This window comes from Nicotiana attenuata, unplaced genomic scaffold, assembly GCF_001879085.1.
Source record: "Nicotiana attenuata strain UT unplaced genomic scaffold, NIATTr2, whole genome shotgun sequence".
Taxonomy (NCBI): Eukaryota; Viridiplantae; Streptophyta; class Magnoliopsida; order Solanales; family Solanaceae; genus Nicotiana; species Nicotiana attenuata.
Window position 1 is genome coordinate 6856 of NW_017675542.1, and position 58042 is coordinate 64897.

The 58042-nt window shown below is 40.6% G+C and overlaps 3 protein-coding genes across 4 annotated transcripts; 1 reads left to right on the forward strand and 2 right to left on the reverse strand.

The window, feature by feature from the left end:
* Positions 1-36303: 36303 nt before the first annotated feature.
* LOC109220185 (F-box/FBD/LRR-repeat protein At1g13570-like) lies at positions 36304-44762 on the reverse strand. Of its 2 annotated transcripts, XM_019384646.1 has the most exons (4): positions 44573-44762; positions 37104-37941; positions 36842-37006; positions 36304-36736 (listed from the first exon to the last, which is right to left on the reverse strand). In XM_019384646.1, exons 2-4 carry the CDS (start codon positions 37914-37916, stop codon positions 36416-36418), a joined length of 1299 nt encoding a protein of 432 aa, XP_019240191.1. In that variant the 5' UTR covers positions 37917-37941; positions 44573-44762; the 3' UTR covers positions 36304-36415. The 2 variants fall into 2 exon arrangements, with proteins under 2 accessions (XP_019240191.1, XP_019240192.1); XM_019384647.1 differs by lacking the exon at positions 36842-37006.
* On the forward strand, positions 39151-40151 carry LOC109220183. Its single transcript, XM_019384643.1, has 2 exons — positions 39151-39165; positions 39570-40151. Exons 1-2 carry the CDS (start codon positions 39151-39153, stop codon positions 40149-40151), a joined length of 597 nt encoding a protein of 198 aa, XP_019240188.1.
* Positions 44763-46702: 1940 nt separating the features above from the next.
* On the reverse strand, positions 46703-51056 carry LOC109220184 (heat stress transcription factor A-1-like). The gene is made up of 3 exons (XM_019384644.1): positions 50588-51056; positions 47669-48976; positions 46703-47141 (listed from the first exon to the last, which is right to left on the reverse strand). Exons 1-2 carry the CDS (start codon positions 50810-50812, stop codon positions 47708-47710), a joined length of 1494 nt encoding a protein of 497 aa, XP_019240189.1. The 5' UTR covers positions 50813-51056; the 3' UTR covers positions 46703-47141; positions 47669-47707.
* Positions 51057-58042: the final 6986 nt, after the last annotated feature.

Sequence of the window (58042 nt, forward strand, 5' to 3'; positions counted from 1 at the left end):
TGGTACAAAAGAGGTAAAATTGACAGCACTTTGTTCCTAAGGGAAAAGGTAAAGATCTTCTTGTGTTACAAAATATTGTTGATGACATTTAATATTGGGGCCACTTCTGATAGTTGAGTAAGGACTTTGCAAAAGGAAGTGAGTTTGAAATGAGTATGATGGGCGAACTAAATTTCTTCCTAGGCTTGCAGATCAAACAAAGTCCAAATGGAACCATAATTCATCAGCAGAAGTATACAAAAGAACTAATCAAGAAGTTTAAAATGGAAGACTCTAAAGAAATAGATACACCTATTGCAACTGCCACTAAATTAGATGTTGATGAACCTGGTTCATCAGTTGATCAAAAGTTGTATAGGGGTATGATTGGTTCACTCTTGTATCTTACTGCCAGCAGACCTGACATTGTTTTCAGTGTAGGACTTTGTGCTCGTTTTCAAGCTAATCCTAAAGAGTCTCACTTGACTGCTGTCAAGAGGATATTGAGATATCTGAAGGGGACTACTGAATTGTGCCTATGGTACCCTAAAGGTAGTAATTTCGATCTAGTAGGTTATGCTGATGCTGACTATGCAGGTTTCCTAGTGGATAGAAAAAGCACCTCAGGTATGGCTCACTTTCTTGGTTCATGTCTTGTATCATGGGCTACCAAGAAACAAAATTCAGTAGCCCTATCTACTGCTGAAGCTGAGTATGTGGCTGCAGCTTTCTGTTGTACTCAACTACTGTGGATCAAACAACAATTAGTAGACTTTGGTATAGAAGTGGGATGCATACCAATATTCTGTGATAACACTAGTGCTATAAGTATGACAAAGAACCCTGTTCATCATAAAAGGACCAAGCACATAGATGTTAGACACCACTTCTTAAGAGATAACTATGAGAAAGGGTTAATCTCCATAGAATTTTGTGCTACTGATAAACAAATAGCTGACATCTTCACTAAAGCACTGAGTAGAGAAAACTTTGAAAGGAACAGGTTGGAATTAGGGATGATTAAGATCACCTAAAAGGTCCAGTTCAGAATGCACAATGAAAAAAAAATGATGAAAAAGATGAAAAAAAAAATTTTTGGTTAGGAGTTCTTAATTCAATGTAAATATCTAGACTAATTCTTACTCAGTCTCATACTTTAATTAGTATACTCCTGTGACATGTGTTTATATGAATCTTTAATCTCTTACAAAGTTTTTCTATTCTGACATTTGAGGCATGATCAAGGGAAGTTTTACTTGAAGAACCTGGTTCATCAGTATATGCTCATAAGAAAGTTCAGGTATGTTTCTATACTTTGCACAATTATAAAGATAAAATTATCAACCATGAGCAGAAGTCCTAATTACACCAAACTTTCATAAATTCTATCCGTTGAGCATTGAACCAGTTTCATTATCCTAGGAGTCTAACTAAAACGGGATTTTTTCCTAAAAACTAGCGTCACTCATTTATCTCTAAAGAGACCGGAACTCTAATTTGATTAGACTTCTTATTGACCTCTGAAAAAGCTGCCGTTACAGGCTTAATCATGATCCCTCTTTAAATACACTCCAAACCCTCTCTCATCACTCATAACCGTCATTTCACTTCTCTAATCCTTCTGATAAACCCTTTTCTTCTCCAAAAATCCCCAAAATATTTCCAGAAATTATCCGCCATGACTAATCCTCAAGACAATCCTGGAACTCCCCCACCTATTTCCTCTAATACCTCATCATCAACACCTCCAGTTGAAAGTCCAAAACCCAGATTTCGCAGGCAAAAGATGTTAGCCAGAAAAACTGTAGCATCCGGCCCTCTCAGAAAAGCCTTGAACGAGAAATTAAAGGCTAGTCAAAGAAAAGAGGCTTCATCTGAAGAATCCCACTCAAGCTCTGAATCTGAAAAGTTCATCTCTGCTAGTGAAGGAGAAGAACCTGGGTCATCTGACAATGACAAGAGTCAAGAAAACCCAAGAGAGGTAAACACCTGTTATGTATTTTCTGATATAGCTGAGAAGGTAGATAATAGGTTTGTGCTTGTGGGTGCTGTGAAAAATGTTGAAGGGGCTGAGACTAGTAGGAGGAGAAAGAAAAAGAAAGGGGAGGTTCTTGCTATATGTGGTGGTGGAGAAGAAGGTGGCTTGAAGTCAGGGGGAAGCGGATCAGGAGAAGCTGCTGAGGGACTTGTTAAGATGAGTGAGCAACAAGAAGAACTTGGTTCTTCTATGGAGGAGACTTTAGCAGATATTCTAAAGAAAGTAGGGGCCAGTTATGACCCAAAGAAGCGCAAGGCGTCTTCACAAAAGACCCCAGTTGCTGACAAACCATCAAAGAAAAGCAAAGTAACATCTCCCAAGACTGCTGCTACTTCTGTACCTAGGGGAAGAACTACAAGGAGTAAAGTAAGGCAAAGTGAAGCAGAACTACAGGAAGCATTAGAGAAGAGTAAGAAAAAGAAGAAGGAAAAAGGAAAGGAAAAGGTAGTAGAAAGTTCTGAGGCTGCTGTAGAAGAGGAGGAGGAGATGGACCTGGTCCATCAAGAGAGAGGCACAACTGAAGAAGTGGTTCCCACTGTCAAACCAAAAAGAACCAAGACTCCTGCAAAGAAGTCTTCAAAGTCTGTGCCTGCTGAACCTTCTTTGGCTGAAAGAACAAGGTCTGCTGTAAAGGGAAAACAAGTGAAAATTACTGAGGAAGAAGATGAGGAGTGGAGTGAAGAAGAAGAAAAGGAGGACTCTGAACAAGAGCAAGATCGCTTTGTTATTTTTAGCAGGAGGAAGATATTGAAGGGAAGGCTGCTGAAAGACCTGGAGGAGCCAGGCATGGTTAGGCTGGTAGATGCTTTAGCTGCACAGGGCTGGAAGGACATGGTCCTTCAGATGGATGGGAGACTAGCCAGAAGAGAGTTGATTGAATTTATGGCGAATGGCTCTGTGGAAAATGGGCGAGTAACCAGTATAGTGAAAGGTGTGAAGGTGGAGTTTGATGCACCAGAGCTGGGCAGGATTCTAGACATCCCAAGTGAGGGCTATGATGATTACACTAGGCAAAGGTGGCCTTGTCTAGATGATCTGCCCACAGCACTCCAAATTACCAGGAACTTCTGTGACACAAAGGATGCTGAAGAGGTGCCTGAAGCACGATTTGTTCAAAAGAGTGAAATGAAGCCAGAGCATAAAGTGCTCTTTGAGTTTGTGAACAAATGTCTGTTGCCTAGACAAGAGAGGAGGCACACTGCAAATTATATGGACCTGGTTCTCATGGAGTGTCTTGTGAGGGGTAAACAAATCAATTGGCCTGCTTTCATAGTCAAATTGCTGGACAGAGTCATAAATGGTTCAAAGGCTCATGCTACTCCTTATGGATTCATTTTGACAACTGTACTGGACAGGATGAACGTCCCTTTGAAGAAGTGGGAAAATGCCTCCAGTAAGGAGCACTTTGGAATCAAGACTCTCCAGGCCTGTGATTATCTGCTAAGTGTTGCCCCTGTTGAACCTGGTTCATCCGTAAAAACTCCAGTGAATAGCAAAGTTAGAGCGTTGATGCAAGAATGTGGGACCAAAGATGCTGAGATTGCTAGGCTTCAGGCTCGAGTAGCTGAATTGGAAGAAGAAAGGAATGGGCTGAAGGCAGAACTTGCAAAAGAAAAGGAAAAGAGTGAAGGGATGCTACAAACAATGCTCAACCTACTCCAATCCCAACCCTCCAGTTCCTCTAAGCCTTAGCCATCTTTGTCCTAGTTCCGAACCATTTCAGTTACCCCCAGTGACCCAGATTAGGGATTTTTCTTGTTTTTGCTCATGGTTGGTAGTTTTTGTTCTTTCTTTTTGTGGACTGTACTGTAGAAGCAATGCCTTAACAATGACAATTTGCATTTCTCTTGTTTTGTGATGATTCTGCTCTTAATAGTTATTTTTGTCAAGTTGATTTTTGATTATCTAAAGCATGCTTTCACTTGCAGTTGCCCCAGTGGCCATGAGTAATGATTAATATTCTGGGATTCACATATTTATGCAACTTTTCGATGATGCCAAAAGGGGGAAGATATTGTGCTTTAAAAGAAATTGTGTCTATTTTCTGAACAGTGATGTTTATGACCTAATTAAATCTGGCCCTTAATGATAAGTAAAAATTTTCGAGTGATGATATTTTAGCTGAGTTCCACAGGTTCTATAATCAGTAAAAGCACAGAGTTTGTCATCATCAAAAAGGGGGAATTTGTTGGCCCAAGATCAGTTGATGTTTTGAAGAATGACAAACGAACTCAGTGAAGGACCAGGTTCATCTAAGGAGACACAGTTGTTATGGCCCATACACATGAGATGCACGTGAAGAAGATAAGTCCTTGAGATCAAGCAGCAATATCTTGATGAATATCTTCTGAACTGATCGAAAAGATTGCATATAGGATAAGGAGTTGAAGTCTCCTTATGAAAAGAGAATTACATCCGGATCAAGAATATGGATTAGGAGTTAGAGTTGTTCTTGGACTCGAATTGTCAAAGGATCCACAATTCGAGTTCTTATCAAACTCTGATTACTAACTCTATAAATATAACGATTTTTCTCTTTTACAGGTGATTGCACATAAGCAGAAGTTAAGCATATTTGAGAGCAAAAAGATCAAGTCTGATTTGCAAGCAACATATGCGAGATACAAGTGTGCACGTCAGAAGCTACATGAACTAAGATAGAAGAACCAGTTTCATCATTGTGTTTATTCTAAGTCTAGTTCAATTGTAGTAGGTTTTCATATTGTACCTTTCAGCTTTCTTAGAAGCAATTGTATTAGGTACTCTGAGTATTCAAGTTAGAGTTAACTTGAAAGTGTCGCAACAGTTGAGGCTGTGTGCTACACTGGGATTAGAGTTAATCCTTAGGTTTACAAAGAGTTTTGTAAATGCAGTTTTTGGCTCAGTGATTTTAGTGGAGTTGGGAAAATCCTACTGAGTAGTAGGTCGTGGTTTTTTCACCTTTTGAGCCAGGTGTTTTCCACGTAAAAATCTCTGTGCACTTTACTTTCAGTATTTATTATTCCGCAAACTGCTGTAGTTAGAACACTTAGAAGAACCAGGTTCTTCTAACGCGAAAATTAGGTACCACACAAATCACCCCACCTCTTGTGGGGTATTGACGTTTATAACATCAACTTCCATGTTCTATAATTTGATTTTAAATACAAGTAAAGACAATAAATTTTGATTATAACTCTAATAGAGTTTCTAAGAAATTATAACCACCCGAAGTGGTAAAAATTCTATGTCTTACCATGATCATATTCATGTATGATTGTGAGCAAAAGATGTGGAAACCCGTCCCATTGAATTTGCTTCATTCTCATCCCCTTAAGAGAATGTGATAGCAGTATGTGATAAGTCTGAAAGAAGGCAAAATTATTACCATGAATGTATCAATGGATGTGGACGTGAAAATAGACGAAATTATTATCGCCATCATTGTGGTAACGAGAACAATAAGGATTCTCAAAATAATCCTTCACTTTGTGAAAGTAATATTTGTCATCGATTTAACATGCGATTTTGTATAGCGCATATAGATGATTATGGTACATTAATGATGTGAATGTGACAAGATGTGATTTATGAACACATATTCGTTCTTGGAAGAATACGAACGTGCTAGTGATAGTAAATATACCACACTAACCTCTAGAAGGAGGTTTGAGATGAAATAAGAATATAATTTCATTTATTATGGCATGAATTGTAACGACCTGAACGGTCGTTTTGAGCTTTTACTCTTTGTTCGTCAGTTCCCGAGCATGACTTGCCCCGTGTGATGTATTACGACTCATGTAAATCGTTGGTTTTGGTTTTCAGGGTAATCGGAATGAATTTGGAAGAACAGTTCCCAGTTTGAAGCTTGAAATGCGAAAGGTTTGACCAACATTTGACTTGCTTGTATATGATCTCGGATCGGAATTTTTATGATTTGGTTAGCTCTGTTAGGTGATTTGGGACTTAGGAGCGTGATCGGGATGCATTTTGGAAGTCCGTGGAAGGTTTAGGCTTGAATTGGCGAAAGTGAGATTTTGGCGTTTTCCGGTTGGTAGGCGAGATTTTGATATATGGGTCGAAATGGAATTCCGAGAGTGGCAGTAGCTTCGTTGTGTCATTTGGGATGTGTGTGCAAAATTTCAGATTATTCGGACGTGGTTTGATGGGGTATTTGATCAAAAGCGAAATTCGGAAGATTTTAGAAAGTTTGGCTTGAATCCGATGTGTTTTGGGTGATTTGATGTTGTTTGAGGTGTTTCGATGATTGGATCAAGTTTGAATAAGGTATTAGAATATGTTTGTGTTTTTGGTTGAGGTCCCGGGGGCCTCGGGGTGATTTCGGAATGATTTCGGAAAAGTTTGGAACCTTGTTGCAGCTGCATATTTTCTGCTTCTGGTATTTCCGCACCTTCGGATTGGGGACCGCAGGTGCGACTATGCATATACGGAGAATTGGTCGCAGAAGCGAAAGCTGGTGAGGTTGGCAGGAACCGCAGAAGCGGTTGTGGGACCGCATTTGCAAAGGCGCAGGTACGGCTACTTTATCGCAGATGCGGATTGGGCAGTTTAAGTGAAGAACCTCAGAAGTGGCTCTTGGACCACAAAAGCGGTACCACAGATGCGGTGGATTGACCGCAGATGCGAAAATGCCTGGGTCAGAATGCATATATTTCACCCTTTGCGATTTTGAGAGGGGTTTTCACCATATTTCATCCGGGAGAAAGCTTGGGAGAGCTAATTGAAGAGAGAATTCAAGAGGATTTCATGGAGGTAAGATTTTTGGACCCTAAACTTGTTTCTATGATGAATTTTAACATTTGTAAGCTTGAAATCCATGGAAAATCAGTAGCAAAAATGGGTAACTAGGGCTTGAGATTTAAGAGACCTTTGAGTGGGGATTGGAGGGGCCATTTGAGGTCCGATTTTGATGTTCTTGATATGTATGAACTCGTGAGAGGATGCGGATTCCATTGATGTTAATTTTATCGGATTTCGAGACGTGGGCCCGGGGGCCGTGTTTGAGCAATTTCGGGATTTTGATGTTAAATTGGATATTTTCGAGTGGGCTTCGTTCCCTTAGCATATTTTAATGATTATGTACTGATTGTGGCTAGATTCGGAGCATCCGGAGGTCGATTAGTACGGGCGAGGCATCGCGGGCTAGAGTTTGGACCGGATCGAGGTGAGTAATGATTATAAATGATGTTCTGAGGGTTTGAAACCCCGGATTGCACATCGTAGTGCTATATTGAGGTGAGGCACACGCTTGTTGACGGGCGTGGGGTCGTACACTATTGGGGATTGTGACTTGGTCCGTCCCGGTTGATGATTTTACCGCGTATTTGACTAAAACTTGTTTGCTATCATTATGATTTGGGTTGAATGTCATATTTGGGCTTTGTGCCAACTATTTGAACCCTTCGGGGCTTTTTATTGATATTTCCTCACTGTTTTGACTTACTACTTGAACTCAGTCATGTTATTTTTCCACCGTTTTACTACTCAGCCATTTATACTCAGTGTTGAGACTTAAATGATATTTTTAAATGATGTTGAGCTGAGAAACACTGTTTTACTATTGCCCGAGGGGCTTGTGAGGATTTTTGACTGAGTAAGGCCGAGGACCTATGTTGTGAGGAAGACTGATACTAATTTGAGGCCGAGGGCCTGAGATATGTACGCCACGAGGTGGCTTGATTGATATGAGGCCGAGGGCCTAGATTTGATGCCACGAGATGGCCTGTTATTGCGCATGGGCCGTAAGGGGCCCCTCCAGGAGTCTGCACACCCCCAGTGAGCGCGGGTACCCATTGTGATGTGAGATATAGCTCGAGGGGCTGGTATTATTCTATATGATTGCCCGAGGGGCTGGTATTATTCTATGTGTTTGCCCGAGGGGCTGGTATTGTTCCATATGATTGCCCGAGGGGCTGGTACTGTTCTGAGATATTGCCCGGGGGGAAGATTTGTTGACATTTTGCCCGAGGGGCGAACCTTATATGCTTATCTTTCTTATTTGCCTATCATTTACCTATTTAATTGAGTATTTGTGCCCGAGGGGCGGATTTCTATGCTTATCCGCACTAGTTGTTCTGCATTCATTTGCGTAACTATTGAAAAAGTCATTTTCAAAGAAGTTCAAACTGAGCTAAGATGTTTTAAGGGATTTTACAGCTTCATTGCGTACTTACTGGTTTTGCACTACTTCTATACAGCATGTTGATGCACTTTTCATGATTTCTTATCGCTCAGTCTTTATTTATGATTATTACTCACTGAGTTGGAGTACTCACTTTACTCCCTGCACCTTGTGTGCAGATTCAGGTATTATCTGAACCCGGTAGCGGGTATTGGTTGATCGGAGGCAGAGTCATCGGAGTTTAGAAAGGTAGCTGCCGGCGTTCGCGGCAGTGCTTTTCTCCCTCTTTATTCTATTAGTCTGTACTTAGTACATTTCAGACTTTGTCAGTGGTATTTAGACCTTTGTAGATGCTCATGACTAGTGACACCCCGGTTTGGGCTGTGTTTGGGTTGTACTTCTGCATTGTTATGATATTATCTGCTGCTTAGCGCTATTAAATCATGTTTTAGCATGTTTTATTGTTGTTTAGCTGTTTAACTTCGAATTGGAAATGTGTCGGTTGGCCTTGTCTTCACGAGAGGTGCCATCACGACCGGGTCTGGGTTTAGGGTCGTGACAAGTTGGTATCAGAGCCTAGGTTACATAGGTCTCACGAGTCATGAGCAGGTTAATAGAGTCTCACGGATCGGTACGGAGACGTATGTATTTATCCTCAAGAGGCTGCAGAACCTTTAGGAAAACTTCACATTCTTGAATTCTTATCATGCATCCTTGATTCAGCTTGAGAAGTAACTCTTGAAATTCTTTCCACGCATTCGTATGCGCGAACGAGTGCTCAGTATTAGATGTGCATCGATGGGTTGTGATTCCCTGATTGAGGGGCGAGATGTGATCTCTATGTGCTGATGTTGGGCCAGTCTAGAGGACTCGAGGCCGGATTTTTTTTGCCTATAGCTTGAGCACCGAGGTGCTGATTATGTGAGCACGTGTTTCTGGATCTACATATTTTGTTGTGTCTCTATTGAGGGGAGTAATGACTGGATAGTTACGTGATGAGGGTGATGTGACTACGAGATGTATTCGTATGATTTGGAAGCGATGAGAAGGGTCTGCTGGAGGATAGAAGAACTGTTAGGTGCTCGATTTCCATCTTGATTTGAGGTATAGCTCCAAGTTAGGGGTGTGTGATGAATCCTTTCATGTTTTCTAGTTGGGAGTGAAGCAAAAATTCATGTTGCGGTATGAGTTCAGACTAAGGAAGACTAAGTGACTGCGTAATGGTTATGACAGTGGAAGGTATACATAAATGTTGGGTTAAGGTGAAGCAGGTGGATTATCTCCTGCGAAGTGTTCTGGAGTTGTGTGATCCTTATGTTGTCTGTTAGAAGATCCCATTTACAAGTGAAATATATGTGTTAAAATTAATTTGGGTCGCTTAAGAGAATGGGTTTAATTGTTATGAGAGTATTGCAGAAGATATGAAGTACCAGATGGTCTGTGTTCCACGAGCTTATGAAGGATTGAGTTAATCTCATTGTGGTATTATGGCAGCAATTAAGTATATGCGTTATAGGTTATTGTGTGTGTTTTGATCTATGGCGTCGAGCCAAGTGGAGGAGTTTGCTACGGATTAGTTGATTGCACGGTTATGTGCTATGTTGGTTCCAGTTTGAGGCGTGCTGGTGAATCAGTTATGGTTTGCGGGGATTGAGCCCGAGGATGGCTCGTGGAAAGGAAGAATTTTCGACTAAGGCAAGATTACATTCTGTGGTGTCTGAAGTGCTAATGGGGCTTAGGTTGTTCGGTTCTTTTGATCGGGCTAATTGCATTTTGGGTAGAGTGGATAACTCTAGAGAATGGTTCTAATGTGTTCTAAAATTTTCATGCAATAATTGGAGACTTTCAAGTTGTACTTGTGGCTGGAAACTGAGGTTTTGCATTTGGAGGGTGTCAACGCTAGTAGTATTTCTATATCATTATAGGGTTCTGCGTAGCAGTATTAGGAAGGTAAAGGTAATAGCCTTGGATTCGTAGGAAAGTCCTTTCAGGGCAGGAAGTTTGAAGGTGGTGCTTGTGGGAGTACTTAAGAGAGAATTCAGTGGCTTATGAGCCTTAGACGGTGTGATTTTATGCTTGTGTCTTGTGTGGTAAGTCTGGGTTGAGGAATTGTGGTGCTTCAGCAAGAGGGAGTATCAAGTCGAAGGTAATCAGAAGGAAACTCGGATAGATAGGATAGCTTGGTAGTAGGCCGAATCGGTATGGTAAGGATATGATTAGTTCTTTGGGTACTTATGAGGTAATGAGCTTCTACAGGTGTTTCACGGCAATGCTCTTAGGTTTTAGTGGCCTGCGTAGCTTGGTTGAGTTAGAAGGATTTAGTCATGTTAGGTTTGGTTTTGTCAAAAAGGGAGACGGAGAGTTCTTGATGAGTTATACTGCGGTTAGAGATGCGTATTTTCTGCGAGTGTAAGAAGCATGGAATGTGTAGTGATTTTCTTCTGGATGGGACCAATGGAAAGTTCTTGGTTGGTTGAGTACATAGTTGCTTGTGGCTCGGAAGGGAGATGAAGTTCTCATGTTATTTTAGGACGGTATGGTATATGCGATATGTTGTGAACGATTGAGATTTGCGTGTGTAAGGTTACGGTTCAGTTCTGAACAGAAGGTCATAAAAATCCTTAGGCAGCACGGGCAGTTTCAGATAATTAGAGAAGTGAGCTCCAGATGATTAGGGGGGATGACCTTCAGATGATTAAGGGAATGGTATTGCTAGTTGGAGGTAATTTGACGAGGGTATATGTTTCAGAAAAAGGCAATGTGATTAAGTTGATAGTACTTCATTAGTATTGCGGCACTTTCTTGTTGGATCAACTGCTGATATTCGGATTTGCTTGGTGGCACAGAAGGATCATAAGAATACCTCTTGTGGGAATGATTGGGCATTAGAGGTGTGTTGTATACTCGGACGATGGAATTGGAATCAGATATGGTGATTCGTGTGCTATATGGAGTTGGAGACTAGGAGTTCTCATATTCAGGCTATGTTGTGGTTGTGGGTCGTGTGTATCAGCACTGTTTAGTGACTATCGAGGTTTGGAGACCCGAGGAGATCTTTTGCTACTTGGTATGCTAGATTTTGGATATGATATTGGGTATGGACTGTTGTCTCAGTGTTGCGTCATTCTGAGCTATTGCGCTAAGGCAGCGACGTTGGCGATGCCGGGAATGCCACGGATTGAGTGGCGAGGTTCGACGGATTATGTTCTTAGTAGGGTGGTTTTATATTCCGAAGACCCAGCGGATGGCTGGGAAGGATTGTTTTTCGTATTTGGGCTTTCGTGATGGATGTCAGTGTAGAGACTCCTACCATTGATTCAATTCTGGTGGTGAGGGACTTTTCAGATGTGCTCTTATGGCCGGGCATGTCACCGGGCAAGGCTGTTGATTTCGGTATTGATTTGATGCCGGGCACCGTATCGTATGGCACCGGCAAAGTTAAAGGAGTTGAAGGAGCAGCTTCAGGGTTTTCTTGATAAGGGGTTCGTGGGCAGGCCAATGTGGATGTGTGTTCTAACTTGAGTCGACTTGGTTGGATCCGAGTTGTAATGTTGAGGGATGTGTTGATTCGATTGTTATTGAGCTTATCAGTAATCTGGGGAGATCTATGAGTTACCTTTCTGTGTTGCGAGGCGTTATGATTTGTTGGTTATAGGCACATACAGTGCGGTTCTATTGGGGTTTGATAGTGGACGTCGAGCAGGAAGAGTAATTGGGTGTTGCTCGGTGAATGGCGTATCGGTTATGTCCTTTCGGGTTGTGCGGTGTATGTTATTTGCTTCACCGTGGGGATGATGATTTGCTTTGGTTCCAGACATCAAATTGCGCGTGGTTGTCTATTTCGAGCATGGGGAGCTTGAGGTTCAGCTCTTTCAATAGAGTCGTTTTCATGATTTGAGTATGTTCGGACTGTTGCTTATTGGTGCGCGTATTGCGCAAGTTGTGACTTTAGTCTGTATTGAGGTGTCATGTCACCAGAGTAGTTGTGTTGGAATTAGATAAGATCGTTGGGATCTTTAATGAATACAACGGATTCGATTTCAGCATGTTGGGAGGAATAAATATCGAGGTTCAGCTCAGGAATTTGCTATGGTCCTTGCCAAAGGAGAAGTGGCTTCATGAATGGTTGATCTAAGAAATGGTTATGGTTTATTGCGTGTTTCATTTATCATTGGCAGGGCATGAAAGTGTTGGAACGAGACCTTAGTTGATAAGAGGTTTTCCATCGGTATTTGGTTGCCGTGTGCAGCTGCTGTGATTAGAAGTTATCGCTACCAGTGTTTGAGTTATGTGGTATATCATGCAATTGCACCTGAGGTTACAGATATGGTTTGTTACAGCTTGTTCGGACTTATTCACAGTATAAATGTGTAATTCTGATCGTATTGATGATTTCAGAAGTGGAAAATGTGGATCTATGGTTTATGGGCTAGATTGGATTGTGAAATATCAGTTACAATATGTTATCGGACCTATATGAGATAGGGTGACGTGGGATCACCCCCGGGTATATGCATGGTAAGGCTATTAAGCAAGTGGTTGGCTTTTGGAACAACTCTGGGCACGTTCGAGGACGAACGTATGTTTAGTGGGGGAGGATGTAACGACCCGAACGGTCGTTTTGAGCTTTTACACTTTGTTTGTCAGTTCCCGGGCATGATTTTGCCCCGTGTGATGTATTACAACTCATGTAAATCGTTGGTTTTGGTTTTCAGGGTAATGGGAATGAATTTGGAAGAACAGTTCCCAGTTTGAAGCTTGAAATTCGAAAGGTTTGACCAACATTTGACTTGCTTGTATATGATCTCGGATCGGAATTTTTACGATTTGGTTAGCTCCGTTAGGTGATTTGGGACTTAGGTGCGTTATCGGGATGCATTTTAGAAGTCCGTGGAAGGTTTAGGCTTGAATTGGCGAAAGTGAGATTTTGGCGATTTCCGGTTGGTAGGCGAGATTTTGATATAAGGGTCGGAATGGAATTCCAAGAGTGGCAGTAGCTCCGTTGTGTCATTTGGGATGTGTGTGAAAAATTTCAGATTATTCGGACGTGGTTTGATGGGGTTTTTGATCCAAAGTGGCATTCGGAAGATTTCAGAAAGTTTGGCTTGAATCCGATGTGTTTTGGGTGATTTGATGTTGTTTGAGGTGTTTCGATGATTGGATCAAGTTTGAATAAGGTATTAGAATATGTTTGTGTTCTTGGTTGAGGTCCCGGGGGCCTCGGGGTGATTTCGGAATGATTTCGGAGAAGTTTGGAACCTTGTTGCAGCTGCATATTTTCTGCTTCTGGTATTTCCGCACCTGCGGATTGGGGACCGCAGGTGCGACGCCACATATGCGGAGAATTGGTCGCAGAAGCGAAAGCTGGTGAGGTTGGCAGGAACCGCAGAAGCGGTTGTGGGACCGCATCTGCGAAGGCGCAGGTGAGGCTACTTCATCGCAGATACGGATTGGGCAGTTTAAGCGAAGAACTGCAGAAGCGGCTCTTGGACCGCAAAAGCGGTACCGCATATGCGGTGGATTGACCGTTGATGCGAAAATGCCTGGGTCAGAATGCATATATTTCACCCTTCGCGATTCTGAGAGGGGTTTTCACCATATTTCATCCGGGAGAAAGCTTGGGAGAGCTAATTGAAGAGGGAATTCAAGAGGATTTCATGGAGGTAAGATTTTTGTACCCTAAACTTGTTTCTATGATGAATTTTAACATTTGTAAGCTTGAAATCCATGGAAAATTAGTAGCAAAAATGGGTAACTAGGGCTTGAGATTTAAGAGACCTTTGAGTGGGGATTTGAGGGGCCATTTGATATCCGATTTTGATGTTCTTGATATCTATGAACTCGTGAGAGGATGAGGATTCCATTGATGTTAATTTTATCGGATTTCGAGACGTGGGCCCGGGGGTTGGGTTTGAGCAATTTCGGGATTTTGATGTTAAATTGGATATTTTCGAGTGGGCTTCGTTCCCTTAGCATATTTTAATGATTATGTACTGATTGTGGCAAGATTCGGAGCATCCGCAGGTCGATTAGTACGGGCGAGGCATCGCGGGCTAGAGTTTGGACCGGGTCGAGGTGAGTAATGATTGTAAATGATGTTCTGAGGGTTTGAAACCCCGGATTGCACATCGTAGTGCTATATTGAGGTGAGGCACACGCTTGTTGACGGGCGTGGGGTCGTACACTATTGGGGATTGTGACTTGGTCCGTCCCAGTTGATGATTTTACCGCGTATTTGACTGAAACTTATTTGCTATCATTATGATTTGGGTTGAATGCCATATTTGGGCTTCGTGCCAACTATTTGAACCTTTCGGGGCTTTTTATTGATATTTCCTCACTGTTTTGACTTACTACTTGAACTCAGTCATGTTATTTTTCCACCGTTTTACTACTCAACCATTTTTACTCAGTTTTGAGACTTAAATGATATTTTTAAATGATGTTGGGCTGAGAAACACTGTTTTACTATTGCCCGAGGGGCTTGTGAGGATTTTTGACTGAGTAAGGCCGAGGGCCTATGTTGTGAGGAAGACTGATACTGATTTGAGGCCGAGGGCCTGAGATATGTACGCCACGAGGTGGCTTGATTGATATGAGGCCGAGGGCCTAGATTTGATGCCACGAGATGGCCTGTTATTGCGCTTGGGCCGTAAGGGGCCCCTCCAGGAGTCTGCACACCCCCAGTGAGCGCGGGTACCCATTGTGATGTGAGATATAGCCCGAGGGGCTGGTATTGTTCTATGTGTTTGCCCGAGGGGCTGGTATTGTTCCATGTGATTGCCCGAGGGGCTAGTACTGTTCTGAGATATTGCCCGAGGGGCGGATTTGTTGACATTGTGCCGGAGGGGCGAACCTTATATGCTTATCTTTCTTATTTGCCTGTCATTTACCTGTTTAATTGTGTATTTGTGCCTGAGGGGCGGATTTCTGTGCTTATCCGCACTAGTTGTTCTGCATTCATTTGCGTAACTGTTGAAAAAGTCATTTTCAAAGAAGTTCAAACTGAGCTGCGCTAAGATGTTTTAAGGGATTTTACAGCTTCATTGCTTTTTTACTGGTTTTGCACTACTTCTATACAGCATGTTGATACACTTTTCGTGATTTCTTATCCTTCAGTCTTTATTTATGATTATTACTCACTGAGTGGAGTACTCACTTTACTACCTGCACCTTGTGTGCAGATTCAGGTATTTTCTGAACCCGATAGCGGGTATTGGTTGATCGGAAGCAGAGTCATCGGAGTTTAGCAAGGTAGCTGTCGGCGTTCGCGGCACTGCTTTTCTCCCTCTTTATTCTATTAGTATGTACTTAGTACATTTCAGACTTTGTCAGTGGTATTTAGACCTTAGTAGATGCTCATGACAAGTGACACCCCGTTTTGGGCTGTGTTTGGGTTGTATTTCCGCATTGTTATGATATTATCTGCTGCTTAGCGCTTTTAAATCATGTTTTAGCCTGTTTTATTGTTTTTTAGCTGTTTAACTTCGAATTGGAAATGTGTCGGCTGGCCTTGTCTTCACGAGAGGCGCCATCACGACCGGGTCTGGGTTTAGGGTCGTGACATGAATGGTCATTGATAACGTACCTATTGTGATTATGCCAAAATAATATGGCAACGTGATTATTACTGGGCAAAAGTAATGGAAGCAACATATCTTTCCTATAATAATTTTGACCATGACCATAATGGTATAACTTTCCCCTTGAATGAGATATTCACCATATGGATGTTGATGAATGTGTGGTAGTAAAAATTAATTGAGATCTCTGAAAAAGTCAATTATACTATTTTGGAGAAATAAAATTGATTATCAATAAAATATCGTGTTGTGTTGTAGTAAGTATCAAACAAACTTATTGAATTTTTAAAGTATTCGCGAAAGGGATTGGTTATATTGAGAATATAAATAAAGAAAAGATTTAATATCTTCTATTAGTACAACTTGTAGCAGGGTAATATGTATGTAAAAAGCTACCTGCTTTATTCTCCAATTTATACTACACATACAAGTATGCAACAATAAATTAGAAGTTTATTGATATAAAAACCTATATCATAATAAACTTGGAGTTTATTGATAATTGCACACTTCATGGTGTAAACCTGAAGTTTATCAACATTGATAATTTATCCAGTCGGCATAACTAGTTTAGCCATATCAATTTAAATATGATGTGCAAAAATAAAAGAGAATTCACATGGGTAAATATTAAAGAACTAGAAAGTTCTTTACGAATTCTCTTATGTTGCTTGTTCTCATTAATTAATAGACCAACTAAAATTGGGATTGTAACCCATGAATGTTGGAAATATCAAAAATGAATATGGTCCCGTTCACCTGCCATGTATACCACATAAGACGCATCTATAAGATGGTTACATGTGTTATTACTATTAACTCGCAACTTGTATTTGCGAGGTAACTTGATCAATAATTTAATTTCGACCATAATTTTTATATTTTCTATTCAAGACAGTTCATCTTGATAAATTGGTTTACGTCACAGCTAGTTTAGCAAAATAATTTATTGAGTGTCTCCACTTAATAGTTAAACTATTGCTTATGAGAACAAAGTTATCTATATCAGTTTGATATACGTTATATACGAAAGTATATTACATTCTCCCCTCATATGTGGTTCAGGGTCAAGAACCAAATAATTTCATCTTATTATTATTAATGTGCGATGTATATCTTGATTAACACCATAACGCACAAAGATGAGTTTTCAAAGTTGAGGAAGCAAGTTAGTTTTTCTAACATGAGGGGGAGACAGAATAAATGGTTGAGAAAAAGTTACGTGGAATAAATTATCATTTGTATATCTATATCCTCGAATAAGATAATATAAACTTGAAGTTTATACAAATATAATTCATTTGAAATATATTGCAAAGCATGCCAGATGCATTTGCTGACCCAAAAAAAAGTAATTATATTCTCATTGTAATGTTCCTATTAGAATAAGTCATAGAAGGACAAAGTCTATGGTACGCTTAAAGCTTATATACAAATCTGTTTCAAATAAAACTTCTTGATAAATAAGATGAGCAAATGATCAAAATGATCATAATAAGGAGGCAAGTGATCTAGAAGATCACATAACATAACACTTCATAAAATTTCAGGAGAGGTTCAGGTGCCTGAAAATATGAAGGAAAAGATCTCTATGTTACGTCTTTATAAAAAAGGAGGATATATATATATATATATATATATATATATATATATATATATATATATATATATATATATATATATATATATATATGAGGATCTTAAGTGTGGAGAAAGAATTAAAGTAGAATTGATTTTATATGAAATACATGTAGTTTTGGACCTGCAGTTCAAATACTTGAAAGTATAAAGTCTAAGAGAGTGTAATCACTTTTATCTATCTTATATGTCTAGCATGACATGAAAACTTGATATGCATCTAAAGTTTATTTATATGGCTTATATGACTTAACTAATATGACAATCCCTGAAGGATTTAAATTGCCTAAAGCATATAGAATTCTTGGTCATGAAGTACTACATCCTAACTGCAATTTGTACACATTTATATCTCGCTATAGTTATAAGCATGATAATGTGATAGCGATAATTTTTACCTTTATGGAGATATTGAAAAGGTCATTCCACGATATTTTGTGAAGACATTACATATCTATCAAGAATGATGATTTTAAGGTGCAACATATTCGTCCAAGTTAATATGGCTGATTTGTTTATCAAATCTCTACCAACGATCTTTTGAAGATGGTGCACATGATTAGAATGCAAAGACTCAAATATCTGAATTGATGTTCTCATCAGGGGGAGTTAATACGCGTTGTATTCTTTTTCTCTTACAAGGTTTTGTCCCACTGAATTTTCCTTGCAAGGTTTTTAACGAGGCAACTAAAAGGCGTATTTTTCGGTATGTGTACTTTTTTTCCTTCTCTAGAATTTTTTTTCACTGGGTTTTATTTTAGTTAAGGTTTTAACGAGGCACATTATCTGTTGAATAGACATTCAAGGGGGAGTGTTATAAATAGAATTGTATTTAAGGTGAATGTCTATATTTTAGAGAGATTTGAGGGTTTGTTACTTGGTGGCTATGTCACTTTTTACCTATAAATATAGGGGTTCTATTCCATTGTAAATCATCTCAAATCAATAAGAATTCTCTCTTTACTTTTCTCTATAATACTCTTCTTCTTTTATTGTTTTATAACAGAAGAAAAGTTTTTGCTTCATTATTTACTCAAAGAAATAAATTATTGTAACGAAGAAAAGTTTTTGCTTTATGCTCATGTTATGAAGGGTAATATTATAGGGAAAAGGGTAAAAAAAAATGTCACGCCATTATGCAAAAAGGATCATCTATACTCTCCGTTATACTTTCGGTCCATCATTATCTCTAAGTTATAAAACTGGTTCAAAACTACCATCCTCCGTTAGGACCCTCTACCATAGCCACACCATCTCACGTGACATGACATTACGCTGAGATGGACACCATGTGGCACGCCACATCAACGTCCCAATCACATTTTATCCTCTCTTTCCATTTCTTCTCCACCAACCCTTCCCCTTCACCTAGTCTCCTAAAAGAGATCATTCGTGCACACACAAAAAATTATTTTTACTAACAAGGTGAAAAGTAAGGGAGGGGAAATTGGGAGAGAATTACAACATGAAGAAACTAACTCTCACTAACAAGATGAAAGCAACTATGTGATTCATGAAAGAGAGGAACTTCTCTCCTTTTATTATTAAGACCAAATACATAAACAACCCCTTAAACTTGTCACAATTTTTCATCTAGACACTTCAACTTAGAGTGCGACTTATTAGACTCTTGAAGTATGCTCTAAGTGTACCGATTGAGCACCTCATGTTGATACGGCAAGGGGTGTGTTTCTAATATCTCTTAGGCGCGTGAAGTAGTGCAAAATAATTCTTTTTCCCATTTTCTCTCTCTAAATAAATCATATTCTCGAAAAATCACCCTCACCACCGCAACTGTACCACCATGGTTTCTCTTTATCTGGTTCAGTACTAATCGTGAGAAACACATCTAATTTCTCATCCAATCTGCGAAACTCAAAACTCAGCTTCAAAAGTACTATTGACATTTATTTGTTAACTGGGAGATCGATTTTAATGCAGTCTAAGAGTTTGAGATATTCAAGAATCATGAAGTATTCTGCATCCTCCAATGAAGGATTTTTCTTTAGGTGTAGTTGAGTAGGGGAAGGACTGAGGGAGAGATGTTCTTGAAGGGAAGTAGTTATGTCTAGGGATTTTGCCTTTGCTAGAAGTCTATAAGCTTTGACCTGTTTGATCAATTTCTAAAGATTATTCTTAATTTGAATAAAATTTCACCCGATTTTGGAAATGAGAACTATGGCCAATAGTTATGTATTGTGAGAGAAATGAGTGGCTGTTAAGAAGGGCAAAAGAATATGACATTTGATGTTAAAGTGCAGTGTGAAATGTGAATTAGAAAAGAAAAAAGAGGTGTTGGTATTGTTTTCTTGAAGAAGAAGGATTGGCGGTAGTACTGCGGTAATTTCGAGTGTAACTCCGACAAACTAAAATTGTTAATGGAAAAAAATTGGAGAAAGTTGTGGGAAAAGTGAAGAAGAAAGAGAGAGCTGGAAGAGCAAAAAAGAAAAAAGACCTAAAATAAAATTGTTACGTGTCAATTTTTTATTTGTTAGTTTGCCGCATCAGCATTGTGTTACCTTCACGCGTTGTATTCTTTTGGGTGACTATCAATAAGGTGCTCAATTGGTACACTTAAAGCATACTTCAAGTGTCTAATAGGTCGCACCCTCAGTTGAAATGTCTAGATGAAAAATCGTGGCAAGTTTAAGGGGCTGCCTATGTATTTGACCTATTATTAATAAAAAAAAGGGAGAGGCTAGATTCTCTTATAACACATAGTTTGCATATGCTCTTCTCAAAGAGCATGCATATTTATATCATCTACTCATTATAGTTTATTCCGTTATATTAAAATTAGTTGAATACACACCTAGTCCTATAATACTATCCATGTTTAAAGACTCGAGAATATAAGCACAATTTTTAGTCTAACTAAAAGAAAGGGCGTTTAAGGAATTGGTGAGAGCAAATAATTAACAAAGATTTTAAGAGTCAATAACAACTTCTATATCACTATGAGTATTAGTATATCATTTGTGTTAACATAGAAAACTTAAGTGTTCATCTATTTAGTACATTAATAGACATAGAAAACTTAAGTGTTCATCTATTTAGTACATTAATAGAAGCGTAATGCTGTATCTATCTTAGCCATGAAGCCTAAAGTCGTGTACAAAATTGCACAATCCAAGTCAAACAACCTTGGGATTTTTTTTTTTCAAAAATGACAAAACCAAGACGATCAGAAGATATTACTGAAGGAACTAGAAGGCGTAAACTCAAGGCAGAAGGCACCTTCCTTTTTCCTTTTATTATTTGGTGAAAGAAAATTATTTAATTGCCATAATATTAGAGTGAACCTAAATGTTCCCACCAAAATTGGAGAACAATTAAATTTGTATGCGATTTTAAGGATACGTGGTTTGATTCAATACAAATAATTAAGAATATTAGATAAATGAATTAAAGACGAAATAAGAGATCAAACCAATTGCGATATTATGGTCAAGCCTGAAATTAAATTGAACAGTGACCTCGCCCTCGATTGGACCCTCGGTTCGATCCCAGACGTGAACGAAGAATATGATAAGTGAACAAGAACTTTATCAGTAGCTAAAGGCAGAAAACAAATTTGTATTGCTTTGATTCGCGTGTTACAGTGTGTGTTACAAAAGAAAAACTTTTCCTTTATATAGTAAGAGAGTTTTACCCCTGGTATAAGTCTAAAAAAGGTAAAAATCTTCATTTCTCGTTAATTAGTGATCCATAACTGACATTGAGCGAGATCCGCGCCGTGATATCCGGTTGGGTGCGAATATCACGGCCCTTTATCCGTCGCGTGTAACTATTCACCGTATTTTCTGAGGTCTTAGAACTCATTCTTGGCCCGGGCGCGTCGCTTTACCATACCCGATGACGAGAACATCGTTCATTCTTCCTGGATCTCGATACGAAGGACCTCTAACCTCGATTGCAATCTCGTGCATCCGTGCCCTTCTTCTGTTTTCTCACTGGAAAATCAGGAATGACATTACCCTCGATTTTACTCGTACACAGATAGTCCCCTCGTTTTCCGGAGAGTAGGTTTACCGAAACGATGGGAAACTATAGATGAATACCGGTTCCTTTCTTCGTACGTTACAACCGAGATGACGGGTAAAATAAAACGTCCCATCAGTCGCGTCGTTTTGACTTTGGATACGTGTCACTCACCGGTTGACTGTCCCCAAATGCAAAACGTCGCGCTCTGATTGTTTTTCCTCTATAATAGCTTCGACCCTTTTTAACTTCTTCCACTTTTCGATTCTAGAATTTACTCTCGAACTCTCTAATTGCTTTTAACTCCTCCAAATCTTCATACATTTCTCCTTGAACCTTCATATCTTCATCTTCAATCCTCATACATTTTTTTTGGATCTTCAATCCAGACCTTCATACCATCTTCAAATCTTCATATTTTCTTGTAACCTTCATATTTCCCAAATTACGATGGCAAAAAACTCCAAGTCAGTGCCTCAGCAGGCTGCTCCTTCATCTTTCCACCCTGCCACGATGCCGAGGCGGCCGTTCTCGAGGTGGCTCAGGAACCCCCCATGAAGAGCTTCGTACCTGGGGGCTGCTCTATCGGGAATGACTTCAACATCGAGAAAGTCTCTAGTCAACAGGATCGAGGCGAGGGAGAATGGAGATACATATGCTCCGTTACTGAGGAAACTCTACCCATAGTCCGAGCGGACTGTAACTAGGAGGGTATGGATGTGATTGTCCCCGGGCCCAATAACGAAATCACTACTCATGTGGAGGGGTATTTAAGTGTTTAGACTTACCCCTTCACACTCACCCGGGTGGACTCCATAGTCCTTGCCTTTTGCAAAAGGTATGAGGTGTACCTCGGGCAAATCCACTCGTCTTTTTGGAGGATCGTGATCCTCTTACATCATTTCGTTAATAATACTGAAGCCCTCGGTTCACCCTCGACTACCTACTTCACCTATACAGTTCCCGAATCTTCCGAGGGGGACTGAACAAGCTCGTTCGCGGAGAGAGCAAAGCTCCGTTCTCGAGCATTAACGAGGACCGAGACCGAGGTTGTCAAGGGAGATTCGTTCGGGTGAAAACCGAATACCTCATCCCCTCCGAATTTCTACCGTTCATCGAAAAAATGGAACACATCCCGTAAGTATTTTCGCTCTCGAGCATTTGTCATTTCCCTTTATTCTTCCTCCCACTTGCCCTTCGAGAGCTTGCGCCATGCGCGCTCGGAATATGGCATCTGTTTGCAAATCCCCTCGATCCACTCCTTGAAGCGGGGAACTGCATTAGGAACTTGGGCAACAGCCACACGGCATATCTGTGTATAGGTAAAATTGGGGTTAATGTTTATCCCGATTTCCCAGTGAGAAAATGAAAGAAGTGAACGGATGCACGAGATTGTAATTGAGGTTAGAGACCCTTCGTATCGAGATCCAGGAAGAGCGAACGATGTGCTCGTCATCGTGTACAGAAAAGTGACGCACCCGGGCCAAGAATGAGTTCTAAGACCTCGGAAAACACGGTGAACGGTTACAGGCAACGGATAAAGAGCCATGATATTCGCACCCAACCAGATATCACGGCGCGGATCTCGCTCGATGTCAGTTATGGATCAGTAATTAATTAGAAAGGAATATTTTTACCTTTTTTAGACTTATAGTAGGGGCAAAACTCTCCTACTATATAAAGGGTGTGTGCGGTAGAAATCGACGGTTCGATTTCACGAGCATCAAGGCATCTCCGGGGTTTCTTGTGATCGACTCGAGAATTCTCGATGGTTGACTTCGAGATAGTATAAGTACTGACTGGCCCCGAGGCAACGTAAATTAGTGGTCTCGGCAGACCAAGGTGAAGTTCCCAAGGCGCGCACATATAGCCTGTCAAGTCTAGTGGGCCAGTAAAAAGGCGAATCAAGGCATTAAATGGCTATGTCAGCCCGTATATTTGTAATTAATGCTTTTGTACTATATTGGGATTCCCCCTCATATATAAAGGGTATCCTTGTCATTTTGTACATATTTGTTGCTCCATACTAAAATACACAAGAACTTTCTCTCTACTCCCTAACACATTCTCTTGAGTTCATTACTTCATTTATTGCTTACATTTGTTGTGTTCTATTTATTGTTCATCATTTATTGCTCATTATTGGCCACAAAGAGCCACCTTTGATTTCATTTTATCTGTTAGTCGCCCGTCGACTATCCCCGATAGCTCCCAGCCGAGCCTCAAACTCGACCCCGAGATCCTCGAATAAGCAAGCTCGAGGCCCCGACTATTAGTCATTCGGCCTGGTTATCTCCTTGCTCCCAAGCTCTAATATCGTTTCTAAGTCTTAGCATCAACTGCTTAACAACCGGCATATAAATAGATCACGTATTTTTAGAATCTCATAATCAAATTTAATTATTATTACCATTTTCACGGTAAACAGTTTGGCGCCCACCGTGGGGATAAAAATAATAGTGATTATTTTCTTGCTGGTTTAACCACGTAACGCAAGTTATCTTTCACACTTGTTCTTGTCCAAGATCTTTGATCTCAGGTCAAAGGTCTAACTCAGTAAACGCACGTGAAAATATCAGCCTTGAAGACTATGGAGAAAATGGTGTTGACGTCCCAGGTGTTGGTGTACCACCACGAAACCCTGAGAACGCACCGGAACTGATTCCCGTGGACGCGGTTTCCGCGAGGCTTAACACGTTAAAATAAGCTCCCACACCGACAGGAGCATACACCAAGGCGACCGACAAGGAGCACAGAAAACCCCATCTCGAGAAGAACGGGAGGTTAGCCTTCACGTTATTTATGAAATGTTGCAGGCAAAGCAGCTGGCTATTGCTCAGCTGCAAAGTTACCAGAAAACTCCTAGCACGGTAGCACCGGGGACGGCTCCCCCGGCCGAGCGGTACCGGAGAGATCAAGTAACAATGGGTCGGCAGCTGACCCCGCCATCGTAAAGATGCTCGAGGACCTCACTAGGAGGATTGAATCGGGCAAGAAGAAGATAGAGGCCAACGACAAAAAGGTCGAGACCTACAATTCCAGGGTCGATCAGATCCCGGGAGCACCACCGATCCTGAAAGGTGTGGATTCGAAGAAGTTCGTGCAAAAACCGTTCCCGTAGGAAGCGGCTCCAAAACCCATTCCAAAGAAGTTCAGAATGCCCGACCTTCCAAAGTATAATGGAACGTCGGATCCCAATGAGCACGTCACTGCCTACACTTGTGCAGTAAAAGGCAACGACCTGAGGGACAATGAGATCGAGTCCGTCCTGCTGAAAAAGTTCGGGGAAACACTCTCTAAAGGGGCAATGATGTGGCATCACAACCTGGCCCCAAACTCGATAGATTCATTTGCCATGCTGGCGAATTCTTTCATAAAGGCACATGATGGTGCCATCAAGGTAGCAACAAGGAAATCCGACGTTTTCAAGATTAAGCAAAGGGATAATGAGATGCTGCGAGAGTTCGTATCTCGCTTTCAAATGGAACGAATGGAACTACCACCAGTCTCCGATGATTGGGCGGTACAGGCCTTCATTCAAGATCTGAACGAGTGGAGCTCGGTGGCTTTGAAACAACTAAAACAGAACCTAATCGAGTACCCGACCGTGACTTGGTCGGATGTTCATAATCGATACCAGTCGAAAATCAGGGTCAAGGACGACCAGCTAGGGGCCCCTTCGGGCTCGGTATACCCAAGCAGGTTTCTGGCAAAGGAGCCAAAACCAAATAAAGAAAGGTACCAGCCATACATCGAAGACAGAAGGAACGCACCGTGGCGCAACATACCCCGCAACGATCGAAGGATGGACTGAGGACAGAATCCTCGGGGACTCGTCAACAGAGCCGGATTTGATAGGCACACAGGGCCAACAAAGGCACCTCGCTTGTCAGAATACAACTTCAACGTCGATGTATCAGACATCGTGTTCGCCATCAGCAAAATCAGAGACGCCAGGTGGCCCAGGCCCGTACAACCAGACCTCTCACAAAGGAACCATAACTTAGTGTGTGAATTTCACAACACGCATGGGCACAGGACCGAAGATTGCCGGCAACTCCGGGAAGAAGTGGCCCGATTACTCAGCAAAGGTCACCTCCAGGAATTCCTCAGCGATGGAGCCAAAAATCAGTTCTGGGAAAAAGTGGTGACCAAAAATAATGAAGCAGGTGAGCCGCAACATGTCATCTATACGATCTTTTGAGGTACTGGCGCCCTGCAGGAACCCCAAGCCAAGAAAGCAAAAACATTCCTCAACAGGGAAAGGCCAACTCGAGGCCCCATCTCGGCTCCACTACGGCGCACTGGTAACTTCTTTTCTTGTAAACATATTTCGAATCAAACATATGCTTGTGAATCCAGGTAGCTCGGCCAATATTATCAAGTCGAAGGTGGCAGAGCAGCTCGAACTGCCTAACCAAATTATGCCCGCCTTTCGAAGTCCTGAACGGACCCAACTGGGCGAACAAAACAACGAAAGTGGAAAGCGCCATATCGGTCAATATGGCCGGCGCGGCCCGAAACACCAGTATCTCCACCGTCAAGAAGGCTGAAGGATAAACAAATAGTGAAATAGTGATAGCAAACTACATCTTCGGTTAAGTCCGACCAAACAAAGCGGAAGACCGTACCGCACCCTCATCATATGGGACTGAAATATATCAGGACTTGAAACATCGCCGACACATTCTACGCTAAGGTATGACCGCCTCCCGATTCTTTCAATTTTACTCTACGCTAACCTGAGTGCAGGTACCCAATCAAAACGGTCGAAGCACTTCTCGAAGGTCTTAGGTTTCGAAAGCATGCGTTGCACTATTTTCCTTCGCCCGGGTTTTTATCCCAACAAGGGTTTTACCGGCAAGGTTTTTAACGAGGCAACACCTATATGCTACCTAAGGAAAACTCAACGAGTATTCAAGGCTTCTTTTGCAATCAACCTCGAATACTGAGGGGCATCCCCCCGGAAGATCACCTTCTCGGAGAAGCTAAGACGTGCTGAACAGGGTCTCGACAGAAAATACAATGTACCGGCCAAACGGTCGAACGAACCGTTCCCGCATAGAATAACCGAGCCCTCAACAGCAAAGACATGTATGCTCAAGCAAATCGACGAATAAGTTCAAGAAGCATTTTGCGTTTCAAAGAAGCTCGGTACTTTTGCAAAAATGGCTCCTCTGTCAAAAACGTCCCAAACCCTCGGGGACTGCCTGAATGACCTCCGGGTCGGAGCTCCAAACTCATAAGCCCTCAACGAGGCAACATCAAAATCATGAAATGGCTCCAAAGCCAAAAACGCCCCGAACACTCGGGGACTGGCATCGAAAACTCAAAGCCACATGACCTCCGGGTCGGAGACTCCGGAATCGTAAGCCCTCAAACGAGGCAGCACCAAGTTTGCAAGTAATGGCTCCCGAGCCGAGAAATCCTCGATAACTCGGGGCTGCCGTCAAATCGCCATCTCCATCGCAATGGCTCCCAAACCGAAAAATCCTCGATAACTCGGAGACTGTCGCCAATCGCCACCTATCAAAAACCCGAGGCCATAGACCCCGAGCGGGCAGACTCGGTCTCCTAAGACCTACATAAGGCAACAACGACATCTGTAAGACCTCAAGCAAGGCATGAACCACACTTGTACCAAGTGACAATATCTGTAAGACCTCAAGCAAGGCGTGAACCGTACTTGTACCAAGTATCCAAACTGTAAGACCTCAAAGGCATGTAAAACTTGTAAGACCTTACTAAAGGCATAAACCTGATCCCAAAGTTAAGGCAATATATCGAACTTGTAAGACCCCTAAAAGGCATACCCTCGATATAGACACCGAAACTACTTCACTCGGGACTTAAAAGGCTCCGGCCGAACACAAACGACTACGGTCGAAAGGCTGTACCAGCCAAACTAACGCGACTCAGGGATGCCCGACCGTCGCTACAAAATCACAAGCCTTCAATTACTTCGAATATACTTCGAAAAGAATCGGTTAAACAGGCTACCCTCGACATAAACAAAAAAGCTTCGACCACGTCAGCTCCCAAACACCGGCTTCGAGATACTCAGCCTCCGAGCCAAACCTCCCGAGGTGCTCGATCATCGCCATATAACGACTCGCAATCGAGGTTTTTTATTAAACCGTCGAAGAGTCAGGAAAACACTTTCAAAAAATCCTTATCGAGGGAAAAATAAAGCCTACATAAAAGGTCTCTTCGACCCAAGGCGTAAGAGCCATTGTCGCCAGCCCACATAAAAGGTCGTACCGACCCAACGCGTAAGAGCCTAAGGGCCAGCTTTAAATTCAAAAAATCTAGGGTCGCATGAGCTCGAGTCGAAACTCGATTCGGAGACTGAACCCAAAACAGTTAACTAAATCTGCCTAAGAGCAAAAGCGTAAGAGCCATTGTCGCCAGCTTACACTAAAAGGTCGCATCGACCAAGTGCGTAAGAGCCTATGGCCAGCCTAATGAGCCTCAGGGCCATACCACAAATCTAAGGGCTCCTCTCAACTCAAAGACCAGTTCATCTGGCCAAATTCAAGGCAAAAAGAAATGCAGGGGAAACAAAACCGCGAGGCTTCCTCTTTATATACACATGAGAAAAAATACAAGCTCCGTTTACAGCATACTTAGAAAGTACTATACACAAAAATAGAAAGGGAAATGTACGTCCCCCTCGGGGACTACGGCCTGACGACCCCGTCCTCGCCATACTCGGCGTCAAACAGGAGAAATTTAGCATCGTGTTCTTCCGCCTTCGCTTGCTCGATCTCTTCCGAGAGGTCGAAGCCCTTGGCGTGAACTTCCTCGAGGGTTTCCCTCCGAGACTTACACCTCATGTACTCTTTAATATTGCTCTCATGATCAAGGGCCTCCCTCAGCTCAGCTCTAGCGCAACCACAGCCCTTCAAATAGGCCGCCACTTTCTGGTCAGCCTTAGTGCAGCTCATTACAGCCTCAGCCCAGGAATTCACAACGTCGGCCTTTGCCTTCAAATGTTCGGACTCGAGCCTCGTGATCATATTCGCTCGGACAGAATCGTTCGCATGAGCGTTCCGAATTTGCACCTCGAGGGCAGAATCCTTAGCCAAGGCATCCTCTTTGGCCGCAACTTGGGCATCCACCTGAGCCTTTAACTCATTGAACTCATGATTGACCCGGTCAACTTCGCCCCGAAGTCGTTCGAGCTCCTCCGTTCTGCTCTCCAGCTGAAATATCGAGATGTTAATCTCCGAAAATAAAAGGGGGAGCATGCAGCAACAAGAAGGGCAGGTTACCTATCTTTCGAGACGGCTCTCGCGGTTCCGACTTCGATCCGTCTCACACCGCAAATACACCAGCTCACCTTCCTTTCTCGTACAGAGGAGCCTAAGGGATTTCTCCCTATCCAAATCTTTCCGCAGCTCAGCCTCATAGCGAAGCAGCTCGGACTTAAGCTTGTCAAGAGCCTACAAAATAAAACTCAATAAGAAAGGGAGGGAGCGAACCGAGATAAGCCCATACTGGCTGCCAAAGCTTACCATAAAGCCTAGCCGCTGAGCCTCACCAAAGGCCGAGCCGACGTCCGATGGTCTAGCGTTCCCCGAAGTGCCTTCGGTAGGAAAAGAGGAAGGTGCCGCATGACCCTTGTCCCACGAAGTACCTTCGACGGGAGCAGGAAGTGTTGTTTCAAAAACTGGGGCCCCCGAAGCCGGAAGATCGGCTGACTCGCCTCTTTTGAACCTTGGGAGAAGACTCGCCCCGCCGCGAGCATTCTCACACCTCGGAGATTCTTTCCGTTTTTTATCAACTCTCGACCCCGAGGTCGACAATCCCTCCTCCTCCCCTAGGGGCACGACCTCGTCTCAGGAAAACCTCCAGCACCTGCGGCGGCAGAGTTAGTGCGCTAAAAAGAAAGTACCTTTCTGGAAATAAGCCACTAAAACACCTACTGTGATGCTTTGCCTCCCATATCCCCTTGGACAGGTCTCGCCACTTGCGTTTGTCATAAGTCGAACAAGCTGCCAGCTTACGGGACCATTCAGCCAGATCAGAGACCTCGTTCGGCAACCAAGGAATCGCTACAAAGAATGAAATAGAAAGATGCCTTTATGGAGCCCGCCTCTACTAGGACAAAGCGATAAAAATGCAGGTATGCCACTTACGTGTGAAATTCCATTTTTTAATAAACAGCAAAAACTCTCCAGGAATAATGTCGACTGTCCGCGCTCGAACGAACCGGCTTATCCACCCTCGGTCCTCGTCCTCTTCATTATCAACGGCAGGGGACCGAGTGGATCGGCGCCGCAGAGTAATCAAGCCCCGGTAATGCAGGGGCCGATATAACCTAACGAGATGGCTGAGGGTGAATTCGAGCCCGGCCTTATCCGCGAAGTACCTTATCGTCAGCACTATCTTCCAAAGGGATGGGTGAGCCTGCGCCAGGGTAACCTGATATCTCCTACAGAATTCAAGCACGACCCTGTCGAGGGAACTCAACGTAAAGGGATACGTGTACACGCTCAAGAACCCCTCAACATGGGTTATGATGCTTTCCTCCGGGGAAGGTACCTGCAGTACCAATCCTCCCCATCCGTAGTCTTTCCTAATCATCTCGAGGTGTTCCTCCCTTATTGAACAGATGAACCTCGATGCATGCTCCCGATGCCCTTAGACGTTGAGAGGTCTCTCCAACATAAAATCTCTCCTCGAGACCTGCTCACCGGGTGCCGGCGGTGTACCATCGATCGGACATGGAACAGAGGCAGAACTCCCCTCTCCTTGATGGACTGATGTCGACGTAGCAGCTATGGCTACGATATATTGGGAGGAGAAGATGAAGACCTGGGCGAAGGTTTTGAGTTGAAACGACGGGAAAACTAGCACAAAGAGCAAAGTTCTATGAAATAAATAATTACCCAGAGTAGCAGAATCTCCATTTGAGAAGTAAGCAAGTGAATATATAGTGGTAAACGGCGACTGCTCGCCTACCCAGAGGGCCAATTAATCATGGCCATGACAGTGTCACCATTTTCGGGAAATGTACCTGCAAGACCATCCCGAGGGTCCCACTATCAAGTCGCGTGAATGCTGCTGTCACGCAAAGTCTGGGAGGAATTTGGACCCCGAGGGTCCTTGACACCACAAACATCGACCCCAAAAGAGCTTTCGACCTAATTGCGAGATGGTGCCCGATCTTGAGGGCCGCGATTACTCCAAGTGTGGGATTCAAAGAGCCAACATCAAAATTCGAAGATTAGCTCCGCATGAACGCTGGAATATAAAGAATGGCAAGACTTGAAGCAGAAAAAATTCTTTTCCATTGCCAAAAAATATATTTACAAGGGGCGTCTTTACAAGACTTGTTTCACCGGGGATACATACAAAAAAAAGAGAAGCAAAGGCTGCGCAGGTCTACTCTTCATCTCCGCTATCTTCCGAACCATCTTTGGGACCTTCGTCCAAAGCAACTAAGAACGCCTTTTCTTCCTCCGACTCTCGGGCCTCCTCGATCTCAGCTGAGAGATCGGCACCTTTGGCACTGGCTTCCTCTAAGGCTTGCCTCCTCGCCTTTGCACTAGCATGAGCAACAGCCCGAGCCAGTTTTTGCTCAGCCTCCACCTATATATTTCGGGCTATTTGGTTCGCAGTAGCGCCGTCCTTCAGATAGGTAGCGACTTTTTCTTAGATCACGGACTTGGCCGCAGATAGTGCAGCAATCTCTTTTCGAGCGTCTTGGAGGAGACCTTGGGTCGATGCCAATTCCGAGGTCACTACCTCGTTTCGTTTCCTCATCTCGAGGACCTCCACATTCTTCTGCCCGACCTGTAGAGGAAAAGATAAGTCAACGAACACTAAATTATGAGAACGATGAGCGGAGTTACGAATGATAAAAAACCTGCTCAGCAAGATTAGCCTTTTCTTGGAGCACTCCCTCCAAAGTCGCCCGAAGCTTGCCTAATTCCTTCTCTTTTCGGGCAAAGAAGCCCTCCGATTCCTGCAGTCCCAAGGTGAGTTTCTTGAGCTCCTTTTCACGGCATGAAAGCTCCTCTCGGAGTCTGGAGAGGGCGTGATATACATCTCCTTAGACTACGACGGAATAGGAAAGTCACAAAAACAAGAAAAAATGCATGAGAATAAAAGGATACACATGAATAGCTATCACCTGCCGCTGGAACCTCTCCGCTGCCTTGACGGTGCTGGGAGCGTCGAGATCGATCTCCTTGCTGACATCATCAATATCATCAAGGAAGTTTCCAAACGCACATCCCCCCTTGAGAGGATCCCTCGCGTTGGCTACATTCGGATCCTCGGCGTCCCTTAACTCCCCCGATGAGACCTGAGGGCCCAAATTAAGGCCACCCAGGGCATCGATGTCACCAAGGGGCAAATCCTGCCCCCGAAAAGCTCTGGGCCCAGACCCTTTGGAACTACCAGCAACGGTCTCCTCGGCGGGGCTGCGCCACGACCAAATAGGGGCTTAGGGGTCGCACCCGTGCCCTCTTCGAGGCCCTCCGAGGTGTGGGCTCGAGCCGATTCAGCTGTCCCTGACTCGACGCCCTTCGGTGCAGACACTTGGGGGGATTCCATACCCGACTTTCTCCTTCGTGCCAAAGTAGCTTCATCTCCATCGTCGCCCTCATCGCCCCGTCATAGGAGCCCACTCCAGAAGCTGAAGACGAGACCTCGGCTTCAGCCCGAGATCTGCTGGACCTGGTTTTCCTCGCCACAGGAGACACAACGGCCGAACCTTTCTTCCTCTTCTTGCCTTTGTCAGGCTCCGGAGCCTCCTCCTCACCATCGGGGAGCGATCTCATCTGCACTCTTTCGCCAAGGCCTGCGCAAGAATAGTGGTCGAAATTCATCAGCACAAAGAATATGGGGAAGAGATGCAAAAACATAGTGAGAGCGGCGAGAAGGATTTTACCATGATTCTTGGCCACCCACCGTGTTTTGGCCAGATCGGGCCAAGACCTCCCAAGATACGGGAATGAAGCATCCAATTGCTTGATCCATTCCGGCAGATACTGGACCGCTTCAGGATACCAAGCGGTAGCTGCAAAAACCAAGGGGAGATCATTTTTCGGAAGAAAGGTAAGAAGGCCACAAAGCATGATCCGCAGGAAAAATACTTACGCTGAGTATTCCACTTCTCCGGGAATGGCATCTTCCCGGCCGGGATGATGTCCGAGGTCCTCACTCAGACGAACCTGCTCATCCACCCTCGACCTTTATCCTCATCAATGCTCGAGAAAAATGACTTCTTGGATCGAGGGTGAAGCCTAATCAAACCTCGATAAAACCGAGGACTATACAATCTTATCAAATGATCGAGGGTAAAGGTCGCACCCCCGACCCCGTTGGAAAAGTGGCGGAGCATATAGACTATCCTCCAGAAAGATGGATAGATTTGACCAAGCGTCACTTGGTACTTATCGCAGAAATCGAGAATAACCGGATCTATCGCCGGGGAAGAAGGGTTTGAAGAATCGAATGGACCCAAAGTGAACGGGTAAGTATATACATAAAGGAAACCCATTTTGTGATCCATTATGCTTTCGCTAGAACGGGGTATCTCAACCAGCACTGCCTCCTACCATCGGCAGTCTCCTTTCACTTTCCCTACATCAGTCACAACGCTAATATACCGGGACACGTGCTCGCATCGGCCTGGTACAGATGAAGTTCTATCGATGGAAAAATCCTTCATCGTGTCGAACTCGACGGGAGTACACTGTTCGATGGAGGGTATCACTTTGGGTTTTCCTTTGGATGCCCGGGATGAAGAGGCAACCTCGTCCTTCCTGGAAACCGTCTTGGAAGTTCTAGCCATAATGGTGCTAAAGCTTTTTCGAGAGAGTAGGCAAAGGATCGGGAACAAAAGAGGAAAGAACATGAAAAGAGATGAATTTAGCCTTGAAAATTTGAAGGTATTGTGAAAGTGTGGATTATCAAACGATTGATACATTTATAGGAGCCATGTGGGCAGCGGAAAGGACGAACCAATAGTGGTTCGTGGGCTTCTCGATAGTCGTGTTTGACGGCGACCCGTGTGCGGCATTTTGGGTATGGTATTTAATGCTCTGGTGAGCTGATGTCATGATGATGATGCTTACGGAGTAGGAGTACAAATTCGTTTCCTATCACTTTGCTCTAGGAAACGCGGGGACTATCTGTGTGCGGTAGAAATCGACGGTTCGATTTCACGAGCATCAAGGCATTTCCGGTGTTTCCTGTGATCGACTCCGAGAATTCTCGATGGTTGACTTCGAGATAGTATAAGTACTGACCGGCCCCGAGGAAACGTAAATTAGTGGTCTCGGCGGACCAAGGTGAAGTTCCCAAGGCGCGCACATATAGCCTGTCAAGTCTAGTGGGCCAGTAAAAAGGCGAATCAAGGCATTAAATGGCTATGTCAGCCCGTATCTTTGTAATTAATGCTTTTGTACTATATTGGGATTCCCCCTCATATATAAAGGGGATCCTTGTTATTGTGTACATATCCGTTGCTCCATACTAAAATACACAAGAACTTTCTCTCTGCTCCCTAACACATTCTCTTGAGTTCATTACTTCATGTATTGCTTACATTTACTGTGTTCTATTTATTGTTCATCATTTATTGCTCATTATTGGCCACAAAGAGCTGCTTTTGATTTCATTCTATCTGTTAGTCGCCCGTCGACTATCCCCGGTAGCTCCCAGCCGAGCCTCAAACTCGACCCCGAGATCCTCGAATAAGCAAGCTCGAGGCCCCAACTATTAGTCATTCGGCCTGGTTATCTCCTTGCTCCCAAGCTCTAATATCGTTTCTAAGTCTTTCACGTAGCATCAACTGCTTAACAACCGGTATAAAAATAGATCACGTATTTTTAGAATCCCATAATCAAATTTAATTGTTATTACCATTTTCACGGTAAACAAAGGGAAAGTTTTTCTTTTGTAACACTCAATGTAACACGTGAATCAAAGCAATACAAGTTTATTTTCTGCCTTTTAGGCTTTAGCTACTGATAAAGTTCTTGTTCGCTTATCTTGTTCTTCATTCACGTCTGGGCTCGAACCGAGGGTCCAATCGACGGCGAGGTCACTGTTCAATCTAAGTTCAGGCTTGGTCATAATATCGCAATTGGTTTGATCGCTTATTTCATCTTTAATTCATTTATCTCATATTCTTAATATTTTTGTTGAATATAACCATGTATCTTTAAAACTGCATACAAATTTAATTGTTCTCCAATTTTGGTGTGAACACTAAAAAAAATTATTATCGTGGTTAAATAAAATTTTGTTGAAAATAACTTTAAAAAATATAACGTAAAACTGATGTATTTTGACTGTCAAAATATATTATCTTAGCACAGATACAATGATTATCTTATATCTAGAGTAACGTTTGTACCTTCAGAAATAAAAAGACCAAATATTAAATGCGAAGATTAACCATACTCTAGGTATCTTAAAAAGTAAACTTGATTTACAGTAGTCAAATAGATGATATAGTATTTTTAACCTCAATCTGGATATATGGAGTATAGTTTATCATTTGATTTCTTTCATCAAAATAGTGCTTCAATGCCTTTTATTATTGAACATCAGTTTTCGGACCGGTCATTCAAAAATAGCCAGCGTTTATCAAGTCAATAAAAAATAGCCACTATTTTGCTGCAACAGAGACCGGTCCAGCATAATATACTGGAGTTCGGTATACCTGTGTATGAACTTCCAGCATATTATGCTGGAACTCCAACACACGGAAAGTTCTAGCATAATATACCGGAGATTCGAGCACTTGTGTATGAACTTCCAGCATATTATATTGAACCGGTATACTTTGCTGGAACTCCAGCATATTATGCTGGAGTTCCAGCATACTTATCCTGGAACTCCAGTATAATATGTTGGAGTTCAAGTATACTTATGTTGGAACTCCAGCATAATATACTGGCGTATTTTCCGAATTTTGAACAGTATTTTCGCTCAGATTTATCTTTACATGAAAAGTGGCTAAATTTCGATTACTTTTGAAACTGAGCTATTTTTGAACGACCACTTGTAAATCTAGCTATTTTTGAATTTCTCCCATATATTGTTGCTAACATGATATACATCACTGTCTCAGTAGAAAATAGATACCATCGCGTATAAATCAAGACTGCTAAATTGAGTGCCTTGTATGCCATGTACCACAAAGTCATTAGATCAAAATGAAAGAGAATTAAATTTGGGGTTTAGTAAGTTATTGCGTCCAACAAATGGTATTGTCGTATCTAGGGGCAAAGCGGGTGGTCAAATTGTCGAAAAAATACATTGCGTATATAGGTAAAATATTAGGTTCTAGAAATACAAAATATATATTGAACACCTTTTATCGGAAAATTCTTTTTTTACTTCTTTCAAGTTTGAATGCCCTGGCTTCACCACTAGTCGTATCAAAAGAATAGACCAAGAAAGAAAGAGCTTCAATCCAAATTTGCATTTGTGCAAATGATGAGAGATGAAATTTTGTTGAATGACACACAACAAAAATCATACTATAAATATTTAGCGTCTCCCCCTTTATTTGATAAAAAATATTATATAAAAAGTATTTCAAGAGCATAACATTATAATATTTTAAAGTCAGCTAACTGGAGAAATACATTTTGACATTGAAAACAAAGTAATTCCATAAGATATATATGAGATTAAATAAATAAAATATTAAATACTATAATAATTGAAAAAAGAAAAATTTGCCCAGCAGTACTACGTAGTATTAATTCTAACAGTTGTACCTAGCTCTACCTTACAGACATAAAATACTTTATGAAAAGCAGGACTGAGAAGAAAATTAACACACAGCAAACCGCAACCTAACGCTGAAGTTCAAAATAAACCACAATATCGTTTCTGTAGTTATAAATCATTTCAAGAGCCCTTAGCACTGCAATGCCAAAATATATTGAAACTCTTAACTTGTGGCAAGGCAAAACACCGCGATATATACAACAATATCAACATTCATTTCTATCTATTCACTTCCAGAACCAAAACAATTTAGCCAAAGTTCATGGTTTAATTAGAGATGCGTGAAGATCGAACATGATTGTAATCTTATACTAGTAAACTTTTGACAATAACTTCTGCTTTCGGTGATGCACGCTGAAATTTTGATATCTCAGCGAGTAATTTTGACTCTTGCAGATTCTTCGTTTTTTCTGATGACGAGTCACTAGCAGAATTTACAGATAGCCAGGACTCAATTTTCATTCTCACCAGCACCGGAGACTTGGCTAAGAGAAGCTTGATAAGCTGCATCTGAGGATTTTTGCCTATAATGCCTTCTAGTTTGATTTCCATGAGGTGATTGAATGTCACATCTGAAAAACCTTCAACTTCATGGGATTCTGGAGCAACGACTACGCTATTATCCACCTAAGAAAGATTAAAAAAACCATATATCCGAATTTATTGAGGATCTGAGGTATAAGAAAAGCAACTAATAAGGAGGAGAAAGAATATAATGAAATGATTAAGAACCTCGATTTCCAAATATTGTAAATACGGCATGCTTCTCATCAAGCAAAGAGCATAGGAGACCTCACATAATTCACACAGACAATGACCAAAGAGGTACAGACGTTTCACATGGTTAAGATGAAACGGAAGCCTAGTCGGTAATTCACCTGCTACTGCGGGCACGAACTAGGAAGAAAATGCCACATTACGAGACGACTCAAAGCCCAAATGATGTTCCATATATAAAAATGCATTAAAAAAAGATTCAAATAAGCACATTTACCTTGAGAGTAATTATGTTACTCAAGTGGAGATGCTGGAGAGCAGAAAAAGACTCAAAGAACTTGGTGATACAAAATTTATTTGCCCAATCATACCATCCCCAATGCGCAAGTGATAATTTTTCCAGCAGGGGTATAGGTTTTAAGCAAATAGATCTTATATTGCCGTCAAAGTCAAAGGATTTCAGGATGGGAGCATTAATTTCAATGACACTTCTTAAAGTATATGAGATTTTCAACGCCAAATGTTCAAGCAACGGGCATCCAGAGATTAAACTTTCAAGCAACTCAGAAGAAATTTTTACGCCACGTAATTCCAGGCTAGTTAACTTATCAAATCCTTTGAAGGAGGGTGGAGGAAGTATTAAACAACCTTCGAGAGTCAGATGCTTTAAATGCAAACATGTGAAAAATGAAGAAGGCAATTTGTATGATTTACGACAAAGATACTCAATGCCATTCCTAAAAAGAAAATATATCAAGTTGTCAATCTTTGTACACATTCCCGAATGAGGAATGCAGAGGGTAAACGTTGTAATAGGTCCTGAATGAAAGGTGAAAATATTGAAGATAATCTTTGTAAAGTAAATGTTAAGGGATCTCAAATCCTTTTGAGTTGTCCAAAGTGTTTCATCAAGCGTCAACTTTGGAAGTCTGCACCAGATATATCTCCATTTCTTCGATAAGATGCTTGTCCTCACAGCATCTTGAAAAGGCAAACACATAAGAATATCATCAATTACATTCTCAGGAAGGTTGCTAAGTACATCAGTAGTTAAAGTTTGACGACACTGCTTCTTGAGATTTGGAGACATCAGAGCAACATTCGCCAATAAGAACCTGTAGAAAATAAACAAGACTACAAAAGATAAGGTTCACAACTATCTGGACAGAACTGCTGTTTCCCCATCGTCGAATAACATGCAACAACTGTAAGAAGAACAAGAAGGGGGTGTTCTGTTGAAATCATTCATCCATCTCCTCTGGATATCCTTCATGAATACAGAGGGATAATCATATTTGTTGTGCAAAAGTAGAATCACGTTACCTTTCACTTCTATTAAGCTTATAAACTAACATAGATAGCGACAATAAGTAGGAGTGCTTATCCGGTGGTTAGGTTCAGTATTTGCACTTAGTTTTGGCTTATCAGTTATCAGTTTCTAAATGTGCTAAACCCAAACCAATATAAGTCAGTTATTGGTTAAGTTAATACATATTCAGGATTTTGATCAACTATTAGCGATGTTGGTGTAATCAAACATCCATATAGTAGTATGCAGAATCAAGATTCAGATATATAGAAAGTGGAACATTTCGCACGGTGTAAGAAGGAATTCAAGGCAACACAACTAGTCAAACATTATATGGTTGATATCAAATTAACATGGCAATCAATTGTTAGCAACATTTAACATTCAAATGAAGTGGACTAACGCTGATACACTCTAAAATCATTCAAAGCTTTAATCACCAACTCACACCATAAAAAGATTTGGATTAGTGCACGAAATTAAGCAAATAATTACATTGTAATCTTCTGAACAAGGCTCTTGTTCAGGATTTTCAGTTAAAAAAATCTCAATAGTCAATAAACTAGTACTTTTATGAAGTTTGAATCTGTAATATTGACTCTGCAATAGCATAGGCTACAAACTGAACGTTGTCACCATGTAATTTGAAAACAAAAAGAATAATGCAGATGGGTTTTTTCCACTAGCATAACCTTCTAATTGGTAGCGTAGCTGTGTAGTCTGTTGGAGTCACCTGATGATTGGGCCACGAAGATTGAGTTTACAAAGCTGAAGCTGGACTGTTTAGGCCTAACCCATTATTTATTTTGTAACAGCATTTTCTTTCTTTCTTTTCTTACATTGTAAAGGCCCAAAATATAAATAGGGGGATAGTTAACATTCTAGGGGCTTCTTATTCATTTTATTCATTGGTAAATATCAGAACATTTTTCCTCTGAGACGATTTTTTGGTTTTCTTCTTCATCATGAACCCTAATTGAAAAGCTAATCTCTTATGTTTATTTCTGAGTTTAACATGGTATCAGAGCGGGTAATCTGGTAGTCCCTGGTAATCTGCATCGACCGATATTACCCTCTTCAAATTTCGTCGGGTCTATCTTCATTCTTTCAATTTTCGCTGAGATTCAGAATCTGATGTTCTTCGTCAATTTTTGTTGCTTGTTGTTCAATTTCGGTCTAAGGAAGTCATCTTCAACTGTTTGATTCTGCTTTTGGTGATAATTTGCTGCTGATTATCGGATTTTTGTGTTCTTCGTCAAAACTAGGGTTCCGCCAATTAACGGAGTTTTGTTGGTTTTTTTGCTAAGGCTGAAGTTTCTCAAGGCCTTTCTTCTTCAGGTTGCGAAGAAGTGTGGTACACTCGTTTCTATTTGATCTCTTGCATGAATTGATTGTTTGTGAAATTTAGTTATTATATTTTGTTATCATGGTTAGTTCTACTCCAGACTCAAGTCTTCCTCTCCTGCTTATACTCCTGAACCTTCAAGTCCACTATTTCTACTTCCTTCCGATGTACCGGGTGTGTCCTTAGTTGTTGTGCCTTTCTCTGGGTCCAGTTTTGGGGGTTGGAGGAGGAGCATGGTCGTGTCCTTGTCCGCTAGAAACAAAATAGGTTTTATCGATGGGTCTTGCACCAAGCCTGCTGTCGATTCTCCTCAGTACAGGCAGTGGGACAGGTGCAATAATATGGTCATATCTTGGTTAATCAATTCCCTTTCTCCAGACATAGTTGAAAGTGTACAATATTCTGAAACTGTTGAAAGCATATGGAAACAATTGAATAATAGGTATGGGACTATTAATGGAACTAAGGTGTTTGAAATAAAAAGAGAACTTGCTTCCACTTATCAAGGGGCTCTCGACATAGCTTCATATTTCAACAAACTTAAGAAACTTTGGGACGAATTAGGGGTTATGTGTATGAGTCATGCAAATTCTTGTGTTTGTGCTGCTAAGGAGGGACTCCAGAAAGAAAAAAGAAGAGGACAGGGTTCATCAATTCCTCATGGGTCTTAATGAGGTTTATGTGGGGGTAAGAAGCAACATCCTAATGATGCAACCATTACCATCCCTTGACACTGTCTATAACATCTTGTTGCAAGATGAAAAACAGAGACAAGTTGTCCCCAATACCCAACTTAATCCAGATTCAGCCTCTTTTAATGCAAGTTCCAACATTAACAGATTCCCTTCTCAACTCTCATCTACAAAACAATATACACAAAGGGTGAATTTTGATGCAAGCAACCAAAAGTCAAATATTACTTTGTCTTGCAAGTATTGCAAGAAACCTGTTCATACAATTGAGAAATGCTATAAATTACACGGTTTCCCATCAAATTTCAAATTCACAAAAGGAAAGAAGTTTGGTACTGCTGCAAGTGCTGAGGGGCAAACTTCTGAACCTTCTGCAATGTATTCTCCTACTGATCAAAGCTCTTTGGTCCCTGGTCTCACCAAAGAACAATACTCCCAGCTGATACAATTGCTCAGTCAGTCTACATTGGGTGAATCAGGGTCTCAACCTGTCCTGATGGGATCTGCCAATTTTGCTGGTAGTACTTCTTCTCTTCATGTGTGTTTAAATGGTAGTTCTACTGTACGTATGTTAACTAGTGTAGCTGGAAGGGTTTGGATAGTGGATTCAGGGGCAACTGACCACATGACTTCAAATAAGGACCTTCTTTTTAATATTACACCTCTTCCTGTTCCTTACTTAGTTTCTTTACCCAATGGCTATAAAGTTAAGGTAACATGTACAGGGTCCCTTACTTTGTTACCATCTTTCACGCTACACAATGTTTTGTACATCCCATCTTTTCATTATAATCTCATTTCTGTGAGCAAGGTGATAACACAATTCAATTGTTATGTGCTATTCACTTCTATTTCTTGCATAATTCTACAGGACCATTCTATGAAGAAGCTTCTGGAGCTTGGTAGAATGGATCAAGGATTATACAAATTTAACCTCAACCATCCTGCTCCTCCCACATCTCCAAATATTTCTGTTCCTCCTTTTACTAATGAAGTACAGAGTGCTGAATTTTCTTTGCATGGAAATGCTCAAAATGTGAACTACAATTCTGCTCCTGTTTCACCTTGTGCTACTGTTCAAAATGTGCAAAGTGCAAACTGAGAACTTCTGTTATGTTTCTACTTTACCTTCTTGTACTGTTCCAGATAATGTGAATAAAAATGATGTCCTTTGGCATCATAGGTTGGGGCATGTTCCTTTTGTTCAAATGAAGCATATACCTTCTATCTCTAATGATTTGTCTGCTAACCAGTCTTTTATTTGTCATGTTTGTCATCTAGCTAGACAGCCTAGGTTATCATTCCCAGATAGTTCTTCCCATTCCACCTCATTATTCCAACTTATACATGTTGACACTTGGGGACCATACCACACCCAAACTTACTCTGGAGCAAAATATTTTTTGACAATAGTTGATGACTATAGCAGAGCAACATGGACACATCTTTTACACTCCAAGAGCTATGCCTTCACTTTACTAAAAGCATTCATAGCCATGATCAAGACACAATTTCACCTTTCTGTCCAAAAGGTTAGAAGTGATAATGCCTTGGAGCTTGGTTCCTCCAATTCGGCCATTCAATTCTTTTCGGATAATGGTATCATACATCAAACAACTTGCCCACACACACCACAACAAAATGGTGTGGTAGAAAGAAAACATAGGCATCTACTAGAAACTTCAAGGGCTTTGTTGTTTCAATCCAATCTTCCTACCAAGTTCTGGGGAGATTGTGTTTTAACAGCAACCTATCTTATTAATAGATTTCCCTCTAAGGTTTTGTCTAATAAGACTCCATTTGAATTGCTTTATGGGGCTTCTCCCTCCTATTCTCATTTAAAACCTTTTGGTTGCCTTTGCTATGCCAGTGTTCCCAAGTGTCATAGAGATAAGTTCCAACCTAAAGCATCTCCTTGTGTGTTTATTGGTTATCCCTTTGCCAAAAAGGGGTACAAACTTTACAATCTCACCACTAAGTCTGTTATCTACTCTAGGCATGTCATTTTTCATGAAGGTGTTTTTCCTTACACTTTGTCATCTTCTGCCCCCTCTCATCTTCCTCCTCCTATGCCTATTTTTTATGATTCTACTACTGATTCTGTTGCTGCTCCTTCTATCCCTCCAGATCTTCCTCTCTCTACTTCTCAGATACCTAATACTCCTGTTGCTCACAACTCTGACACAAGTGCTACTGTTCCTACCCCCATTCATTCTACTGTCCCTGTTCAATCAGCAGTTCTTCCTGGTCCTGAAGTTAGAAAAAGTTCAAGGTCTCATCAGCTCCCTTCTCACTTGAAGGATTATGTGGTCCAGCTCCCTTCATCTGCTTCCTGTTCTTCTTCTTCACTCATGACTACTGCAGTAGAACCTCATTCTTACACTCAGGCTGCTGCTATTCCTGCTTGGCAGGAGTCCATGAGGAAAGAATTTGAGGCCTTAGATGCAAACCACACTTGGAAAATTGTCGAACTACCTGCTGGAAAAAAGCCTATAGGATGCAAGTGGGTTTATAAAATTAAATACGAATCTGATGGTAGTGTAGAGAGATACAAAGCTAGATTGGTGATTCGAGGTGATACTCAAGTGGAGGGCATTGATTTTAATGAAACTTTCTCTCCCGTTGTTAAAATGTGCACTATTAGATATGTGATTGCTGTAGCTGTCAAAAAACAGTGGCCCTTGTTTCAGCTGGATGTCAATAATGCATTTTTGCATGGGGATCTGGATGAAGAAGTTTATATGAAACTCCCTCAAGGCCTTTCTGTTGCTTCTACATCTTCTACTTCTTGTGTTTCTTCTGAGTCTCCCACTTTGGTATGCAAATTGCAAAAGTCTCTTTATGGTTTGAGACAGGCTTCTAGACAATGGTACGCCAAGCTATCTCATGCACTCTACTCTAGGGGGTATACTCACTCATTGAATGACTACTCTTTGTTCGTTAAGAAAACTGCCTCTTTTACTACCCTTCTAGCTGTTTATGTAGATGATATCATTGTGACTGGGGATGACTTGAAAGAAATTTCTGATCTTAAAGCTTTTTTAGATGCTCAGTTCAAAATTAAAGACTTGGGTTTGCTTAACTATTTCTTGGGTATTGAGGTCTCTTATTTTCAATCAGGTATCATTTTGTTTCAAAAGAAATTTATATCTGATTTGCTATCAGAATACAAGTGTGATGATGTTTCTCCTGTTGTTAGTCCTTTGGACATCAGCCACAAGTTACACTCTGATGTTGGGGACCTGCTGCCTCAACCTGAAAATTATAGGAGCCTCGTTGGTAAACTAAATTTTTTTACTCACACAAGACCTGATTTATGTTTTGTGGTCCAACATCTAAGTCAATTTTTACAGAGACCTCGAGTTCCACATATGGCTGCTCCTTTACATGTCTTGCAATACTTAAAGGGAACTTCTGATTTCGGAGTATTCTTGAATAATTCTACTGATTTGTCTTTGATGGCCAGCTGTGACAGTGATTGGGCAGCTTGTCCCGAGTCTAGACGCTCAGTTTCTGGTTTTTGCATTCAATTGGGTGGTAGCCTCATTAGTTGGAAGTCTAAAAAACAGCATATTGTTTCTTTGTCATCAGCTGAGGCCGAATATAGAGCCATGAGCAGAGTGGTAGCTGAGTTAGCCTGGTTAGTTCGCCTGTTATCTGATTTGGGTCTTACTGTTGCTCTTCCGGTTCCTGTCTTGTGCGACAATCAGGCTGCTATTCATATAGCCAAGAACCCGGTGTTTCATGAACGTACCAAGCACATTGAAGTCGACTGTCATTTTATTCGAACAAAGTTAGCAGATGGTCTCATATCCTTGTCCCATGTTTCCACTAGCTCACAACTAGCTGACATCTTTACTAAACCTTTGACAGGTTTACACCATCGTGCCTTGCTTGGCAAGTTGGGCGTGTGTCCACCCTCCAACTTGAGGGGGGTGTTGGAGTCACCTGATGATTGGGCCACGAAGATTGAGTTTACAAAGCTGAAGCTGGACTGTTTGGGCCTAACCCATTATTTATTTTGTAACAGCATTTTCTTTCTTTCTTTTCTTACATTGTAAAGGCCCAAAATATAAATAGGGGGATAGTTAACATTCTAGGGGCTTCTTATTCATTTTATTCATTGGTAAATATCAGAACATTTTTCCTCTGAGACGATTTTTTGGTTTTCTTCTTCATCATGAATCCTAATTGAAAAACTAATCTCTTATGTTCATTTCTGAGTTTAATCAATGTCCACTGAATTTGTGCATGCTTATTAAGCTGTTTTTTGTGTGAGAATAACTGAATAAAATAAAGCAGCAGATGGATGAGAACCACTACCTTAGCGGAATAGAAGAAAAAATACAGTGTTTGAGACACCATCGACCAAAAATGAGAGAGAAAGAGGAGAAACTGACCTGAGATTGAGGGGATTTGGCCGGAAGTAGCAAATCGCCAAAGAGCTCTTTGGTTTTGTAAGTGAAGGGAGAAGTACTGTTCCTAAGGCACTAAAGTTTACCTTAGAGCGTGTTTGGCCAAGCTGAAATTTATTTTTCTTTTCAAAATTACTTTTTGGCTAATTAATTTAAAAAGTAATTCTGAGGAGCAATTAGGGTTTGGCCAAGCTTTTAAAAGCTACTTCTAAAGTGTTTTTCAAAAAAGTACTTTTGAAGATAAGCTACTTTTTTCTGCTTCTCCAAAATTGCCTCTGCTTCTCCTCAAAAATACTTTTTTTTCTTCTAAAAGCTTGGCCAGACACTTCAACTTTACACCAAAAAAAAAAACTTTTGATTTTGAAGAAGCTTGGCCAAACATGCTATAAGTCGAAGAGTAAAATATAATTTGAGTAGAGCTTTAGGGGTTTGGTATTAATTAAACCGAGCTAGACCGACTTGTTTTTTTATAAAAAGCAGCAAGAGCAACTAATAACCTGTTTGGCCAAGTTTATTTTTGGCCTAACTGTATTTTTTTCAAAGTTAAAATATTTAGTCAAAAATTTTAGAAGGAAAAATGGTATTTTTGAATAAGCAGAAAAAGCAGTTCTTACTAAAAGCACTTTTTGTAAAATATTTTTGAAAAAAATGCACTTCCATAGCTTGTTTAGCGAGTTTTTTTTTTTTTTGTGTGTGGCCAAAAGTTTTTTTTTTTGTTTTGTTGCCAAAAGTGTTTTTTTTCGTGAAGTTAAAGTGTTTGTCGAAACTTTTAGAAAAAAAAAATTACTTTTGGATAGAAGTAAAAACAGTTCTTGCAAATAAAAGTAGCTTCTTTTAAAAGCACTTTTGAAAAAAAATACACTTAAAAGCACTTTTTTAAAACTTAGTCAAATACTAATTGCTACTCAAAGTGCTTTTTAGATTAATTAGTTAAATTTTAAAAAAACACTTTTCAAGATAAGCTAATTTTAGAAGCACATTTTAAGTAAAAATCCTACTTATAGCCTGTTTGGCAAAGCTAGATCAACTTATTTTCAAAAGCGTTTTTCTCAAAAGTGCTTATTAAGAAAATACTTTTGGTGAGAACCAACTTATGTTTGGCTAATTAATTTGAAAAACTTTTTTGAATAGCAACTAATATTTGACCTAACTTTTAAAATCTGTTTCTATCAGTATTTTTCTCAAAAGTACTTTTAAAAAAAATATTTTTAGAAAGAAGTTGCTTTTTTTTTGCTTCTCAAAAAGTGCTTCTACTTCTACTTAAAAACACTATTTTTGTTTCGCCAAAGACCTTTATTTTAAAAAAGCAATTTTAGCCCAAAAAAAAAAAAATTTGGGAAAAAAATCAAAAAAACAGAAGACAAACAGGCTATTTTAGCATCATTTAAGGATATTCCACGGACGACCTCTCATATAGTATCTCCAGTAATGTTCAATAGACTCCTAAATGGGGTTCTCCATAACCCCCCCCCCCCCCCCCCAAAGCACACCTGATTTAGCAAAGGGGAAAAAAGCACACGTTGAAATCTGAACAAAAATACAAGGAATGACCAAAGGGGATGTAACCAAATATCTATTCCTAAGATTGTATACTCCATCAAATAATCATGTAAGGCTGTTGAATCATTTTAATCAAGATATTATTTGATTAAGCATTCTGTTGTCATTAAACAGTAAATATTAGTAGTCTCTATCAAACACTTCTAATATTCGCCCAACCATGACAAAAGGATCCGTTAACTCAAAATCTGAATTAGGAAAATGCTAAAAAAAAATCATGTCATTTCTCTTTCGATGCTTCTTTACCTTTCCTTGGGGAAAACTGGGCGAGCTTCCAAGTTACATTCATTTGAACATGGCATGTAGCCCAGCCCTCAAAGCGTCTAACAACACTGTTTATAGGATCTTAAAGGCATATTTTCACCCACTCAAGAGAAGCAACTTCTCTGTTTTTTTGTACAATTGTAGGTAGCGAGTAAAAAGAAACCAAAACAGATACTACCAACTCTAAACCACCACAAACGCTTAGACCATTTAGAGAGTTATCAGCATCAGCCCAACAATAAGCAACATAGAAAGGGGAAAATTTTCATAATATGCTGGGAAAGAGGATCATCTATTTAGTGGGAGAAGCTGCTAGAAGCAACCCCTGCATAGAATACAAACCTCACAATAACAGACAAATACCATTCAATATCTTTGTACAAAAAGCAAGCCACCCATACATCAGCTTGCATCTTCATTAAAATCCTTATAGTAGTTGCTTATGTAAACAGCAAAATTTACAAACAGATCCTCTGCAACAACTTTCTACCGTGCCCTTTTTTACTTTCTTAACAAGTAAACAACTATTTAGTATTCTTTTTTACCTAACCGTTGTGCTGGATAATATCCATACAAAGTCTACATACATATGCACCAAAAAACTAATACAAGATCAGACACAGCCCTTTTTCTTTTGGGGGTCCCCTTTTCACTACTCAGAACATCATTAGTAGTGAAGATCAGTCCTTCATAACAAGCTTGTTAATGCCAACCAGTTCAGTGCGTCCACCTGACAAAAGAATATTACCACATGGGGAAAGGTTCAATGCTCTACACCCTCTAAAATTCACCACACCTTCAGTATTGTGTTCAATGCAGTAGAGTAAACATACGAGCAGCAATAAACATTGGCATAGAAGGCAAGGAAGAAAAGAGAATATACTATTGACACCTGACCGCACCTCACAATGTTTGTGATACACACGTTTAATGCAGTGTACACTGAGGCATATAATGAACGAATAATTTCAGACCCCGCGATGAAACAAGAATTATATCAAGACAGATTTTCAAGATATCAACACGGTGTCAGCGAGTCGCATAACCACTTACACGTGTACATTGAAGTGAAATTCCTTTTGCTAAGTAACACATACATACATTGGTCAAACATTATAGATAGTGAAATCTTTGATCCATAAGAGCCCTATTTGTATGGCAATTGAAATGAGGAAAAACCACCCAAATAGCAAGAGTTTTGCAAGATATGTAATCTGATAGACTAGCAATAGCTCATAATGGAGGATGGAGATTTACCTCTGTTGTTGCAGTGTTCAAATAAAATCCATGAAATCATCAAATCTGGGCTGCTGATGAAAGAAGCCCCATCTGTTCAGTAAGATGACACATATGGTTTAGTTTATCCAAATCGTTCTCCTGAACTCCTAGAAAATCCTCTTCCTTTTCTAAGCCATCTTCCATACCAATTTCATCCGTATCCCCAGTAAGAGGGCTTGCAGAAAGAATCTGGTCCCAGAAAATATCATTAATCGCTGGAAGCTTAGGCACATCATCTAGCAGGACATCGACATGGGTGTCTGCCGAAAATCCATCAGGGGCAATTGCTGTTACACCATCCAAAATGGCTTGCGTGTTGTCAATATATGGCACATTTCCAGTCTCAGGCCTCTTGAGGCCAGTTATTCCAAAAGTTTCCTGTCTATTAATCCTTTGTTCTTGAGAAAATTCAGGCAAATCATGGTCTGTGAGAGAGTTCAGAGCATCCGTTTCGGGTAACTTAGGAACTTTGGCCTCCCCAGGAACCACAGTAGTTGAAGATTGGCTCTCAGACATGACAGATGAACAAGAGTTGAATGGAAATCCTGAATCTGAGATTATATGAGACTGTGAAGACATTGACAATACTTCAGAGAGGGTAACCCCAGAAATACGACTGGATGTATCACAACTAAGTGCATTCTTGGGAGAGAGGGGATTATCAGTCAAAAGACCATTTGTGTTCTTAAGTCTGTTGTCCAGCCTCCCAGGTGCATTTATTTTCAGAATCTGCCGCAGCAATGCTTTTGCTGCCTCGTTCATTGAAGGTTGATACCTGACTATCCGTCCATCTCGCGACATATTAACAGGATTGCCTGCAACATTTTCTTCATCCTGGTCAGGAAGTCTCCTTTTCTTATTCATTCCAGCAATACGCCTGTTACTCCCATTCTGTTGATGTACCAGTTGGGCTACAAAGCCAGGGCTCTGCATGGCCTTGGCAAGGAATGACATCATTTGCTGTTGCCTTTTCTCCATTAATTGGAAACGCTGCCCAACAGTCTGCATTTGGTGATCCGTCGCCTGCTGCTGCTGTTTCAACTTAACCAGCTCCTGCATAAGAACATCCTTATCTCTTTTAAGCCTTTCCACCTCATCCTCTATTCCGAACTTCCCAACTTCAACACAAGATCCAACAGATGCATTTTGCACTTGGGGGGTGGTTTGCTGATGACCCTGCACCTGAGAGGGTTTTCGCCTGCTTATACTCTTCAACAGGTGTTTGTGGCCTCTAAGAAATCCCTCGTTTGCAAATTCCCAGCGATCCGGATCAACCTTCCTGAAACCCTGATTGACAAAAGGGGAAAGCAAACTATAAAAGGAATTAAAGTTGTCCAGTGGGTACAAGGGCAGAACACATAATAGTGACGACCACACTCTGCAGAAAGATGACTCTCTGATCACAAACAAATCCCTAACATCCATCTATTACTTAAAACATCTAAACCTGGAATGATTCCATCAACTATGTCGACAATTGTTACCCAGGGAGTTAAAGTGCAGGACTATAATGGTGTAGCACAAGTATGTACGTGAATAAAGCAATATTAAATTTTGTGACAAAATGGCATGCCCCAAAGGCATAGAATAATATGCGATTTAACCTAAAACTACTTTAAAAGCTAGTCTAACACTATCTTCAGTACATTTACTAAAGCTACTTCACAGGAAACAGTAGAGTTTTTTTACAAGTAAAATTTTACTGGGCATAGTAGATATAAAAAAGGGAACAATAAATGTTTGAAAAACAAGAGCAAATACAACAAAATAGGGGGACAGAGAGTGGTGAGGCAATGGAGGTTAGTGGGTGATGGATGAGAGAGAAAAATAAAGAAGGGGTAAAAGCATGGGATAAGTTTTACCCCACCTCCCTGAAGGAATATCTTCATCTCAGTTAATTAAAGTCCCCTTAAGCAATTCAATCCTAAGCTTCCCCCATGGATACCAAACATCACAATTTATAATCATAGAGATCAAAACAGAAGTGCCATCCTTCTTTTTATCTTTTTATGACCGAGAAAAGCTGTCTGAAGCCCTATGTTGCGCGGACTCCCCAAAATGTTGCCGTACCCCTGTCGAATCCTCCAAGAATGCACCACTTTTGGAGGATCCGACACGCATCCGGTGACATTTTCATAGAGACTGAGCAACATAGCTAAAGCCAACCCTTAGGACCAACTACAGCCTTTGTAACTCGCGGATAATGGGGCCCCCCTCTACTCTTCTTGAATCTACGACCTAAGTCACAAGTCTCTCAACCTTTATTTTTATTTTTTTTACTAAGATAAGTAAATATTATTAAGGCAAGTACCAAGATGGTACTGCAAAAAACAAATTTACAACAGTACATAAGTCACCATATAACAATTAATCACACTCATCTCAATGAATCTAAAAAGTTTAAAACATCTGAGAAGCCTTCTACTATCCTCTCCTTACACCCTTGAAACAGATTTTCCGCTATATATTTCCTCTCTCCATCAAAACACCTCCTATTCCTTTCCCACCATATACTCCATAAGATGCATAAAGCAGCTGTCTGTTCTCCAAATTTTATTTCTGTTTCCTCCAATCTTGTGTCCTTGCCAGCTTGACAATAAACTTTGCACATATCTAGGCATCAACCAGTGCACTCCAAATAAACAAGTTAAAGCATCGTTCCAGCATAATATACCACCAATATACTCTCGAAATTTCTAATGGAAAAAATTCAGAAGATAGAGAAGCGAGAGAAATAACAAGTTAAAGCATTTAAATCAGTATAAATAGACACAGAAATTTTGCAGAAATAGAAAATTGATTAATTTTTTTAGGGTTTAAGGAAACGGTTCGGACACAATAATAAAAGCAAGAGAAGTAGCAACCAGACGAAGGGAAAGGAAGACGAAATGTACAGACGTAAGTATTCAACTGTCTGACGAAGCTGGAGAAATTATTGTGCTTGAAATACTTGGGCAAAACATCTCTAGCAAACTCCGGCACGTTCCACACAACAAAGCTGTTGTGACTCTTACTCCACGACACCACAGAATCCGTCGACGGATCCTCAACCATGTCATACGTCTTGCTCAGAAAAGGCGGCGGCGAATTCCCTACCGCCGTGTTCTCATGAACTCCGTCCATTCAATCGCACCGTTTCCTCAATACACTCACAAGCTCTACAGAAATAGATATACAGCGAAAGCTGAATTCAAAAAAATATAGAGAGAGAATTATGCAAAAAATGGAAGTATCGAGATCCGAAGAGAAGCAAAGAGAGGGAAAATGTCGCTGTACAGTGAGCTAAAGAGAGGAGAAAGGAGTTGAAGGGGAGTAAGGGAGAGACTGACTGGCACCAAGCGGTGGAAATTGGAAACTAGAGGACGCGAGAAGGTCATGGAACGCTTGATTTGCGCCAACGAGGCATATTCGTTTGTCCTTTGCCCCCTATGTTTATTGAAATTTTCCCGAGGGGCATATTTGTTGTGAGTATTTTTGCACTCATCCTAAATTTGCATATATTTTAGTTTTTAGTACCCAACAATAACAACAAAAAACTCAATAGGATCGCTCAAGTGGGATCTGAACAAAATAATATTTGTGTAGATATTATCCCTACTTTTGGAAGTAAAGGGTGTTTTCAATTAAGGGTGCTTATTGGACGGATCTGACGTATATTTACGCTTAACGATTTAACTTATCAGTAATCGGTTTATAAATATAATAATCTGCTAGCCATCCAATAAAATATCGGGTGAATTGGTATTGTATTAACGATTATCGAACATGTATCGACTAAATAAAAAAAAGTAGGAGTAGAAAATTAGAGATACGAAAAAAAATTGGAGTAAAGCACACATTTGCTCGGTGCTTGTGAGTAGTTTTTCTGTGAGTAGTGCTTACATTTATTTTTTGTGATTTATCGGATCATGACGAGTACTGTGAGTAGTACTTATATTTATATAATCGAGGTCCAACAAATAATCACAAGTTCACAACTCACACCCATTGCTCATCAAATAGTAGTGCTTACATTTAGTTTCAATAGTACTACTATATAATATAGTTTCAATAGTACTTTATATACATAGGGGTAAATGATTAAATATAAAAATTCTTAACATGTTACGGTTTATCAGATAAAAAAATTAAGTAATCCGTCATCAAACAGTTTAATTGTTAATTATAAAATCTCAATCCGTTCACCAACCATTACCCCAATAACCTGACAAGTCAATACGTCAATTTTGTAGTTCGGTTAACGGTTACGGTTTCCAATAGACTTTTGGAATAATAGAAACAAACAATAACAAAGGCCTAAAGATAATACTAGCAATCTAAAAGCTAGAAAAATAGGAGGGGGGGAGGGGGGGGGGGAGAAAACAATAAGAACAAGTAGTGTTTCTCTACCCACCAAGGTGACAAAAACAACACTTTGGATCACTGATTGATGGTTATATGGTAATAAGCTAGTTATAAGAACTAAAATTGTGAGCGCAAACAAGAGCAACACCTATTCAAAAATTTGTAAAAATATTCAAGTACATAAATAAGTATACAAATTAGACATAACGAGGAAGCAGGAAAACAAAGGAAGAAAAAATAATCTATAAAGCATTTTGTTGCATGTACAAAATAACAAAAACAAGTTATAGCCATTCAATTGATAATGTCTAGTTATTTATTTATTTTTGTTATCATTGATAGTTTGTATCTCAAAGAGAAAAACACATAGTAAAAATAACGAAGATTGAAAAATAAAAATTATATGTAACATTTGAGATCAAGGTAGCATGCTAAGACCTAACTAGAGTATTGAATTATGACAGTATTAATCAATACTTATTCAATTCTGGTAATTTTAAAGCTAAATATGAATTTAACATGAAGACTTAAAATTGACTAAAAGAAAAAGAATCAGGTAACATTTGACACTTCTTTTTTTGGTAAACTTGATATTATAACATGAGGCAAAATAGGTAAAGACCCCCCTAAACTTGACACTTTGTAATGTGTACACCTTAACTATACGTGATTTTAATTACCCCCTATGCTTACTTTTTCGGATTTTTATTACCCCCCTAACCTAGTAAACCTTTCTATCGTGCATACACGCGCCGTATACATGTAAATGCTTGCTGATGTGGCTGTTGGAATAATTCGGGTATCCAATTAGAATACCCGACCCGCCTTTAAAATTAATCCCTCAAATTTAACCCATCCCTTTTACCATCGTTCATTTGGTCGATAACATAGAAAACTAGGGTTCACCACTTCACTCCCATCATCAATGACAGAGACGATTGTGCGTTCTTGAGCTTGATTTTGTGAGTCGATAGGGTTCTCCGTTGAGGTGCTGCTAAAAGCTACTGTGGAGGAGCTAAAAGCTATTGGGTATCTTTGATTCTCGCAAATATTTCTACTATTTTCACTCCGAGTTTGAAGGTATGTGTGCCTCTTTCTGTTAGGGTAAAATCAGGGCTTTTATGTTGATTGTGATTTTTCCATACATGCTGATTAGGGTTAAATCAGGGCTTTTATGTTGTTTGTTAATTTGTGGGGGTCTTTACCGATTACGGTTTATTTGTAATCTTTTGTATATAATTTTACAAACTTCTGTCTTGAGAGTTATCTTTTACTTTTTTTAGGGTCCCATGGATACGAAGTATTTGAATCTAAGATGGAAAATTGGTGGGATATTGGTGAGTGAGGTAGGACCTCTATATGTTGGGGGTAGGGTTGAACATGTGACTAATGTCGACTCTGACCACTTCTCAATACCAGAGTTATCTGATTATGCTAAGGATTTTGGGATTACAAAGTTAGGAAAAACTTATATTATGAGTGCTAAGGGTGGCAATTTGGTTGAATTAACAAAAGATAGGGATTTAATGGACCTTGCTATGTTATTAAACAATGGGGACACAATAGACATTTTTGTCTCTTCTGACTCACAATTTGAGGAGGTGGATGCTATAGAGGGTAGCCAAATAAGCCACCGGGGTGAGCCTTTTAATGCATCTTCTAGCACACAACAAGACAATAGGGAATCTTTTGTTCCCTGTGATCTTCCTTTAAATACTACTGCTGCAAATCCAGATCTAGGGTTACCTACTCCTTTGAATACCACTCAAGAAGAGGATTCACCCATAGATTGGACTTCCTCTTTAGAGGAAGAAGAATCTGATGTAGCTGATGATGTAGAGGACATTGCTGCTGATTCTCAACAGGTAGACCTGCTGGAGAAGAAGAAGAAATAGCATATGGTGATGAATCTGAGAGGTCATTTGATTATGGAAGTGATGTCCATGAAGAGTTGAGGTTTGTTAAAGAAGATCTGAAGAAATATAGACAAAAGAATAGGAGAAAATTTAGGAAGGAAAAACCTGATGGATTTTTAGGTGAAGTTGGAGTTGATGAAGGTTATGAGAACATAGATCAGCCCAAAAAAAATATGAGGGACAAATTAGGAGGTGATGATGAGCCTTACTATGATAGTTCAGATCCGGAGAGCTTTGAATCTGAATCAGATCTGGAAGGGAAGGGTGATCCTGTATCTGATGATGATGTAGATGGGGAAGATAATATGGGACAGTTAAGGGGAAGGAAAAAAACAAATAGAGTGGTTTATGATTCTTCTGCCAAAATTGTTACTTGGCAATTGGGGATGGTATTTGAGAATGTGAAGGAATTTAGAGAAGCGGTTACCAAGTATGCTATAAAGAAAGGTATTCAGCTAGTTAAGGATCCCAATGAGCCACATAGGGTCAGAGTTAAATGCAAAACTGGTTGTTGTTTGCTAGCAAGAAAGGTAGGAGTACAAACTTCACAATCAAGACTTACAATACAAGATACAAATGCCATAAAACCACTTATAACTATCTGTGTAATACAAAATATGTGGCAAAGCAGTTCAAAGATAGAATTACCTCACAACCTAGAATTAAAGGTTAGGAAATTCAGGATATAGTGAGAAAAAAGCTTGGTTTATATGTTGGTAAGGTTGTTTGTTTGAAGGCCAAAATGATTGTGTTAAAAGAGATTATGGGGGATCATGTTGCTGAGTTTGGTAGGATTCTGGACTATAGGGATATGCTACTCAAAATAAATCCTGGTAACACTTGTGCAGTAAAATTGACAGACACAGATGATGGGCAGAAGCAGTTTTCCAGTTTCTACATTTGTTTCAGCTATGAAGCAGGGGTTTATGGAGGGTTGTAGAAGATGTATAGGGTTAGATTGATATTTTTTAAATTATGTTTGTAAAGGGCAATTGTTGGCAGCAGTAGTAAAGGATGGGAATAACCAAATTTCCCAATAGCTTGGCTGTTGTAGGCACTGAAAAAAAGCAAACATGGAGTTGGTTCCTCAGGTTATTACTGTCGCGGCCCCTTTTTCCCCCCTCCTCGCGAGGGAGAAGTCCGGGTTTCGACATTCACGGGGTGTAATGACTCATTTTCTTTTGGGAATTGGGTATTTGAAGAGTCGCCACCTAACGGATTATGGTGCGTTAGGGCACCTAGAGCGATTAACTCTTGGGTTGGTTTGTATTACCAGAGATTAGGGTAAGGGCTCGAAGTAACCTCGAGGGGAAGGTGTTAGGAATCCCTCTTGGTCCACAACTGTGGGTCTCGGCCGAACTTATATTCACAAATTAGTCCATAAATAAACAATTGAAGCAAGTAATTGCAAGTAGAGCATGTTGGGCATTGCATAAAATAAGAATTTAAACAGGTTGTGAAAAAAAGGGAAAAAAATGAAGTTTCAAGCAAAGGATTTGGGGGAGAGGGAGGTCCTAGTTTGGTTAGCCTATAGGATCATCAGTACAATGCCCGGTAATCACTCCTTGAAAAGGGATTACGCGTGGCATTAGCGCACCGATCATCATATCAACGTCTACCCTTCCCATCCCCTTATTGGTCATGCAAAGCGAGTGTCGGTGACGGATTCCTATTGCGTGCTGCTACCCGTCCCTTCTTAGTGGTCCCGGAGGGAGTTAGGACCTCTACCTATAGGTAGTTCTAGACAAACCCCTAAGGTTTTAAAGGTGAAAATTCTAAGGCGACAAGCAAAACAATTAGGACATTGAGCAAACAAGAATAGGAAAGAGTAGATAAAGGCTCAATTTTCCTCCACAAGTAAACGTACAAGCAGCACGACTCAAACACAATTAAGGTCTCTATTAATCAAAGTCCTAAAACAGGATCTCTAACTGACGATGCAAAAATAGACCACATTTTATACCCAGAAGTTATAGCCTAGAAGTTGCCTAGGGATTCGTTTAAAAATTATTAGAATCAGAATCATTGAACAGTGGAGAAACAGCTTCAGGGGAATGCAGTTTTGAAAATGCCCTAAGGCTTGCCTATATGCAGCATGCTGTGTCGACATTAATGCAGCAATAAGCAGGTTTTTAGAAATAGACTCCTTTAATACCTATAAGCATGGTGTCTAATGAGATTAATGCAATTTGGAAAGAGCTTGTTTTGGAAAAATGTTAGCGCTTAATAAGACCAGTTTTTTTTTAAGAAAATGAACTAGGCGTGATGAAGTTGATTTATTAGGCCAAATTAAATTACCAGACAGAATTGCGAGTATAGATCCCTATAAGCATGACATCTAGGCGTATTACTGATTTTAGCAACAAACAGAAACGCTTACTAAAACTGGATCGGGCTTGAGTCCTATAGGCATGACATCTACTGATTCAAGACAAGATTTTTTGGAACATATAAACATGGTTTCTAACATGATAGAATGCAAAACCTTTGAACATGATTTCTATCTGATGCAAACGAAATTAGAAGTGAAATCCTATAGACATGATTTCTATTAGGCAAAGCAATCAGATTTCAAAGAGTAAATCCCTATGAGCATGTTTTCTATTGCGCAAAGTAGGCAGATTAAAAAGTAAGATACTAAGAGCAAGATTCTATCCATATTACCCCATAAAGTATACATCTACCCACCCCTTTTGCTAAATACCCCAGATATCTTTTACAAATTATTACAGGCCAATGAATGAATTACATAAGTAAAAATAGAAAATCAAGAAGCTATTCTATAGGGAGCCTACAATCAGGTCCAAGTTTCCCAAAGCCTCCAATGGTCTCATAAACCTCAATTCCATAGATAAATCAGAGTCTAGGTGCATCAAAGTTCCCCAAGGGCCTCAAGAACCCCGGGCAATGCTTACACCTAGACTTAGCAACCAAGAATTGAACCAGTGCTGTGTGGAAAGGCCAGCCTCAGTATGCCAGAGTTCAGAGGGCTCTCAAGAGGATCCCAAGGCAGTACACATACTGGAGGGGGCAGAACTTATTGACTAAGAGTAAAGCGGAAGTGCAAGGCACGAGTTGGAAAAAAGGTTATTAAAGACTATATTGGGAAGTCTGTTTTGGAAGCAATTAGTAAAGCAACCAAGATTGTTTGAAAAGAGGTTGGAGTAATAAACAAGCTTAAACACCTTAAGAAAATATCACACAGCTAGTTTGCAGAATTCAATAGTCATACAAGGGTCAGGGGTTAGGGATACATAGACATTTGGCTGCACAACCCAGCAAAGATCTTAAGATTGGCTTGGACATGCTTAGAGATAGTTGACTCTGGCATAATCACATACTAGTCAGGAGAAATACAAACACATAGAAGGGCTGATAAGGATTTGGGAATTCATAGGATGGTAAGCATACAAGAAATAAAAGACAATTGACAAGCATTCTTTGAAACCCACATAAGGGGATACATTAATCCTGCGGGAAGGGGAGACATAACAACATGCTGATAAGGCAACTTAACTACAAGTTCCACAACAGAACCACAAGTAGAAGCAAACTAGGAATAAAAGAAACTGAAACAATAAGAGAAGCATATTGTTGTTGGAACTTTAGATCAAAACTAGGACATACCAGTGAAGGTTTAAGCAAAATGAAAGAACCAAGAGTACAGATGATTAGCCTTGGCTTTCAGCCGGCTAACAATAGCAAGTAGCACAAGGGAGAAGGAGAGCAGGAGTTTTTAGTAAGAGAGGTAGTTTTTGAAAACCAGTGTTCGTGTGTGTGTGTTAGTGAAAGACTAGAGTATTTATAGTTGAAAATAGGTAGTAAAATAAGGTAAGAATCATAGTAGCATGGTAATTAAGGAACTCAGAATCAATCAATTAGAAAATCAAGGAAGTACTCCCTTAAGTTAAGGGAATCAAATCAAACGGGAAGATTCAGTATCATATAAGGCAAGAAGAAAAACCAGTGCATGACTAAATAAGGAAGGGGTCAAGGTTCAGTAAGCATAGAGTAGTCAATTAGGACTAAGTTCAGAAAACTCCAATTAAGGAATGATTCAGTAAAAATAAAGTACTACAACAAATAAAGTAAA

Coding starts and splice junctions, on each gene's coding strand:
- LOC109220185 (XM_019384646.1), bottom strand. CDS start 37,916: ATGTCTCCAAATCTCAAGAAGCAGTGTCGTCAAACTTTAACTACTGAT. Junction 37,007..37,103: donor GTAACATAATTACTCTCAAG/GTAAATGTGCTT, acceptor TTTTCTTCCTAG/TTCGTGCCCGCAGTAGCAGG. Junction 36,737..36,841: donor TACAATATTTGGAAATCGAG/GTTCTTAATCAT, acceptor AATCTTTCTTAG/GTGGATAATAGCGTAGTCGT.
- LOC109220184 (XM_019384644.1), bottom strand. CDS start 50,812: ATGGACGGAGTTCATGAGAACACGGCGGTAGGGAATTCGCCGCCGCCT. Junction 48,977..50,587: donor TCAGACAGTTGAATACTTAC/GTCTGTACATTT, acceptor TTTGTCAATCAG/GGTTTCAGGAAGGTTGATCC.